The following is a 72,089-nucleotide window of genomic DNA, read 5'->3' as shown; positions in this document are numbered from 1 at the left end:
GACGAAGATGAAGAGGAACCGCCTCCGAAGAAGCAGAAGCAACTGTCCTCTCTCGTCAAGGATGAATCGGCGTCATTGCCGGAGGAAAACAACGGGACGGGAAATGCTGCTGCGTCAACTGCAACAACGTCGACGCCGGCGAATGGAACTGTGAAGAAATCGAAGAAAAAGAGCAATAATGTGTGGGCAACAAAATCAACCAGGAAAGGGAAAAAGAAGAACAAAAACAACAACAATAATAACAACAACACCAACAACCAAACAAATGGTGGAGAGGACAGTGTTCTGGTGACGCCGGTACCGAGGTTTCCGGATAAAACAGACGATACGCCGGATATGAAGATATGTTTATCGAAGATATACAAAGCGGAGAAAGTAGAGTTGAGTGAGGATAGGTTGAGTGCAGGGAGCACAAAGGGTTATAGAATGGTTAGGACAACGAGAGGGGTAACTGAAGGAGCTTGGTACTTTGAGATAAAGGTTGTGAGGTTAGGGGAGACTGGACACACACGTTTGGGTTGGGCTATGGAGAAGGGTGATTTGCAGGCGCCTGTTGGGTATGATGGGAATAGTTTTGGGTATAGGGATATTGATGGCAGTAAGATTCATAAGGCTTTGAGGGAAAAGTATGGTGATGAAGGTTATGGAGAAGGTGATGTTATTGGGTTCTATATTAATTTGCCGGATGGAGATAAGTATGCGCCAAAAAACAAGCAGTTGGTTTGGTATAAAGGACAAAGGTATGCATTGGCTCAAGAAGCTAAGGAAGATCCACCCAACATTGTGCCTGGTTAGTCTTCAACTCTGTTGTTTTGTTTCTATGCTTTTCTATTTTGTCATCTATTTGATGTTAATAGTTTTTAATTTTATGGTTAGGGTATGTTTGATTGATTTGATACCTTGTGATAGTATTTAAATGTAGAGTAGAGTGTAGATGCCAGATACTGAGAAGTTACTTTTACCAGTTTATCATCTAAGGGCCAAATTGATAGTTCATTTTTTAGGGGTGGGGAGAGTGAATACTTGGACTGATAGAGTTTTTTTTTATCTCCTTGACTGTGAACTTGGTTACGGAATCCCTTGTGTATATCTAAACTCTGAAGCTAGTGAAACCCTATGAACTCCATACACATAAAAATGGAAATGCATCAATGTCCATGAAGCACAGACACCTCTAGAAGTAGGCGTGCCACAGTATTCGACACTTCTATTGTATGACAGGTAATGGAAAGTCAGACAAGTGTCTCCAAAAAATTGATTGTTTTTTTTGCTTTGACAATCTGTGAATACGTGTCAGACAATTCAGACAAGTGTTTCAAAAAAAATGTTTTTTAAACATTTTTTGGACAAATCTCACACACATCTAAAACGGTTACGCATGTATTGAAGAAATGTTATCAATAAATAATTTAAGACATGAATTTTGATTAGAGTATTTTTAACTTTTATAAATGGATGGATAAATTGAGCTCAAATACTATCATATATATGTAGTATTGTTGGTGTCCTATTCCTAGGGATGGCAATGGGCAGGGTATGGGTAGGGTACTACAGTACCCTTCCCCATACCCGCGGTTGAAAAAAATCCCCGTACCCGAGCCCATACCCGCTTGGGTAACAACTTTAGCACCCGTACCCGTGCCTTTTGGGTATATAAGTACCCATACCCGTACCCATTACCCGCATTTCTAATAAAAAATAAATATATCAACTATAAAATATCATATCATTTTAAGTTTTTAGTAACATTTAAATGTTTTCAAAAAACATATAGTAAAATTATGAAATAAACGAACACTTATGTTACATATGTAATGGTTTAACATCGATGTATTTTTGAAAATTTATAGACATTTATTTTAATATAATAATATAAATCAAAATATATAAATATATATGTTGTGTGGGTATGGGGCGGCCTGGGTACTAAGTTGTCCATACCCGCACCCATACCCGCTTATTTAAGTGGGTAATTACCCGAGCCCGTGCCCGTACCCATTTATGCGGGTTTTTACCCTACCCATTGTGGGTATATTTGTGGGTATCCACTGGGGATGGGCCAAATTGCCATCCCTACCTATTCCTATGTTTTTGACATTATCGGTGTCAGAGTGTTGTGTCTTGTTTCAATGTCTGAGCTTCATAGATCGATGTCCAACAAATATCTAAAACCGATGCTACCACAAAACTTTCCAGTGCTCGTCTAGAAAGTATGCAGTTACTTTTGAATGTTTTTTCCTGAAAGTATTTTCTTATTCAACTCACCACTTAGGATATTGGTATGGCTATGGCCCAGATAAAATTCATATATGGACAAAACGTATGTCATGTTCCTTAAATCCAACTTCTCTTGTTCTCCATTTAAAATCTACAAAAAGGTATATTGTGTAACTGCTTTATTATATCTATTGATGAAAAGAAATAATTTTCTGTGAGAGGATCGATTGAATAGTGTTCTATAGAAGCACTGTTGATAAGTTTGTGTTCACTGAAAAAAAGCTTACCACTCATTCCTAAATCACATTGCATAGCAAAATAGACAGACCTACTATTCACCAACTAAGGCTTGTAGTTGCATGCATCTGCTGGGGCCATCATATCTCTGGTTTGCACATGCTTCTTGCTGAATTGTAATGTGCTCTCATCGCAATAAGTGCGGAGTTCCTTTCAAGCTCTATTATCTTGTGCATCCGCTGTGTTTGTATTTTTGATCTGAGTTGTTGTGTTCTTATTTCAATGCTCTTAAGTATATTGATTGGCTTAATCACGGGTGTGACATTTTTCAATAACTTTGATGCCTCCAATGCATTTTTGGCCGGTAGTTATAGTTGTCAGACAATAAACTCTCTACATACATTATTAGAAGGTGATAGTAATTTGATCCTGATTTGGTTCTATGTGCAATGCTGCTACCACATTTGTCTTAGTCTTAGAGTACATAGCAATCTGAATTCCTTAATCTCAATATCTGAATATTCACTAATTGGGAGTAATGTGGGTGCTTGATTACTTGGGATGGGAACCTCAATAACTTGGAATACTGTGGGAGCGCATTAGTCATAATAGATAGGCTGCGTTTAGGTACACAACTTATTCATTTAATTGATTATTTACATGTTTCTATAATTTAAAAATAAATGAAAAAATTCCGAATGAACGGTGTACGAATTGCTTCTATAAGTTACTTGTATCTGAAAGCTTATGAAAATAAGTTGAAAGCAATTTATACACATGCAATGAACTATTTTTACAAGCTCTCGAACACCATTCTTCTTCAATTGAAATGCTATGGCCATTGAAAAACTATGTCCCTTGCTTATAGAACAACTGTTAAACTTCCTTTGCTATAAATAAGTTGTATTTTGAGTATGGAAAGAAAATTCACTCGGTTTCAAATATTCTCCTCTCTGCAGGAAGTGAAATGTCTTTCTTTAAAAATGGTGTATGCCAAGGTGTTGCTTTCAAGGACCTCTATGGTGGTCGTTACCATCCCGCTGCGTCAATGTATACTTTGCCAAATGAACCAAACTGCACAGTAAAGTTCAACTTTGGTCCTGACTTTGAATGTTTTCCTGAAGATTTCAATGAGCGGCCTATTCCCAAGCCAATGATTGAGGTTCCTCATCATGGTTTTGACAATCAAATTGAAAATGAGAAGAAATCAAATGGAGAGTCAAACGAGAAGAAATCAAATGGAGAGTCAGACGAGAAGAAATCCAATGAAGAGTCAGAAGAAAAGAAATCAAATGAAGAATCGGATGAGAAGAAATCAAATGGAGAATTGGATGAGAAGAAATCAAATGGAGAATCAGATGAGAAGAAATCAAATGGAGAGTCAGTTGAGAAGAAATCAAGCGGAGAGTCGGTTGAGAAGAAATCAAGTGGAGAGTCGGTTGAGAAGAAATCAAATGAAGAGTCGGTTGAGAAGAAATCAAGTGGAGAGTCGGCTGAGAAGAAATCAAGTGGAGAGTCGGTTGAGAAGAAATCAAATGAAGAGTCGGTTGAGAAGAAATCAAATGAAGAGTCGGTTGAGAAGAAATCAAATGAAGAGTCGGTTGGGAAGAAATCAAATGAAGAGTTGGTCGAGAAGAAATCAAATGAAGAGTCGGCTGAGAAGAAATCAAATGAAGAATAGCCCGAGCTACAAATTTTTGGCAAGTATATTTGCTGCACAGATGGAAGGGTTCATATTCTGCCATAACTTAAGTTGATATTAGGTTGATTCTTAAATGACTAGGTTAGTGGTGTAAACATTTCGAAGGTCTTAATATTCTTAAAATCCATGGAAAATTCTTATACTTTTCAAGGGTCTAGTCAGATATTTTGTCGTTTCTCTGGCACTGTCCTTTTGGATATTTGTAGCCATCTAGTTACAGATGATGAATCAATTGTTTGATAACTTTACAAAAAAAATATATCGACCTAGTTCTTATGTTATGCCAAGAGGAATGCAACATTTGCACTAATATATGCATTGCCAAGTACTAACTGAAGTTAATGTATAATTTCTGTAAATAATTGTGGAATTTATAATTTAAAAAAAAACTATATGGAAAATAGTAAAAATTTAAAAACTTATGAACCATGTATTATCCAAAACATTATTATATAATAGTTTCTTTAATATAGAAATAAACAGTATATCCAAATGCATTATTATATAATGTTGGGGGTAATATATATAGTGTGTGAATATTGTGCATTTTATATCAGGAAACAATGGAATTCAATGACATGGAGAGTTGAGACCCTCTTGACAAGACAATGGATGCAGTGGTTGGTGTCTCTTGGAAGCGAACGACGGAGTTTTCCTGAACGAAGACCGCTTCATGATTCGTTGCAGTGTTTGCTTTGTGTAGATACTGTGAAGGAAAGGTACAACTCTCTCCTTAAATTTGAGAATGAAAAAGAAAATAACTCTTAGCAAAACCAGGATGAAGATGACCACAGCTAAGTCCCACCATTTTGAATAATCAACCTTCATTCCAAGCATTGTTGTGAGGATTATTTCTCCTTTCACTTTTGGTCCACCAGCTATCAATGGACCAAACTCCATTCCAATCATGTCATTCTTGAATGCTCCCTGCATGCATTCCCCAGAATCAATAAGGTTATGTCACACACTAACACATTAAAAGTTGCAATTGGCATAAACATGTAACTATGTAAGTGTTTAGAAGAGTTTATAGCTCAATTGATAGCTGTGCATGTATATCAGATTTTAGAGTGCGGGTTCAAACTTTTATACAAAGTTTACATAGAGTTGTGTTAAAAATGTTGATACTCCTAAATTTACCTGCAATCCCCATGCTCCATAATTGATGTATGAAATTGGGTAACGCCAGAAGAATTTAGGAAGATCATGGATCTGCCGGAAATAGCCAGCAGTCATCATCATAAGACCCTGCACACACATGATATATTTCAATTAGCAACCATAATTAACTATGATTTTAGAAGTCATTATGATAAAAGCCAAATATGTTTAATGATTAAAATATATAAAGGGTTATAATACACTTACAATATAACCTGCTCCAATTATCAATCCCATAAGAAAGTTAGGAACCAATGCAGCTATAATCATCATTGAGCTTTCCACAACAGCAATACATCCCAAAAGATCCAAACAGATATACACAAGATGCGAAAACTCGGGTCGAAACTTAACCATATAATACGTTATAGTCCCAGTAGCAAAGGACATGACTGCTACAAAAGGAAAAGAAGAGAGAAAATTGGACAGAATGTAGACTGCAACTCCATAATATCCATTCATCCTTTCTTTATAGAAAACCTGCAACATAGAAAAAAAGAGTAATGAAAACATGTCTTTCGCTTCGTCACTAAGTGTTAGAGTCGACAATATTAGTGGCGTTTGATTCGATACCTTCATTTCCTCTATGAATGATGGGAATCCTCCTATGGACATGAATGTCATGAAACCTGATATAAAAGCGCCGCATGCTCCTCTTGCAAGAATGGCATTATAACTTGAACCAACTTCAAAAAAGATTGTTCCAACACACAAAGATAAAGCAACATAGATTGTTAACCTTATCCAATAGTACCCTACATCTCTAGACATGTTCACGAAAGATCTCTGAGTCAAAGTCGATAGTTGCTTCCACCATTTTGCTTGGCTCTTGCTTTTACTTTCATAATCACGGCCGTCCTGTAACCAACACGATTCCTCAGCCTTTATAATTTGACATAATAAAATTGTTCATGTTATTAGAGAAGACTTAGGTTACAAGTTACAGCATCCTGTGTGTAAAAGAAAAAAATGCTACTTACAAAGTTTGACATTTGTTTGATTCTTGCTCTTGCACAAGTCGCATATTCAGACCAACGGTATTTCTCTATGAGTACTGCTTTGGTCGCCGCTGTTGATAAGTTCATCGTAGACGGTGCTAATGTTTTTTGTTCCTGCATTCAAAGAAATTAAATTAATATAGTACCAAAGACGCGTCTCAATAATGGTTCAACTATGTTAAACCGCCCAAACCAGAATGAAACTATGATCCAACCACAAATTGTTATATACATGTGTTCCCCGGGAGGCCATCATGGTAGTCGTTACAGTGTCGAAGTCTGAATTAATACAGCGAAGAAAGTGATCAGAAGGGTTTCTTCTACTTGGACATGGAAATCCTGCTATCGCAAAGAACTGCATAAAAACCATATCAGAGTTTATTCCAAACGAACGCAACACGTAATCCGACAACAATACAAAACATACCTCAACTGCATTTTCGGCCGGTCCAAAGTAAATTGTTTGACCTCCAGAAAGCAGAAAGAGATCATCAAACAACGCAAAAACCTCGCTACTCGGTTGATGAATAGAAGAAATCACAGTTCTCCCATCATGAGCTATATTTCTCAAAGTTTGAGCAACAAAATAAGCTGAAGCACTGTCCAAACCACTTGTAGGTTCATCAAGGAACAAGAGACAAGGTCTTGTTAAGATTTCAAGTGCTATGCTTAGTCTTTTCTTTTCACCACCACTTATACCTCTCAAGTGCCAGTTTCCTATAAGCCTATCTGCACAATCTTGAAGACCCATTTCAGTGATTGTTCCTTCAACAATGTCATTTATCTCTTGTTTTGTCATTGTTGTTGGAAGTCTTAGATTTGCTGAGTATGATATTGTTTCTCTGACTGTTAGTGTTCCCAACATTATGTCTTCTTGTGTCACATAAGCCTGTATTGTGTTTGATACATGAAAATTTGTTATTATTATGGAAAATTAATTTCTAATTGTGTATATAGATTCATGTAATTTGTATATGTGATGTTAGTTACTTACTACAACTCCATAGTCTAGACTCCTTTTCTTTCCATTTAAAAGCACTTTTCCAGACATGATAACATTTCTAGATAGTCTACCTGCAATTCAATGAATACAATTATATATTCAATAAAGCCGTATTCGAAGGCCATGTGTAGGTTAGCTGCGATTTAGCTGTGGCCTATGACAAATATTTTATGAGATATACGATTCAACTTAATAAATAGGGAGCAATCATTATCTTAAAATTTGATTAAATTAGACCAAATTTTTCTTTTTTATGTAAACGAAGTGACGATAATAATCAGAAAGTCATACACACAACTATACTGTGAGATATAGGATTTGAACCCGGAATAATATATCAAACCTAACGATATTAGTATTTGTTAATTAAATCAAACCTTGCGAACCGAGAAACTCAAATTATAATATTGAAAATTTAGATTATTAATTAGGTTTTACCCGCCAATTTTTTCATGACACATCTTAAGAAAATATAAAAATCTCCCAAGAGTAGATGTTATTTATGAATTGTCTCTAAATATTTGAAGTTTGTTTATACTTTTAAAGTATGCATGGGCCAAAGGAGAGTGAGTCGTGTAGGACTTGTTTGTTGGGTTTGTTATAGATGTTTAATTATGATGGCACAAATGAATAAACAGACTATATGTTCCCTATATCTAATTTTGGCAATCTTAAATTCATCAAAGAAAATACCAAGCTCTTGCTCCATTCTTTCAAGGAATGAAGAATAAGGTAGCTACAATTTAATGGCTTCACGTGCTCATCATTTTTTTAAAACTATAATGATAAATTTATAATCCATTCCTACTTTGAAATTACAGTGTGAAGTGTAACAAAATTTTCATCCCATGTAGTTGAATTGTTAAGAGGCATTTGGAAGGCAAGAGCTATCTACCATGAAGTGATAGTTAGATATGTATCTATATTTCTAGTTGTAAAGGGCCCAAAGAATAAAGTGTCAAATCAACACCAATAAAATCACCCTTCATTGTAGATTTATGTCAAGCACATGCAAAACTGTTTCTATTTTTATTGCACAAATGTTATTCATGTATAAGTTTTTGTCTTTATTATGTTCATTCATCCGTACCATATAACATATCTCTAGGAAATTTCCTAGAATTGTAATATGTAATTAAGATTTTTTAAAGCTTAAAAAACTAGATATTTTTGAACAGAAAATAATTTTTTTCTCTTCTCAAAGTTGTGTCTATGTAGAGAAGAGTATGGACCATCCTCTAACTTTTTCTCTATCTCTCATAATTCATTTTCTCTCACATTTTTTCTCCTCCAAAATCAACACCATTATCACCTTTATTTTATCTAAGGGTATTCAAAACCAAACCGACCCAAAAGAAAATCGTCAAACCGAACCTAAACGGTAAAAATCGCATTTTATTTGGATGTGTTTGAGTCATTTTCTAGCAGAACTGCACAGTTCAGTTTGCAGTTTGTATTTTGCAAATCGAATCGAACCAAACCAAACCACATTATGTTAACAAATATCTATATTTTTAAATTTTTTTTTTAGAGAAATCAACTAGTATTATATGTATATTTTATCATATTTTTTGTATGATATTTATTTTAATTTATATATCATAAAAAAAAACAATATTATTTATTTATAAATACTATTTTGATAAAATATATTTTATGTTATTCTTTGTATAATATTTATTTACGAATGTTATTTCATCTATACCATTCTTAGACCTAAGATAAAATTGTAAAAGCATTTTCATGTAACAAATTATAATTTTATTTTGATAATTATAAACTTTCTTATGGTAATGTATGAACGATTAAACACAAAATTATATTTTAAATTATATTTTCCTATATATATATATATATATATATATATATATATGTATATATATATATATGTATATATATATATAAACGATTAAACACAAAATTATATTTTTCTATATATGTGTATATGTGTATGTATGGCCTAATAATTTTTTTTATAAAAAATTGAACTACCGAACCAATCCAAACCACATTAGTCTGATTTGGTTCGGTTTTATTTTTGAAAGTCAACCGAACCAAATCAAACCACACTTTTTTTCTTGCAGTTCAGATGACTTTTAGCGTCAAAATCGTTCAAACTGCAACGTGAATATCCCTAATTTCATCATCAATTTACCTAAAATTACTCTAATTTTCCCTTAAAAAGCTAGAAAATCTCTTTCCCCGTAGGAAAATAGAGGAAATTCTAAAACAGAGAGAGAAAGAGAGTTTTTTTTTTTTATAATTAATTTGAAAAATTAAAGAGGAAAAAACTGATGTTTAGGGAAAATAGTAAATAGATAGTGAGTGATGAAAAAAATTAAGTCGTTTTATCCATACAATTTCTTTGAAGCCTCAAGAAAATAGTAAATTGACACGAAACACTTTGGAATTGTGATGATGAAAAGGTGGTGAGACTTAATCGTTTCTTTGAAAAGCATAAATATTTTTTGTCATTGTATTCTAAATTAATAGGTTAATCTAAAAAACTTTTATTAATATAAATTTTACAAATGATAAGTAAAATATAATTATCCATAGATCTATCTAAATCATCCATCTTAGTGTGTATACCAATAAAATTTCAGGGATAACTTATTGTTCACCTAAAAAAACAAGCATGTTTTTTTAACATCCATAAATTTTGATTGTATGTCGGTATATTTAAACAAAATCTCTTTAAAATTTTAATTTAATTTAAAATAAATTAATATAAAATGGTAGTAACACATAACATTCAATAATTTAATACTAGGTAGGTAACCAATTAAATTCTATTAATACCATACTGTTCACCAAAACACAATCAACTCAAGTAAGATTTATAATATGAGTATTATTAAGTTTTTCCAATATAAAAGATGTCATTTGAATTTTTTTCTTTTTTAACATTATGGCCAAGATGAACTCCTTCCCTTAAAGTTATATTAATATGTTCTTAGTTTCAGATTTGATCATTTCAAGAAAATAGTGAAAATTTTTGGAAACATTATGAAAAATATTGGGCACTTAAGTCTGTTTTTTTATATTACCCAAAATAATCTACAATTTTCTTTCTTAAGGAAGAAGAAGAAGACAGAGATCAAACACATCAGTACCTTCCCTTAGGATTGTTTTCCATTTTTCAAAAATAAAAGTTTTTAATAAAAAAAACCATTATTAACAAAATATAAATAGTTGTTATAGAAAGAAATGAACCTGCCAAAGCATCAAGAAGAGTAGATTTTCCAGAACCAGATGGACCCATAATAGCCATGATTCTGTTTGGTTCACCATATCCATTCAAACCGTTAAGCAACCTCTTTGTGTGTCCATTCCCAAAATTTGGAATCACAACACTCAAATTTTCCCACACTAGATGCATTCCTCTTTTTGAACTCATCCCTCTCTCCACCTCTATCTCCATTTCCTCAAACCAAATCAATTTTTAAGCTTTCTTAATCAAACATAAAACAAATAACATTTTGCTTCCTCTACTCATGCCATGTACCTATCTTGTATATATATAGACATGTAATATGGGTCACCACTTATATTTGGTACATGAAAAAAAAGTGAAAGATACATTACTCATAAATACATAGTACAAAATTACAAATACATTTGTCAGAGCATCTCAAGTTTTTAAAACTTACTTATAGATTAGTAGCAGTTTAACAATAACGATTAGTCAAAGTTTATCCGTGATAAGTTTTAGACCATTTTACAGTAGTCTGTCTTGCACGGAACAAATATGTATTTTGATGTAAAAATACGAGTTGTAACTATTTGTTATTGTATTCTAACGGTAACCACCCATGTAATATTAATATGTTTGTTCTGTGATATGGGCTTTTCGTGAGCAGGAGAATTGGTGAAAGACATCCTTCAATAAAGTACTAGTACTTCCTAGGAGGTTGAAAATTTTAATTCTATGTTACATCAATTCAATTTTAAGATAACATTAAACATTCACATCTGCTAACTTTGTGCACGGATTCACAAATGTTCCTAGGAGGTAATAATCTATGATTTTAATTTTGTTTTGAAGACTTTTCTTCGGTCACCCTTTTAGTTTTTTAAAACTCCTTCTAACACATAAAACTGCATTTCATGTTTTAGAATCCAAACCTATTTTTTTAGGCTTTGTTTGCGAGTTTGAAGGGGAAGGAAGACGAGGACTTTGAAAAATAGGAAGAATTTGATGAAAAGAATAAAAAGATTTTGAGTAAAAAGATTTTGAGTAGGAGGATTTTGAAGGGTTTGGTTTTCTTCATGATACTAAAAATTCCATAAAATGCGGGAACTAAAAAATTGTATAGAAGGAGGGTTTTGGAGGGCTTACATAAATTTTCTAAATATCTTTTAGGTTGTTATAGTATTATGAAAATTAAAAGTTTAGTAGTGATAATGACTCTTTTATCATTCTAAACAAAATCATTTGTTTAATAAATGTCAAATATTTTTCTATATTTTTTTAAATTTTCGTTTTCGGAAGTCTTCTCCTCCCCTCCACTCCAAACTCGCAAACAAAGCCTTAAAGATCAGATTGTAGAATTCGATCACTTGATATGATCACAACATCTCTTCTTTCTTATTTATGCAAAAGTAAAATGTAACAAGTATGAATATCTTTGGGATATTTTGTGAGAAAATTAATGAGGAAGTCTATACTTTTCACCCTCAATTACTTTCTCTAATTCTCTCCCTCTCCACACTTGTTACTGTTGGAGAATTTCCAAAATATAATTGACATTATGTTATTGACAAAGAAATCACTAAGGAAGCATTGGCCTATTGGTTGAGGTTGAGAAGGTTAATGATAATGTTCTATGTTCAAATCTAGTTGAAAGCAATTTTATGTTTTATTTGTTATATTTTGAAATATTACAATATTGCGAAAAATTGCAACCGTTACAATATTGCGAAAAATTGCAGCCATGAGGAATCAAACCGATGCCTTGTAATTCAAGGCGCGCACAGACTGAACACATTTGTCACCGAATCAGTGCAATGTTTGGGTTATATTTTTGAACGGAAATATATATAATAATTGTTAACAACCAGTGATTCAAAAGATGTTTCCCTTTACTAAATGGTATGAATGTCTCTATAAATAGAAATATTTTCAAGGCTGAAATAACACACAAAACTGATATATTTTAAGAGCCAAAAATCACATTTAAGTCATTTTTTTTTTCTAGCCATTTTCATCTTCTTCTTGTCCATGTTTTGTAGCAGACCCCTAACACAAGATCTAAAAGTTACTCCATTTTTTATCAACCTTATTTCTTTATGAGCAACACACCTTTGTGAGAGACACGTCACATACTCACCCAAAACTTTAAGGTGATAGGTTTGTGGTTTTTCTCATTTATAAATGCTCAAGTATACATTTTTCTAATCAATGTGGGACTTTCTCACACTTGTTTCTCAACACTTCTTAACTCACACTTGCCCTTTCTCAACAATAAGTATACATTGTCAAAATGAGCTACCTGTAACATCCCGATTTTATTATTTATTTATTTAGCCCTAATTAGTGTTTTTATTAATTGTTTGTTTTATTTAGTTATTATTTGGTATGATAATTATTTAATTGTGTGTTATTATGCTAATTGAGCTATTTGAGTAATTAGGAGAATTATGAGGTAATAAGTTATTGGGCCTAAGTGGTAGAAATGTGGGTTAAGCCCAATTAACTTGAGAAAGATAGTAAGGAAACTAGGTTAGTCTCATAACTTTCATTTTAGGAAAAAGAGGAGAATAGAAGAGAAAAGAGAAAAGAATTGTGAGATTCTTTAAGATAGAAGGAGATTGACTTGAGGTAAGGGTTATAATCCAAATTAGTATAAGTTTATATGATTGGGTAATATTGTGTGTATGCTTTGTGTATAATCTCTATTCTTTCAATTTCATGGATTTGGAAATGTTAGGGTTTATGTTGAAATCATGAGATTTGTGCTATTAAACATGCTTTTGGTATAAATTGTTGATAATACATGCTAAATATTGATTGTATGTGCTATTATTTGTTGTATGAAAGTGGTTTAGAGTGGTAGAATCACCATTTGGCAGAATTGAGTTCTCAGCAATTTTTCTGCATATTCACGTGTCCGCTAAGCGAGCTCAGTCCGCTAAGCGAAGCCTGGGAGCAAATTCAGAAATTCACGAGTCCGCTAAGCGAACTTGGTCCGCTAAGCGAACTTGGTCCACTAAGCGAGAATGCGAAAGTTGAACGTTTCTGTTTTTAGTTGTAGCTAGCGCGTTGGGAGGCCGCTGAGCGAACATTGCTGTGTAAAATTTTATGAAACTTCTATATGTCACAACGTTTGATCTATAACTCCTTTTTATGCGTCGTTTGAAGCGTTATGAAGCTAGTTTGATATTCTATGTGATAGAATAGGATTGGTTGGTACTTATTGAATTAATTATGATGTTAATATGTGGATAACATGTAATTATGAAAGTGTGTGTTATGGATGGATGAATTTGTGGTTAATATTCATGGATGTATTATGTGATATGATAACCATGATATATGTAATTGAATTGCTACGTGCTAATTGATGCTTCGATGATTTGTTTGAAATTATGTTGTGTAATGTGGTGCAATGTTGGAAAGATGTGATTAGGTAGTTTAAGAGGTTGAGAATTATCTTATTTGCATAAGTCTTGTTTGTTGCACACTTACATTAGCATGAGTCTTTGAAAGAGGCAATGTCGGATAATCTCGTGGAGATTATTTGCTTGTCCCAAACCTAACGAATATGAGGTTTGAAAGCTTAACGAGTATGGAGCTTTGAGGTGGTTATCTAATTCGAGAGATGGACAATCGGCTTGCCGGAAATGATAACGGAGTGATCCACATGCAGATTTCATAGAGTCACACTTAAGTCGCACGAGTCGGTTTGGATTATTGTTATGTGTGATCATGTAATATGAAATGTGTGGATATGAATTTTGGTTGATATGTATATATGTTGATTTGGTGAATCATTTGACATGAATTGTTGAATGTGTTATGAATGTGATATATGTGATTGAAACATATGTGATGTAGAGGTGAATATATATGTATTAATGATATATGCATATATGTGGATATTTGTGATTTGATATTGCATACTTGATTGTATTTCATTATTGGATTACAAATGTTGGTTTGGTAATTGGATATGATTACTCGAGTTATGGAACTTGGTTGAATGAGCTAAACATGTTAATCTTGATATATGAATGCATGTTTTGAGAAGTGTAATGAATTGGTGAAAAAGCAGAGAAAGAGAAATAGTGGGTTACACAGAGGGAGGAGGGGATGGTAAGGAAGAGGTTAGAAGGCGGAAGGAGAGAGACAATATGACTTAAATATCAATGATTATTGATCTTGTTGTAATTCTTGGAGAGATTTTTCGATATTTGGACCATTGATCTTTAATTTCCTTAGTTGGTTTGATATTGTAAAAGCATTGATTATACATAGAGGTGAAAATATGGTGGACTAAGTTAGGTTTTGCCAAGTCTGAGTCTGGTCTGCTAAAAAATATAAAGCCTAAGTCTGACCTGTAACCTATCATAGAATTATTTTTAGACATAAGTTTGGCCTTTTCAAAGGCCAGATTGGTTTACTAGCCTACTTAAAAGCCTATTTTTTTTTAAATATTAGTTAATAAGAAAGTCAACTAATGTTTAAATAGAATAACAAATTAAAGGATCAATGAGACTAAATATTTGTTTGCATTGACTTATTCAAGTTTACCCAATAGATTAAATTTTGTGATACTATTTATTTGGGAGAACTTATAAAAACAACTTCTGACATTGTTCATAATTTTTTTTCATAAGTTCTTCAAGATAACAAAACTTTACTTTTATATTTTAATTCTAACTACAAAATAAAATATATCAATAATAATAAATTTATTTATATTTATTTAAATAGGGCGGCGTGATAGACTTTAAAGATTTTTTAAGGCTCGTGGCATAATGTAACGCCCCGATAATTTAATTAATTATTTAATTAAACATGTTAATTCCGCATTGTTTCTTAAAACCAATATTAAACAAAACTTAACAAAAAAAACTCATAGAATCATAATAAAGTCACTAACTTAAACTACAATTAAGGATTAAAAATGACAAATTTTCTGTCATGTGATCTCAATATTTTGGGAAGACTTCTAAAAATCTTAATAAAAATCTTCTTAATATGTTCCACTAGTGTAACTTTTGTCAAGGACTTTTAATTGAGAAACATAATTTTGGTATCTTGAAAATATAGTTTCTATATTTACATCTTCTTCCATTTAAAATTACTTATATTGCTTTTTCAAAACACTGACTTTAGATTCCTTTACTTACTTGTTACCCTCATAGTTAACCCACATAAAGAGTCTTAAGTATCCTTTATAAATTTCTAGTTAGGAATTTTGTTAATTTTTTTTAAGATAATGTCAATCAATAGATAGCTACTAACTTTAAGATAATTTTTGAAATCCTTATTATGTTTATTAATCATTTCATTTCTATTAAAAATAATGCCAACCAAATTTAAAGGATTTGGATGCCCATATTCTATCATATCATACATATCTACACATTACAATAACCGTTCAACTTATTCTTTTGGTAATCAAAATTTTCTTTATCGCACAATGAATATTTGTTTGACTATCCAATAGCAATTTCTTCAATGTTGTTGCTAATATTTCTAAGCATGTTTTTATCAAAGATATTTATTCTTACACCTTTGATTGTTCATATAAGAGATCAAAGCTTGGATGCCAAGTAAAGGTAAGAAATACACAAGAAAATAGGGTTTGAATTATGTGTGTTTAAAAACTTGTTTCTTTTTCAAATTTGTTTAATACAATTTTTCTTAAAATCAATTCAAAGATAAAAAGGTAAATAAGATACTAGACACATAGAGTTTATCTTGGTGAACCACCATATCTTAGTACATATGTTTAATATCTTCACACTTGAAAGATCTTCCCTATATTTGAATTAGTTAGAACCACTATAGTATTTTTTGTTCAATTAAAAAATATCTAGAGAGGGGGAGTTTTCTCAAGTTTTATTGAGATATGAGGTAGTATATTTAATAGAGGTTGAAAAATTGGAAAACTTTGATTAACCATCTAGAAAGTGGTTTATTAAATTTCTGGTCATTTAAATTATTTTTTATTAACCTTTCTGTCAAATTTATAGTGTTTTATGAGCAAAGGAATGCAATACGAAGGAAATGAGGTGTCAAAAGCAGTATGACAAGGCCCATATAATGCACAAAAAGCCAAAAGCTGTTTGAATAATCGATTAAGACTTAATAAATTAGGGCATTTGAAATTTAAAATTCAAATTTTTTCCCTTAATAATTTTTCAAAAGGTATAATCTGTTATTGTTTGGGTCAAAGTGCGCCCTCATCACTCAAATCAGTTAGAATTAATTATACAACTACTATAACCGATTACTGGCTAGGATAATCGATTATCTCAATGGCTATTTAAGGTTATTCTCTCTTCATTATCCTCACACCATCTTGCATTACTCTTCTAAGTATACATTTTCCCCTTTAACATCACCGAAAAGGCAGGGAAAATAGAAGGTACCAAGCACATAGATCTTAGAAAACTCAAGCATTTTAAATCAGAAACATAATCCATTAATTAAAATAAGGTGGGATTACAAAACATGCAAGTAAACAAAGCAACTACTACTTCAAGTCCTCCTCCTCCTCCTCCTCCTCGGTGGACAAACAAGAGGGAAAGTGAATATGAGCAAGCTTTCGAGCCATGTAATTGATCATCTAGTTAGTTCTTTTCTGCTTTTTTTCTAGGCCTTTGAGGATATATTTTGATGAAGGAGACTCGGGATCTAGATCCTACTCATTTAATGGTCATGCCTGATGTTGAGCTTACTACAAATGCCTCTGAGGGGCTCTTCTAATTCTGGGAGACTTGTGAGATGGCATCCCATTATTGGTCTCAATTCTCATCAGCCTCATCCTCGCATTTCCTATCCATGTAGAGTTATTCACAAATTCCTCGTCTTCAATATTGAAGCCAACATAGTTCAAGATTTTTAAAACTAAATGATCATATGGTATCCATGCAACTCATTTTTCTTGCTCACCATCATGTGATGGCTCACAACATTATCCCAATTTGTTTCAATTATGTTGGCAAATGACCAAGTCATAAGCACATCACTTTGACAACTATCCCAGATTTTGTTATATAGGAATGAGGATGTGATATACCACATAGTGAGTTAATCGATTGTATCAACGCACACTGCCTATAAAGAAAGGTGTGGAATTCCAGAATATGGATCTTGAAGGAATGATAATGAAGTGGCGGCACAAAAATCCCAACTTTGATACATTTACTAGTATAATGAGCTAGAACAAGTAAGATTTCATATTTCTCCAAACTCTTAAAGGGGCGGAGATATTGGATGCTTCCTGACTTTGAAGGTAATGACACCATTAGCAATTCTAAGTTTGATGTAAAACATTATAAGTAAGGTGGGATAAATTTGCATTGGAACATCTTAAATAAAGTTTCTCAACCTTGCCCTTTCAAGCAAATGGAAGAACTCACAACTTCTAAACAGACTTACTTCTAAAAAGTAAGAAGGTAAGATCTCTAAGTCAACAAAATCTCAATACAATCTAACTTCTTACTCCATGATGGAGAAATCATTGGAGAAGATTGATGGAGTGGAGAAATTGGCGGAGGTTCAGACTTTTTTTGGTGCCATGAGGATGGATTTGAGCAAGGAGTAAAGCAGGCAAAAAAATGCAAAATAACAACTAGAAAGATATAGGGAATAGGGTAAAATCTCTATATCTATCAGGGGAGTTTAACCACTCTAAGTTTATCACCCTTGTTTCTTTATTTGTTCACCTCTTTCAGAGATGCTTTGACATCATAAAAAAGGGGAATAATGTGGATCTTAGTGCTTGGAGGTATGAATACTGCAACAACCTATTGATTTAGTTTTGATGTTGACAACTATCTTACGAGAAGTATTCATCAATCTTGTTGTTCAAGACTATGTTGGTTCAAGTGATATTGCTTTAAGATTAATCATGTTATGGTACTTGATATGTTGATTAAGTAATGTTGATAATGTTTTTGTGATCAAGTGATTGGAGGTCAATCTATCAATGGCTATATGTGGAGACACCACCTAATGTCAAACGACGTTCGATGAAGTAAGAAACAATCTTTGATCAAGCAATTTGTCTGATGATGGAGATTATTATGAAGAGTTATCTCAAGCCTCATCAAAAGAAAATTCAATGTTCCAAATAAATGCTAAAGTCAAAGATAATGTGGAAAGGAACCAGGAGATTCAAAATTGTGAAAGAGAGAAAGTGTGAAAGCTCACCTATTTGTGTCGAGTGATCAGGGTATGTAAATGAATAAGACGAACTCTCGATTTTACTAAGGAAAATCACACACATTTACAACTTTTGGAAAAACTTTCTTATTTTATAAAATAACCTAAAAATATTTTAAAAGTCTAGTCAATTGATTGGGAAACTCTCAAATTAATGAGAAGCAGGTTTTGCAAAGTAATAATTGATTAGGCCTCTGGAGTAGTCAATTATCTCACTTTGTAATACCTAAAATCAATTGGAGAAGTCCCTTAAATGATTAGGAATGACTTGAAATCAAAACCTTATATTTTGGGGTGCCATAATTTATTATACACTTAACGTAATCGATTATGAGGCTTAATTAGCCCATAGATTATTTCCTAATTTACATCATATTTATCCTATAAGTTGAGGGTCCATCTATACTTTCAAATCATCTAGAAAACGGTTTTTGATAATTCTTTCTCAATCTCCACTCTTTTTCTTCAAATCTTTCATTTCTCACTTTAGTTTTGCCTTAGTTCTTTAAGCGTGACAATGTGTCTTGAGAGGATCATTGTTTCTGGTGTGGGTATATTTGTAAATTGCTCAAGAGTGTATTATCTCTTGTGCAATATTTTCCTTCTAAGAATGTATTATTAGATTGTGAGCTAAACTATTAAAAGCTCTCTTTTGATTATTAAGGTAAACCAATTAAAACCTCGTTTGGTTGGGGATGTCTTCGTAGATAGAACTCTCAGTCGATTCATGAGCTTACCATTCCGGTTAAAAGCACTCAGTTGGTTGTAAAGGTCTCTGTACTTAAAATTATGTCTTGGTTGGATAGTTAGCAATTTAAAAACTCCAATCCTTGTAAAAGGAGGTTCATGGGCAAAGACAGTAAAAGACTCACATCATATTGAAAACTCTCAAGAAGGAATTCTTGGAGAGAGGATTATGTCACTTCATTAAGACCGAACTTATATAATTCTTTGGCACATTTCTATCATCCCTTAACTCTTTACTTTTCCATTTTATTATTTTTGCTACCTTTTACTCTCTTTATTTTACAAAAGAATTTTTAACTTTATTTTTGTAATTTTTTTGTTTGTTTTGAAAATAGATTTTCAATCCCACACAATTCACCTCTCTCTCTCTCTCTCTCTCTCTCTCTCTCTCTCTCTCTCTCTCTCTCTCTCTCTCTCTCTCTCTCTCTCTCTCTCTCTCTCTCTCTCTCTCTCTCTCTCTCTCTCTCTCTCTCTTGTGTTTTCCTGTCCAACAGAAATAACAATGGTGAATTTGGAAAACCATTTACCTTGGAAGAACCGGCGATTCTTAGACCAAGACAAGATTTTAATGATTAGTTTTTTATTTTACATTGCAGTGATGACATTGTTCACGCACGCCAATTATTGAGTACTATCACATTCTCTCACATCTAAAGAATAATCAATATAAACTGCAACACACGAGGCCATTTGTTTACACCCAAAAATAATTAAAGTGTCAGATAAAATCGAAAAACAATCAGTTTTATGATTAGCGATGGTTCTTCAGTCGAGGCAAGGTGAGAAGAGTACAAACACAAGTTTTCTATAGTCTATAAGAGGTATATTGTAGTCACTAAAATTTAAGACTTAGTCAAAACTCAAAAGCATAACATGACCAAATAATAGGGTTTTATGGCCAAAATCAATAATTATAGCGTCATTAATTGAATAAGACAAAGATTGTGGAGCCATGAGTTAAGAAAGTTGTGTAACTGTGTACATAATAAACCAAACACGCCAAGGAACTAAAGACAAAAACTAAACATGAGACGTCACATATCTAAAAAATTCATCACGTATTACCCGTATAAATAACTCAACATTACAACTTTTTCTTTAATTTATTTTTTATAAGCAAGGAATTCAATATATAGAGCACTAGGGGTACTCGAACCCGCTTACAAAAGAGGAAACAAAAAACTAAGCCGCGGAAAGAAACTAAGAGCAACATCATTACCAACCAAATGAAACTTAAACTAAACAATCCAAAGGGGCTTTGCAAAACTCATAAAAATTACATTTAATATAGGTAATATCGCCTATGAAAGACCATTTCCAAGCCCACAATTTGATGTTCCACACGATATCGTTTATATCGCAAATACCTTCCTCAAACAAAATACCGTTCCTCGATTTCCACAAACTCCAACACACCGCAATCCAAATAATGCCTTCAATACTGGTTTTGACCTTCTTCTGTTTAAAGTAATCAAACCAGCGCAAGAAATATCGCCACCCATGATTCTCGTTGCAGCAATCTATACCAACCCAAATAGCAACCTGCCTCCACACAGAATTCGCCACACAACAGAGCCCCAAAAGATGATCTAATGACTCCTCAACCGTTCCACAGTGCAAACAAAATAAATTGGAATTGAAATCCATACCTCTATGCGACATGGTACCATGACCAGTAAAATATAATTTCCTTTACAAATATCAAACTTTTAAATTTTAAAAAACAATAAATTAATCAATTAAAATAATTTTACATATTTAATCTTATTTATTTTATTTTATACATTTTTATTTTACTAGTTCAATTTTCAACTTCCTTTAACAAATTTTTTACTAGTAAAATAATTCAAAATTATAGATAAAGTGTCTCCATCAGTTCATCCTTAAAAAAATTATTGTTAAATTTTTCAGAGTTCACCAATAAATTCTTAATAGCTAGTCATGAAAACATTATTAACATTTTTTCATTATTGTTTTCGATGAGTAGATAAATGATGAAAAGTTGTTAAAATTAAACTCAAAATGTTGAGTATTCTTTGACAAATAGATGATGAGATGAGTAACTATTCTCATCTACTAGACTTGTCTTTAATATTTGAGCATTAAATATGCTGTGTTTCTTAGTATCCCAATTTTCCATTTCCTATTCACACCGTTTCATCGTAAGCTTCCATCTGTTCTGTACGTAAAGTTTCGTAAACAAATATCTCACGTCTCTCAATGTTTCATTCCGTATTTGTGTATTTCTGGACACTCCCAAAAGCTTTGAGATAATGAAATTACACTTTGATATTGCCCTCTGGTACTATGCTACCATTAACTCCAACTGTCATGTTTTATAACTATTCAATTTGTGGGGACCTAAACTAAAGATGATGATGGCATTGGGCAATGGTAGATGATCGAAATCCCACTGCCATGTTCAGTTTTGATCATTGTGTTTTTCAAAAAAAGTTTGGTTTCATCGTGTTGTGCTTCAACAAATTTAGATATATTTTGTTTAAATGCTGTTGGCATAGGATGTTGCATCTGGTTTTTAAGGTTAGGGTTCTATAAATGCACCTCCTCACTAACTTCTCATTGGTCTATTTTTTATGGCCTTTTGTATTTTTTTTTTTGCAAGTGAATTTTATTTAATTAGTATTGATAATTATTATGTTATTTAAAAAATAATTATGAAATTTTATATTTGCTATTATTATGCCAAAAATTAATAATTTTTTATTAATAGTTTGTATTTTATGAAAAAGTAAAAATATATACTTTCCAAATATTAAAGAAAAAACACAAAAATTTCTAGTGAAAAAAACTTTACTCTTTTGTCATCTAAATTATCATTTGACCTATAAATATTTTAATTCTTAATTTTATTGTTTCTTTTTATCATAAATATCAATAAATAGTTAAAGATTAATATAAATTAAATCAATCATAACAATTGTGATTGAGATGGAAATCGTAGTATTCATTAAAAATATGATTATATCTCAATTCATATTTTTAGTAGATTGAGTTTTATATAAGATTGCTAATATTTGATACTCAAAGTAATTAAAAGCAATTTTATAATATTATAAAAATTCCACACAATTTATAAATAATTGAAATAGACAACTTATGTCCATGTCTCTCACACTTCCAATTGAAAAATATGCTAAATAGAAAAGATATAGAATTGTAGAATTATAATAGAAAAAAAAATCATAAATAATAAAAGGTAATTATAATAGGAAAAATGTAAATAATAGAAGATAAATGTAACACTCCGACATAACACATATCTAAAATAACATTATATGAAGAGTTAAATGGTAATGATACATACATAAGTGTTTAAATGACATCGTAACATCATGTATAGATACACAAAAGTACAAAATACGGTACATGATAACCATAAATGCCTATACAAAATATTAATAAGATCAACATAATGGGTGACAAAATGAAACATCAACATCAAAGTCTTTCAGCGAGTTTGCCTTTACCTTTCTCCTGCCTGGAGCTACTTGAAATCAATAACACAAATAGGGTAAGATACTAATTTCAATGGGTTACCATAAATATGATCCACTTAGCTCTACAAGATTCACTCCTTATTCTTGTCTTACTAGCTCTACTCTCACGTGTTATGCATAAAACTAACAATCGAATCATTTAGTTTCTCACAAGACGTGTAATATGACTTCCTACTTAACCTTTTCATGCAGAACAATAGAAGCTACAAATTTTTTCACGTCGATTTGAATACACGAACAACTAAATTTGTTACCCTTAGCATGAGATCATTTTCACCAAGACGATATCTTACATTACCTGCATCCAATTGGTTTTAGGATCATGTCGTGCTAAGACGATATCCAAATGTTTTCTACCTACCTTCTCTTGGGTCTTACTCTCCTACGTTTCAAACTACAAATTAGGCAAGACACAATAATCAAACTTTCACCTACAAATTCACGTTATCTCATAATCTTTACATGGGTTTCTATCAAAGGTTGAAGTATGATCACTTCCAAACTTTCTCATTGTCGGATTCTTCGTTAATCCTAGGGTTTACTCACTTCCCAAGTATTATGCTTTAGGTAAGCATACACATTCATATCATTAGGGTTTCACTCTTAGCCTAATTGATTCAATATAGATTCTTACTCTATTAGTCGTTACCAATTGAACGAGTTTCCTCCTGATGTACTCGTAGTGTTATGCATTACTTACTACGTGTGATATTAAGAGTTTTCGATTTTTGCAACCGCACTTGTTTCTCCATACTTAATTCATGGTACGAATACGTTCTTACAATCAACTAGGGTTTCCTATATCATACTTACATTCGGAGAGTCTCCAAGTGTTTCCGTCAGTTATCTTAAACGACACTTGCACACCTTTAATCATATAATACTATAAACATCCAAACATTAACTAGGGTTTCGTTTAGGTTCTTTCCGTTTTGTCATAATTCACATGCCAATATAGATCAAGTAGTGAAACATGGCATATATACATGATATGACATCATTCATACTATTACACAACTCCATTATTGTATAAGGAGATTAACAAGTGAAGACATGGACAAAGCAGGAATACAATTGATTGAATCAAATGAGCAATCGATTGCTGGGTCCATTTTACCCAAAAATTCCAAAGAATCAGGGTGTCAATCGATTGACTCAAGGGAGTAATCGATTACTCGTAACATTCTATAATACAAAAAATGAGAACTTTAGGGTGTCGTTTAATTGACTCAAGGGAGCAATCGGTTGTTTATGGGAAAACTTCCAAAAAGTCATCCCATACAAAAACCCCCATTTAGACCCAGACTACCAGCAACCAAACACAAGTGTAATCACTACTAACATCATCTAACATGCTCAAATAGATTCACAACACATCCAAACAAGCAAGAAGAGTGAAATTCAACCTAATGATGATTATCCAGCTGATTTGAATGTTTTTTTTCAAAGTAGAGGTAACTGATGGCAACATCAACAATCATTGAAGAACTTATGCTGCAAAAAGAATTATGGATGTTGTTGAAATTATTCTACAGTTTATGGCCAAACACAATATTAAGGTAAATGTATTATGGCTTTTGCTATATATGCTTGCTGAATTTTCACGTAATTTATACATTAAAACGCAAGTATACCTAGAGTTTTTGTTTGTGGTTTTTTTAGATGTCATTATTTGAACATTAATCTTTCATTGTTGTCGGTTGGTTTCAAAATTGTATATTTTTAGTACAAAAAGGAGTGAAAAGTTCATTCCGAGAGTTGTTTTGTACTGGTGATGTGCTAAAAAAATTTATTCAAGAGTGTAATTTTCTTGTGTAATATTTTTATAAAATATTTTAAGTTTACAAGCTAAACCTAAAAAAAGCTTGGGTGAAGGTTCTTGAGCCAAGTCTGTGTAAAAGCTCTAGTTATTGTTAGAAGGTTTATGGACACAACTCTCATGCTAAGGCTTAAGTTATATTTGAAGGTTGTTGGGACTCATCCTGTAAAATTCAAAGTTGAATTTAGTGAAAATCTTGGGGGGGTAAGAAGTAGGAAAAGTGGTTTAGGCCAAACTATGATAAATTTCTAGAGCAATCTCTATATCCATTATCTCCTTTACTTTCAGTCTTTTATTTTCATTCTGCCACGTTTCTCTCTTATTCTTTTCATTTTGTTGTTGTTATTCCTCTGATTTATTGTTTATACTAACATAAAAATTTTCAAAATCAAAGTTTTTATAAATCTTTTTCAAACATTACAATTCAACACTCCTCTCGTGTATGGAGTCACTTGATCAACAATACCTTCGTGCACTTCATAAGAAAATATTCATCGACCTCTTATTTCATACATCTCAGCAAAGGAATGAACAACCTATCCTGTAAAGGCTTTCTTCTACGACCTAATACAAATACATTGTTCTTTTTACGTGGTTGGTCTCGGTGAGATCAATTGGTAAGCTCCCAGTCTCCATATAAGTTGTTATCATTGTTATCCATGAGGGGGTACGGTATCGTTAATCGTGGCCACCACTAAGTGCAATATAACTATGATGAGTTATCCAATGTCTCTTTTATCAAGCAATGGTTGGCATATTTCTACAGCAATTTATATTTGGCATATGCTTCCTCTTTGACTTGGGAGACAACCAATTGTAAATTCATGCCTAATTTGATTTCCTTTACTTCCATACTCGACTCCAATGTGAGGTTGGTGATGAATGCTTCATACTCTGATTGATTTTTAATGGTAAGAAATAAAAAATTCAAAGACACTTCAACCATCAACCTCACATTTCTTTCGAGAATGATCCCCACGTCGCTTCATCTCACAACTAGAAAAAAGCATTTAACAACGGTTGGAACAAATATTTAATCATGCAGGTCCTGACGTTGTTATGTAGAGAGTTGCTGTAAATGCAGTACTTACAATCACGGTCCTAGGACCATTGTAGTATACTGGAAAACACGCGCGATATCACAATGGTTAGTTAACTCAACCTTTGTGATAGACCTAAAGGTCTCAGGTTCGATTCTCAGCAGCGATATTTTGGAGTTTATATTATTCTTTCATTCAATATGAAACCACAATTAGTTTTTATAACCGTTGTCAAAATATATGCTATTTTTAAAAAAGGATTTCCCTACTTTAAAAAATATACACCCATTTGTGAATTGAATATCAAAATTTGTATTACATCAATGACACAATTCTATTAGGAACCAACCAAGCTACAATGTACACATCATTACATTAAATTATGCATAATAAGGAGTTGAAGGAATATCAAAGAAGGGAAAGAGAAATTTGAAAAGACAAAGAGATGTAATTATTCAATAGCTCGAGGTAGCTAGTCATCCAAAAGATCTTTCCAACTTTCAAGAGAAGAAAACATGGAGATTTAAAGAAGAAATAATTAGAAGGAAACTTGACATGTGTGCAAATATTTTGACTTTTAGACTTTCAAAGATCAGAGAAGAGGAGGAATCAGAAGAACCAATATAAAAGCTAAAAACCTCTTTAAACCAAAACACAAAAAGAAATTCATCCAAAGAAATCAGAGAAAAAGAAGAATCAAAATGAGTACTTATGCTGAAACTCCATCCAAAGAAATCAGAGAAGAGGAACAACCGAAACACAAAATGAGTACTTCATCCAATGCTGAGAGAACAAAAGTTGATGTAGTTGTAGAGGTCCAAGATGTTGAAAGAGAACCTACTACCGAACCTTTGAGACCCAGGAGAGTTCTCAGGAAGAGGAGATCAAGAAGAAGAATGGTGAAAAGGCCAGTCATCATCAATTCTGATGATGAGGAAGTAAATTATACTTGGTCAAACTTTCTCTCAGCCAAAGAATTTAGATATGATTAATAAAAAAATTACTTGGTCAAACTTTTTGTAAGTTAATTTAAAGAAATTTTTATTCTATGATTTCTTATTTTTGAGCTTATGATTACATATAATATAGGGATTTCTTATATGATTAAGGTTTCTTATATGATTAATCTACCAGGTTTCATCCTATGCTACTAAATCTGAATAAAACCAAAAAACTCTTGGCATGTCTTGTCTCTTGGTGTCTATTGCCATTTACTTCCTTTAACAACACCAAAACCTAAAACAACCTAATAATGAGTTTGTAACTACACAAAGTTATTGTCACAAAATATGAATAAGAACAATCCAATACACATCACAATGTCATTATTTTATAATGCTAAAAAAATAAACCCTAGCAAAGAACTTTCAGAAAGCAGTACCATTACACAGCAAGAGAGAACAAGAAATAAACAACAAACACATAATGGTAATGTACCATAAGTTGAAGAGGATAAAGATTTTACTATCGTCGTCGTCTTGTCTGCAAAGGCACCATTTTGTGTTATGAACGAAATAAATTGTCTGTTATGTTTTTATTAAGCGAAAAGTATTTCACAATGGTTGAAAGAAACAACCGTAGTAAAAGCTTAAGGTAAAATAGCAAAGGCGCGCCATTACGTTAAAGGAATAAAATATTTGAGGGCGATGAGGTTCGAATCCATGAAAGCTTGGCGATGAGGTTCGAATCCATGAAAGCTTGATTGTATCACCACTATTTATAGAAGAACCGTTATTATATCCTAACATTTTTTTAATAAAAAAATGTTAGCGCCTTAATTTATAGATGTCACCGCAGTGTTTGGAAGAACCGTGGTGACTTGGGCATTGTTGTATGCGCATTTTGTAGTAGTGTCTAATGTTCTACAATCCGTCTATACATACAATCCACTTCATCCAAGGTTCAACTATGATTGATATAATTTCTATAATGAAATTAATAAAGACTTGAGCTTTAAGTGATTATATTAGTTCGAAAGAAATATTGAACTCTGATATCTCGATCGACCACTTTGTCTTCCATCTTGCCAGATTTTACTCATGGAGCACATTCTTTAGAGGTTGGTCCGTCATAAATATTATGGAGTATGCTAAGAAGTAACTTTGCAGCTTTTTTGAGGTTGTTATTAAGGCCAAAGTGATTTTCTCTATCTTATGATAACGCATAACAGAACTGGCTAGTTCTTTTCATAAATATACCAATATATGTGTATTTCCTACTTCTCTGATCAGGACTTCACTTACCACCTTGACCGACACAACAAGATAAAGCAATAAAGTTTCTCTAGTTAGCGCTCACAATAAGACTAGAGGGAGTTGAAAGGGGATTTTTCAGTAATGTGAAGGCATATTAAATTCTGGGTTAATCTTGAAAGGAATCTTCTCAGGAATGTGAGAATTTTGTTTAGTTTCATTATCTTCTTCTTTATGGTCGGAGTCTCCATCTTGACGACCTTGTCGCACTTTTGAAAGCTGGCTTTGATACCTCTCTGTGTCAAATAGAATCCCAAGAACTTATCGGCCATAACAACGAAGGTACATTTTTCTAGGTTTAGCCTCATGTTATATTTCCTAACATGATTGAACACACTAGTGAGATGGTTATTGTGCAATTTTTCCTCCCTGGACTTGACAATCATATCGTCCATGTTATATTTTAGCATTTCACAAATTTCTCCTTCAAAGACCTTGTTCATCATTCTTTGATACGTCACACCACCATCTTATGAAGGGCATGATGTTGCGTCAATAGTTTCATGCTAATTAATTAAGGTGGTTGGTCGTTATCTACTATGTGCTTGGGAATTTGATTGTACCTGAAATACGCGTCCATAAATGACAACAACTTGTATTTGGTCGAATTATCCACCACCTTATCAATGCTGGAAAATAGTTATAAATCTTTAGGGCATGCTTTGTTAAGGTTTGTGTAATCGACAAACATCATCCATTTTGCTGACGCTTTCTTAACCTGGACGACATTGGTTAGCCACTTGCTGTACCTTATCTCTGAAATAAAATTATCTTTAAGGATTCCTCTAACGATGTTCCTAGTATCCTTAGCCTTTTTATGGGGGATTCTCCTTTGGGCTACATACTAGACTAAGGGATCGGTGTTTAACTCATTGCAAACTACAACGGGGTCGATGCATGACATTTCATATGGGGAGATGACGAAGAGATCAATATTGGCTTTGAGGCACTTCAGAAGGTCTCTCTTTTTGTTGAGCTATACGATTATGAAATCCCTATCAGGGGATTGGCCTTTGAATTTTCATTTTTGCTTTAATCTGGAGGTCGTGCTAGTCGTCTAGGTTGTTCTTGCCCAATTGATTCTGATTGGAAAGTTTGACCTTTCTCGCCTTCCGCTCTCCCCAGAGGGTTGTTGTAGTTGAAGCTACCGACATTTCATGTATTATAATGGCTCTTGCTAAATCAACTTGGGGGAGAGGAGGGTATCAACTCATCATAAGTGTTATGGTATTTCATATTTAAGTGGATGGTAGAGGTAACAGTGTCAAGACCCAGGAAGAAGGGTGTTTCCAAGATATAATTGTAGACGCTTTCATAGGAAACCACCAAAAATCGTATGTCTACCATCCTCACATCCCTTGTAAGTTAAAAGCGTGAATGGAAATTGTACCTTTTATGGTGTGGAAACGAATTTATATATGGTCGAGGCCTTGGCGGTTGAAACTGCTTCTGGATGAATTGCGGAAGGTCATTGGATTGAATCCTTCAACTTAAAATGAACAAGTGACTTGTATTTGGTGTGCGTCTTCATGGTGAGAGTCTACCTGTTTGCCAATTTTAAACGCGGTAGTATGGAATCAGTCTCCCGTATTAGGCCAGTCTTATTGAGCCATTTGGCCAGTAAACTATAGCCGAACACAATTGTTTCGTCATGTTTAAGAATTTTTAATGTGCTGTAATAGCCAAACATAAAAATAAATAATATATAACATATATATAAAGGAAATACTTTATTTTGGTGTAGCCTATTTTTCTACCATTTTTATCTTTATTTTATTGTATAATTTACATAATAATTTTTAATTAAACTATTATTATTAACTTTCTCATAACTCTCTACAATTAGGTTCCACATGATGTTTTTTTTATAAAAAGAAATTAAATTTAAATAAAAAATATTATTTATATTTTCTCAAGCGCGCATTAAAAAAGTGGATAGACGGACGCCTTATTAATATATTAGAAAACTTTTAGAGGCACATGGAGCAGCTTTGGCAATGTTTGAATTCAAAGCAGAACCACTGTACAAATCTGCATCTTCCTGCAAAAAAGTTACACCAGAAAATTAACCCAGCATCTACTACTTTACACATGTCATCACTCATTTACTACCAGTATCACCAAAAGTATACATTTGAAATAAGTTTCACAGAGCTCTGTGTTTGAATTGCCATTTTTAACTGGAATACCTTTTTTACTCGTCTACAATTTGATTCATGAAATTAGGCTCTGTTATCAACCTCTATGCATTCACCACCCCTCTTATATGCTCTACCTAACATAATAATAACAGCATGAAAGTTACACCTAACAAGTGATAATTCAAACTCTCCATCGTCTAGGTTTTTTTGTTGTTGATATGTTCAATCCAAAAAAGTATCTAAAGTGGTTGAGTTTATAGAAAGTTATGGAAAATTGATTATGGCTAGTAGTGGTTTGAAGTTTTTTTCTCCATTAATTTAGTTGAGTGGTTTTGTTTATGAATACATTGAGAGCTGCATTAAAGGGAAATAATAATAATGGAAGACTTTAATTGAAAGAAAAAATAATTTAAGGATTTAATTTTTTTAGTTTATAGAAACCTATTTACAAATTACAATTAGTTTAAAAATCTATTAATTAAATATAATATGTAATATCAATGTTGATTTTGTTTGACTAACACTAGCCACATAATTTAATTGATAAAAAAAATAGTTTAAGAATCTGATTATAATTTTTTGATAGAAAATTTTATTATAATTTTTTGTTAAGAGACATATTTGAAATTTTCAAATGATTTAAAGAGCTATAAAATTAATAAGTAGTATTAATTAGAAAATCAATTAAAAAAATTTATATTTTAGGGAAAATTTAAAGAGATCATTCACTTGAGACAAGTTTTTTTTTTTAAAAAGAAAGAAAGAAATTAGTCAATTATTTTAAAATGAGTAAATTATTTTTGAATGAATAAAATATTTTTACAAAGAACTATAATTATTTAGCACTCATATTTGGACGCAAAATTTAGACATTCAATATAGTATAAATACATATCCTACGTGATGCGATCAGAATATATGGTATTTAATGTCAAAATTTATTTGTTTAAAAGATATTTATGATAATTCTTTTTTAAGTGAAATCTCAGCCGTTAAATGATGATTTTTTTATAAGAAAATTCTAACGAGTGCCCTTGAAACACTCTTTAAGTGATTAAAATAGTAAGTTTTTTTTTAAATTGCATGTATTCAATGTATTGAAAATGTATTAGAAATTAAAAGGTTAACTTCTATAAAAATTATTTTCTTTATTTAGCATCTTTAAAGAGTGTCCTGATAGCACTCGTTAGCATGACTTTTTGTTATAAGTGAAAATCCATAAATATTTGAATGAAAATTTTTATGCACTTGCTCTTATTAAAAAAGAATTAGAGAATTCAACCCCAAAAAAATTTTCAAAATAAGTACTTTTTGTTTTTTATTGGTTATTTTAAAAAAACTAGAATAAAATTATGATTGACCGGTGATTTAAACGTAATGCTGGATTAAGTAGAAGTAGTTCTAAACCGCCCCCTATATGAGGTGCAGATATGAATGTCGTTTTTTAAAATTAAAAACGACATTCATTCATTTAATTGATCGAATACATCGAATAATATAAATTAAAAATTACTATAACTAAAAAGGATAAATTTGTGAACAAATTCACAGTGACCACATTAATTACGTATAGCGGCAAAATACTTACAAATATTATAAAACCTATAAATATGAAAAAAAATTGAAATGTTCGAAATATCCATGTCTTCAAGTCTGTAGCGTTAACGACGTCAAAGTTATTGATTGAATATGCACTTAGTCGAAATTAATCTATTAATTTGAATCGAATAAACTCCACACCAAAATAACGCCACAATAAGACGACGACCAACACAACGTCAAATTAAGATAACGAAATCACTATGAAAAAATTATAAAAAATATGTAAAGTTACTTATTTGAATGAGAAAGAAAAGAAAAAGAATTTAGAGGGGTGATTTTGGATAAAAATTGACCCTCAAAGCACCCCTCTTTAGTGGATGAAGAAAGTTAAAAGTTAAAAATTGACCCTCAAAGCACCCCTCTTTAACGTGTTTACTACCATGAGCAACATGGGAATGATAGATGCTTGCTAATTCTGTCATAAAGAAAACATTAACACTGGTTATAAACATTGGAGGAGTGCACAATTTAACAATCACAAAACTATTTAATAAATTATTAAATAATTCTTTTAATAGCAAACTTGTTTAACGGTTTATATAGAAATTAAATACATCAATAATTTAATAAATTGTATAAAACGAATTTTTGTTTATACTAGTAATTGGAGAGTATACACTGCTGTGAATATTAGACTTTATCTCTTTTTAATGTGTAATTTGAACTTTTATTTCAATATTATGCTTTGCAATTGAATTTATTTATTAGAAATATTTGAAAGAAGTGGACTCGTTAACGCTAATATGATTATAATTTCATTTATCTACCATTAGTGAGTGATTAGCAAGATAAGTTATCCAACACTAAACTATTTATGATTGTTTGGTGGAATGAAGGACCAATATGAGGCCAAATCTCATTAAGAGTGCAAATAGGAAGACAAAAAACAACTATATATGGTCCCAACTGTACATATATAATGCATGGCATGAGGCTTTAAAGAGTACTATTTATGGCAATATATTCATGGAGTTTGATAATCATCTACTTTGGTTTAAGTGTTAATAAGTGTTAAGCAAATGTTTGGTTATATGTCGGCAAGAATTGCTTATTATGATAGAATTAAATTGGACAAAACTTATACAATTCTTTAGGTGTGATTCTTACTATTTTTTCAGTAAAAGTATGACAAATATGCGTAAATATGATTTAGTGAGTGAAAAAGAGAAATTTACGTACGTATAAGAGAAAATTATACATTTGTTATATTTTCATTAGAAAATAGTAAGAATCACCCCTAAAAAATTGTACATAAGTTTTGTCCAATTAAATTTTATAAAATTGGTTTTTTTTTGTTGTTGTTAAATGTGAGTTGACATTAATTTATTTATGTTTGGATATATTAACATAAAAATAAATTTTATTATTTGGTATTGTTAAATGTGAGTTGGCATTAATTTATTTTTAAATATATAATTATAAACTCAAGTTTTAATAGTTGTATTTTGATCAAACATAAAAAATCTTAATAATTAGATATAATTATATTTTTTAAATAATTAAATAAATATAATAAATTAATAAAAAATTTAAATAAAAATTATAAATAAATAAATATATAACAAAGATTAAACTATCCTAAGAGCAGCAATGTGAGGTTTTAAAACCTTACAATACCAGCCTCTATAAACAATTTTCTCAATAATCTCGTTAATAATGTGGAGGTGTCACTTCTATTTCCAAGAGAAACTATGTTTCTATGGTACCACACCCCATAAACCGTCTCAGTAAAAGTCAATTTGAACATTCTCGCCCTCCAACCTTTACCCTTACAAATGCCAAGGGCCCATTGAAGCTCCCCTTCTCAATTGCTAGGATTATGCTGACATTGAATCCACTCAAGGATAGCAATCCAGATTTTCTTCATCTCTGCACACTCAAAAAACAAGTGGCTGCAAGTTTCTTCATGGTCACAGAAATTGCATTTGTTATCATGAACAAAACCAAACCTTAGTAATCTGTTTTTGGTGGCTAACCGAGTATGACAAAGAAGCAAAAGGATTACCACTGCACAAGGCCTAGCTAGATTTTGATAGCAGATAGTGTTAGAACAAGATTTGTTCTGAATCAATATTCTTAGTTTTGATGATGTCGCCCTCGGTTTTTGCCATACCTCTCGCGGAGAGATACACGAACTCACTCTTTTTTGTTTCTGCTTTTGTATTTGAAAATCAGAGAGTCGCCACCGACCTTTTATTTTATCCAATTAAGGAAAGGTTTATAAAAGAAACAGAAAAAAGACCTTTAAGAAATTCTGGGTAAGAGGGTAGGTTATACAAAGGGAAGGTGTTAGCACCCTTTGTATCCATGGTTATCCATGGGCTCTTTAATTTGCTTAGCTCACTTGTTTTCAATTGCTTTGAAATGCTCGTATGTGGTTTCAAATACCTTTGTAAATTGACTTTGTAATGATCCTTGTGCGGATGTATACAAAGTGTTTTTATCTTTCAAAAGATGTTTTTGAAAAAAGAACGTTAACTTCGTAATGATCCTTGTTTGGATATATACAAAGTATTGTCTTTTTGAAAGTTTTATTTTGAAAAAACAACGATATATGAGAGATTTGTTTGTTTTGATTTGAGCAAGCAAATTAGGAGGTCTACCTTGAGTTATAAGGTCTTTATCCTATTTCCTTTAAAAATCTATCCTTTCACCGGATATAAACAAAAGTTCGATTCGAAATAGTAGAATTTGATTTTGATTTTTTGAAAAGAATGAGAAAGGGATTACCTTAAGAGGTGCAAATGTGGTTGTGTTTTGATTCAGGTATTTTATCTTTGAAGTTAGTGATCTAACAGTTCAATTTTATCTTTGGCATACACGCAGTTTTATATGTACTGGAATTTAAAATGCGGAAATGTAAAATGCGGAAAGTAAATCTACGCTATTACATCGATTGTGCAGGAAATGTAAAGTACGCTATTTACATGAATTTGACAACCTATACATTTATCTAGGAATTTAAATTGCAAGAAAAATAAAGAAATGTTTTTGGATTTTTTGATAATTGATTTTAATTATAATTAATGCATGATTAATTAAATTAAAATGAGGAAAAAAGATGAAAATAAATTTAAACTTAAAAATTAAGTTAAAAATATGTTCAAAATGCTTTTCAATTAATTTTAAAACAAAACTAATTTTTTTGGAATTTTTGAAATTTATTAAGTTAATTAATACATAATTATATAAATAAATTACACAAATAATTAAAACTTAAAAAGAAAATTATTCTAAATATGTACAAAATTAGCCTATAATATATAAACTATATTTAATATAAAGAACAATTTTTTTTATGATTTTTTGATGGGTTGAAATAATTAAATAGCAAATATATAAATATACACTAATTAATTATGTAAAATATTCAAATTATGAAGAAAAATAAAATGTTTTTATATCAGAAAATAAAATATTATTTTAGAAGCCTAAAAATATTTTTTGTGTATTTTTTGGATATTTAAAACTATTTTTAATATATTTTATAAAGAAATAAAAATAAAAATAGAAAATATAAAGATAGTAATCAGATGTGGTAATTAAATAAAGTCCATGGTAAGGATGCATGTTTTGATGCGTTGGATTGAGGATTAATGAGATCAGATGGCTCAGATATTGAGACGCATGGCAAAAGTGACACCTGCAAAGCACTGAATCACAAATTAATTTAAAAAACACGCGCGCGCGTTCTGGCCAATAGGGAGAGGCCACGTCTTCATCTTCAACCTCTCGCCACCTCTTTTAACAGCGTTTTCTTAAGAAAAGCGCTGTAATAGGTGAACCTTAAACCTGGAAAATAACAAATAGGGGTTAGACACAAAAGAAATTTGGCGCGAGGTCATGGTTTGATTCGTCTAGTCCATACGAATTCAATGGTACCACTTAGAACCTGTAATTTTGCCTTATTCAAAAAGCCCTAATTTTGAGATCATGAACCCTAAAATGGTAGCTTCGTGAATACTCAACCAAACCTTAATTAAATGTCCAGAAACGATCAGGACATCAAACTAAACTCAAATATATGTCTACATCTTGTTAAACATGCATGTATTATGAGATACGAGTTGATTTTTGTTTGAACAAATCGTGACCTGTAGTGCTTGATTCAGTGAGTTTCAAGACTTGCAATTGATCTGGTTACGTTTAGTGAGGGTCAGGGAATGTGTTTGAGTACTTAGTTTGTGTTAAAACAAGCTGGAAATTAAAATTCGAATTTTAAATTTCCTTGAAAATTTCAAGTTGATACAAGTGTGTTTACAAGCATAAAATGGTTCTGAATTCGTGTCGTCTATCTTACTGAAGTGTTATAGCTCTTATATAGGCATTGAAGTGCTTAAGAACTAAGCTAAAAAGCATTAAGTGCTTTTGTTGAATTCTTGACTTTTTCAACACATATGGCTTTGCATTTAAGCTACCATGGCTTGACTTTCCACCCTCCTTCTGCTGTACTTGGCTTGAGGCAGAGTTTTGGTTGATTCCCTTGATGAGTCATGCTTAGAAATTAAGCCATCCATTATCCTTCCATTTTCCATTTTCAATTTAATCTTAAAATAGGATAAAATTAAACCAAAAATGAATAAAAATGGTGTGGGCTTTGTCTTGGTCGTGGGAGGCCCATTATATCATGGTAAACATGTTTGAACTATGAAAACTTGGCCCCATTTGGAAAAAATACATTTTTTATCAATGTTGGTTTTATGCATTTTCCCAAAATTTAGCCAACTTCAACAAGGTGTAAATCCCTCAATTTTTGTCATATGAAGGAGATCTTGCACTTTTTGGAAACCTCATAGAGTCCTTTAACCAATGTCTTTGGTCTCATGTCAAAATGATTTTTTATGCTCCTTGTGTGTTCTTTTGAAAAACGTGTCTTTTTGTTGACTTTGAAAATGACCTGTAATGTCTTGGTTCATATTTTTCAAATGGTGAACCTAATGAGCATGGGACCAATTGCATTTTAAAGATAATTGAATTTACTTCAAAATGAGCGTTGGTTTGGATTTTTTGGATGAAGGATGAGAGAGTTATGACCAGTCAAAGTTCAGTTGACTTTTTAGGAGAAAACCCTAATTTTGAATCTTAGGGTTTTGTTGATTTTTGATCTTTCCTTGATGAATTATGATCATCCAATGATCAAATGATGAATCCTTTGACAAAATATGTATGTTGACAAAAAAATTCATTTTTGACTGTCTGTTGACTTTTTGGTCAAACGGGTCATCTATTGACTGTTTGAGCTGCTGACGGTGCGTATGAGTGAATTGAAGTTTGAAAATTTGTATGATGGTACTTTGAGATGTATGGAGGTCCATGAAATCCATTTGAGGTCTCAAAAACTTGTTTCTCCTGAAAAAACAATAAACCCTAATTAGGGACTGTTTGTGTAGGAGACAATTAAGCGTACCTGATTTTTGTGCAGTGTTGAGTCTCTGCTAATCATGTGATATTCAGAAGACTTCTAGGACATAAATCTTGGAATTTTGAATTGCAAAAGATTGATTTGATTGATGGTATAAAACACTGAGAATTGTACTGTCAGCAGTTTGATTGTCAACTGACTGTTCAGGTATTAATGTAGAGTGAAAAATCAACAGTCAAAGTTAATTTTCTTTTTGTTGTTTTTTTGTTTTTTTTAATGTTGAAAATTTATTTACATGACTTGTTAAAAAAACACAGACATAATAAATAAATAATATATACTGTATGCGAGCAAAATTACCGATAATAACCCTGAAAATCATTTAATGCACAGAAAAATAAATATTTGACTGGCAAAAAACACACAAAATATTATCTGAATAATTAAGCAACAGTATGACAAATAGTACAACATTTAATACTGACAGTACAAATATTGCATACTATAATGAACAGTACGACGAGTAAACGATACATTTAAGAAATAGGAGATACGACAAACTTTAAGAATGACGATTAATAACCCATGCTACAAACAATAACATATAGATGATTGGGAGTGTCAACATCCCAGGTCCATATTTTTCCGGGCTATGTAGACAGAAGAAAGACATGATTACCACCACAACGGTGATGACCATAAGAAAACACGTTTCTATCCGCTTCGCCATTTTTGCCGGGGAAAGGAGAGAAAATGAATATGAAGTAACCATTTAAGAGATGAGTTAGAATTTGATGTGAGATTTTATGAAAAAAAATGAGAGGTATTTATAGAATGAAAAGAAGGATAGAGACGTTGGAGAGTGAAGTGATTCCGTACAAAAGAAAAAATTTGAGTGGAAGTAAGATTTGAAAGAAAGTGTATGATAGTGTTGGGAAAAAGAGAGATGTATAGAATAAAGTTAGGATTTGATTGTGAAAGAAAGATTTGAAAAGAGATTTTGAAAATAATGGAATATAGTACAAAAGGTAGTGGGAAACAAAAATTAGTAATAATTTACTTGTTACCAGTACAGTCTGAACCCCCGGACTCTGCGCCTGCAAAAGATTTAGTTCTGTACCAATTGCGTCAGTACTACTTATCTGTAAATAAATATCAAATAAATAGCGGGTGTGAAGTAATAAACAGTACTTGGCGTTGGCGTAAGAGTAAATCCAACAGCGAGCCAAAATACCGTATAAGAAAAATTCTAAAAACTAAGTATTTCATAAATCAGGATATTTATGAAACAAAAATCCCTGATTATATGAAACTCCTAATTTTTAGATTGGAGTTTTTCTTGAAAAAAGATGCGGGCAAATTTTGGGGTATAACAGATGATAACAATGTATATGATTTTTGCTTGAGACAATGTGGTACTCTAATTCTATGCAATTTCCATTTCAGGAAATATATAAAGAGTATGCACAAAATCAGCGCAAGAAGCACTGACTCAGAAGGTTCAAGTATGCAACATCAGAACATGCTCTCGCAAGACATCAGAAGATGGTCAAGCAGAATCAGAACACAGTCTATTGAAGCATCAGAAGAACTTGAGATCAGAAGCAGAAGCACTGAAGTTCTCATGGTATCACGCTAGAAGCTCTTCATGGTCAGAAGACAAGAAGATGCTCTGCACCAAGCTGTTTGACTCTGATATATTCAAACGTTGTATCAACAAAGATCAGATCAGAAGAAAGTACAAGATGGTAGGCTACGCTGACTGACAAAAGGAATGTTAGAAGCTATTAAAGGCAACGTTAGTTAAAGTAGGAAAATCAAGGCTCGAGGTAGTTGACAAAAGAGTGAAACATTAAATGCAATGCTGTACGGATCACGCAACGCATTAAATGCTCCCAACGGTCATCTTCTTAAACACCTATAAATAAAAGTTATGATGAGAAGCTGAATACAACACTTTGCGCAAACATACAGAAACGCTGTCAAATTCAAAAGCTCTCAAACTTCATCTTCAACCTCACTTCATTACTGTTGTAATACCTTAGTGAGATTAAGCTTAAACTTTAAGAGAAATATCACAATTGTGATTATAGCTTTTAAGAAGCATTGTAATACTCTTGTAAGAATTGTTTACAGTCATTTGTAAGAACTAGAGGAGATCAAGTTGTGATCGGATTCTCTAGAAAGTCTTAGAGGGTATCTAAGCATTGTGTTCCTAGAGTGATCAGGTTGTGATCAGAATACTCTAGAAGACTTAGAAGTTATCTAAGTGGAAAACCATTGTAATCTCGTGTGATTATTGAATTAAATCCTCAGGTGAGGTAAATCACTCCAAAGGGGGGGGGGTTTGAATAAGTGTAGCTTTAAAACTCTTAAGATAAAAACAATTTGCACAATGATTTTTATCCTGGTTCGTTGTTAACTAAACTACATTGTTAGAACAACATTTGTTCTGAATCAATATTCTTAGTTTTGATGATAACAATGTATATGAATTTTGCTTGACACAATGTGGTACTCTAATTCTATGCAATTTCCATTTCAGGAAATATATAAAGAGTATGCACAAAATCAGCGCAAGAAGCACTGACTCAGAAGGTTCAAGTATGCAACATCAGAACATGCTCTCGCAAGACATCAGAAGATGGTCAAGCAGAATCAGAACATGGTCTATTGAAGCATCAGAAGAACTTGAGATCAGAAGCAGAAACACTGAAGTTCTCATGGTATCACGCTAGAAGCTCTGCATGGTCAGAAGACAAGAAGATGCTCCGCACCAAGCTGTTTGACTCTGATATATTCAAACGTTGTATCAACAAAGATCAGATCAGAAGCAAGTACAAGATGGTAGGCTACGCTGACTGACAAAAGGAACGTTAGAAGCTATTAAAGGCAACGTCAGTTAAAGTAGGAAAATCAAGGCTCGAGGTAGTTGACAAAAGAGTGAAACATTAAATGCAATGCTGTACGGATCACACAACGAATTAAATGCTCCCAACGGTCATCTTCTTAAACACCTATAAATAAAAGTTATGATGAGAAACTGAATACAACACTTTGCGCAAACATACAGAAACACTGTCAAATTCAAAAGCTCTCAAACTTCATCTTCAACCACACTTCATTACTGTTGTAAAAGCTTAGTGAGATTAAGCTTAAACTTTAAGAGAAATATCACAATTGTGATTATAGCTTTTAAGAAGCATTGTAATACTCTTGTAAGAATTGTTTACATTCATTTGTAAGAACTAGAGCAGATCAAGTTGTGATCGGATTCTCTAGAAAGTCTTAGAGGGTATCTAAGCATTGTGTTCCTAGAGTGATCAGGTTGTGATCAGAATACTCTAGAAGACTTAGAAGTTATCTAAGTGGAAAACCATTGTAATCTCGTGTGATTATTGAATTAAATCCTCAGGTGAGGTAAATCACTCCAAAGGGGGGGTTTGAATAAGTGTAGCTTTAAAACTCTTAAGATAAAAACAATTTGCACAATGATTTTTATCCTGGTTCATTGTTAACTAAACTACATTGTTAGAACAAGATTTGTTCTGAATCAATATTCTTAGTTTTGATGATAACAATGTATATGAATTTTGCTTGAGACAATGTGGTACTCTAATTCTATGCAATTTCCATTTCAGGAAATATATAAAGAGTATGCACAAAATCAGCGCAAGAAGCACTGACTTAGAAGGTTCAAGTATGCAACATCAGAACATGCTCTCGCAAGACATCAGAAGATGGTCAAGCAGAATAAGAACATGCTCTATTGAAGCATCAGAAGAACTTGAGATCAGAAGCAGAAACACTGAAGTTCTCATGGTATCACGCTAGAAGCTATTCATGGTCAGAAGACAAGAAGATGCTTCGCACCAAGCTGTTTGACTCTGATATATTCAAACGTTGTATCAACAAAGATCAGATCAGAAGCAAGTACAAGATGGTAGGCTACGCTGACTGACAAAAGGAACGTTAGAAGCTATTAAAGGCAACGTCGGTTAAAGCAGGAAAATCAAGGCTCGAGGTAGTTGACAAAAGAGTGAAACATTAAATGCAATGATGTACGGATCACGCAACGGATTAAATGCTCCCAACAGTCATCTTCTTAAATCCCTATATATAAAAGTTATGATGAGAAGCTGAATACAACACTTAGCGCAAACATACAGAAACGCTGTCAAATTCAAAAGCTCTCAAACTTCATCTTCAACCTCACTTCATTACTGTTGTAATACCTTAGTGAGATTAAGCTTAAACTTTAAGAGAAATATCACAGTTGTGATTATAGCTTTTAAGAAGCATTGTAATACTCTTGTAAGAATTGTTTACATTCATTTGTAAGAACTAGAGGAGATCAAATTGTGATCGGATTCTCTAGAAAGTCTTAGAGGGTATCTAAGCATTGTGTTCCTAGAGTGATCAGGTTGTGATCAGAATACTCTAGAAGACTTAGAAGTTATCTAAGTGGAAAACCATTGTAATCTCGTGTGATTAGTGAATTAAATCCTCAGGTGAGGTAAATCACTCCAAATGGGGGGTTTGAATAAGTGTAGCTTTAAAACTCTTAAGATAAAAACAATTTGCACAATGATTCTTATCCTAGTTCGTTGTTAACTAAACTACATTGTTAGAACAAGATTTGTTCTGAATCAATATTCTTAGTTTTGATGATAACAATGTATATGAATTTTGCTTGAGACAGTGTGGTACTCTAATTCTATGCAATTTCCATTTCAGGAAATATATAAAGAGTATGCACAAAATCAGCGCAAGAAGCACTGACTCAGAAGGTTCAAGTATGCAACATCAGAACATGCTCTCGCAAGATATCAGAAGATGGTCAAGCAGAATCAGAACATGGTCTATTGAAGCATCAGAAGAACTTGAGATTAGAAGCAGAAGCACTGAAGTTCTCATGGTATCACGCTAGAAGCTCTTCATGGTCAGAAGACAAGAAGATGCTCGCACCAAGCTGTTTGACTCTGATATATTCAAACGTTGTATCAACAAAGATCAGATCAGAAGCAAGTACAAGATGGTAGGCTACGCTGACTGACAAAAGGAACGTTAGAAGCTATTAAAGGCAACGTCAGTTAAAGTAGGAAAATCAAGGCTCGAGGTAGTTGACAAAAGAGTGAAACATTAAATGCAATGCTGTACGGATCACGCAACGCGTTAAATGCTCCCAACGGTCATCTTCTTAAACACCTATAAATAAAAGTTATGATGAGAAGCTGAATACAACACTTTGCGCAAGCATACAGAAACGCTGTCGAATTCAAAAGCTCTCAAACTTCATCTTCAACCTCACTTCATTACTGTTGTAATACCTTAGTGAGATTAAGCTTAAACTTTAAGAGAAATATCACAATTGTGATTATAGCTTTTAAGAAGCATTGTAATACTTTTATAAGAATTGTTTACATTCATTTGTAAGAACTAGAGGAGATCAAGTTTTGATCGGATTCTCTAGAAAGTCTTAGAGGGTATCTAAGCATTGTGTTCCTAAAGTGATCAGGTTGTGATCAGAATACTCTAGAAGGCTTAGAAGTTATCTAAGTGGAAAACCATTGTAATCTCGTGTGATTAGTGAATTAAATCCTCAGGTGAGGTAAATCACTCCAAAGGGGGGGTTTGAATAAGTGTAGCTTTAAAACTCTTAAGATAAAAACAATTTGCACAATGATTTTTATACTGGTTCGTTGTTAACTAAACTACATTGTTAGAACAAGATTTGTTCTGAATCAATATTCTTAGTTTTGATGATAACAATGTATATGAATTTTGCTTGAGACAGTGTGGTACTCTAATTCTACGCAATTTCCATTTCAGGAAATATATAAAGAGTATGCACAAAATCAGCGCAAGAAGCACTGACTTAGAAGGTTCAAGTATGCAACATCAGAACATGCTCTCGCAAGACATCAGAAGATGGTCAAGCAGAATAAGAACATGCTCTATTGAAGCATCAGAAGAACTTGAGATCAGAAGCAGAAACACTGAAGTTCTCATGGTATCACGCTAGAAGCTATTCATGGTCAGAAGACAAGAAGATGCTTCGCACCAAGCTGTTTGACTCTGATATATTCAAACGTTGTATCAACAAAGATCAGATCAGAAGCAAGTACAAGATGGTAGGCTACGCTGACTGACAAAAGGAACGTTAGAAGCTATTAAAGGCAACGTCAGTTAAAGCAGGAAAATCAAGGCTCGAGGTAGTTGACAAAAAAATGAAACATTATATGCAATGATGTACGGATCACGCAACGGATTAAATGCTCCCAACAGTCATCTTCTTAAACACCTATATATAAAAGTTATGATGAGAAGCTGAATACAACACTTTGCGCAAACATACAGAAACGCTGTCAAATTCAAAAGCTCTCAAACTTCATCTTCAACCTCACTTCATTACTGTTGTAATACCTTAGTGAGATTAAGCTTAAACTTTAAGAGAAATATCACAGTTGTGATTATAGCTTTTAAGAAGCATTGTAATACTCTTGTAAGAATTGTTTACATTCATTTGTAAGAACTAGAGGAGATCAAATTGTGATCGGATTCTCTAGAAAGTCTTAGAGGGTATCTAAGCATTGTGTTCCTAGAGTGATCAGGTTGTGATCAGAATACTCTAGAAGACTTAGAAGTTATCTAAGTGGAAAACCATTGTAATCTCGTGTGATTGGTGAATTAAATCCTCAGGTGAGGTAAATCACTCCAAATGGGGGGTTTGAATAAGTGTAGCTTTAAAACTCTTAAGATAAAAACAATTTGCACAATGATTCTTATCCTAGTTCGTTGTTAACTAAACTACATTGTTAGAACAAGATTTGTTCTGAATCAATATTCTTAGTTTTGATGATAACAATGTATATGAATTTTGCTTGAGACAGTGTGGTACTCTAATTCTATGCAATTTCCATTTCAGGAAATATATAAAGAGTATGCACAAAATCAGCGCAAGAAGCACTGACTCAGAAGGTTCAAGTATGCAACATCAGAACATGCTCTCGCAAGATATCAGAAGATGGTCAAGCAGAATCAGAACATGGTCTATTGAAGCATCAGAAGAACTTGAGATTAGAAGCAGAAGCACTGAAGTTCTCATGGTATCACGCTAGAAGCTCTTCATGGTCAGAAGACAAGAAGATGCTCGCACCAAGCTGTTTGACTCTGATATATTCAAACGTTGTATCAACAAAGATCAGATCAGAAGCAAGTACAAGATGGTAGGCTACGCTGACTGACAAAAGGAACGTTAGAAGCTATTAAAGGCAACGTCAGTTAAAGTAGGAAAATCAAGGCTCGAGGTAGTTGACAAAAGAGTGAAACATTAAATGCAATGCTGTACGGATCACGCAACGCATTAAATGCTCCCAACGGTCATCTTCTTAAACACCTATAAATAAAAGTTATGATGAGAAGCTGAATACAACACTTTGCGCAAGCATACAGAAACGCTGTCGAATTCAAAAGCTCTCAAACTTCATCTTCAACCTCACTTCATTACTGTTGTAATACCTTAGTGAGATTAAGCTTAAACTTTAAGAGAAATATCACAATTGTGATTATAGCTTTTAAGAAGCATTGTAATACTTTTATAAGAATTGTTTACATTCATTTGTAAGAACTAGAGGAGATCAAGTTGTGATCGGATTCTCTAGAAAGTCTTAGAGGGTATCTAAGCATTGTGTTCCTAAAGTGATCAGGTTGTGATCAGAATACTCTAGAAGGCTTAGAAGTTATCTAAGTGGAAAACCATTGTAATCTCGTGTGATTAGTGAATTAAATCCTCAGGTGAGGTAAATCACTCCAAAGGGGGGGTTTGAATAAGTGTAGCTTTAAAACTCTTAAGATAAAAACAATTTGCACAATGATTTTTATACTGGTTCGTTGTTAACTAAACTACATTGTTAGAACAAGATTTGTTCTCAATCAATATTCTTAGTTTTGATGATAACAATGTATATGAATTTTGCTTGAGACAGTGTGGTACTCTAATTCTATGCAATTTCCATTTCAGGAAATATATAAAGAGTATGAACAAAATCAGCGCAAGAAGCACTGACTCGGAAGGTTCAAGTATGCAACATCAGAACATGCTCTCGCAAGACATCAGAAGATGGTCAAGCAGAATCAGAACATGGTCTATTGAAGCATCAGAAGAACTTGAGATCAGAAGCAGAAACACTGAAGTTCTCATGGTATCACGCTAGAAGCTATTCATGGTCAGAAGACAAGAAGATGCTCCGCACCAAGCTGTTTGACTCTGATATATTCAAACGTTGTATCAACAAAGATCACATCAGAAGCAAGTACAAGATGGTAGGCTACGCTGACTGACAAAAGGAACGTTAGAAGCTATTAAAGGCAACGTCAGTTAAAGCAGGAAAATCAAGGCTCGAGGTAGTTGACAAAAGAGTGAAACATTAAATGCAATGATGTACGGATCACGCAACGGATTAAATGCTCCCAACATTCATCTTCTTAAACACCTATAAATAAAATTTATGATGAGAAGCTGAATACAACACTTTGCGCAAACATACAGAAACGCTGTCAAATTCAAAAGCTCTCAAACTTCATCTTCAACCTCACTTCATTACTGTTGTAATACCTTAGTGAGATTAAGCTTAAACTTTAAGAGAAATATCACAGTTGTGATTATAGCTTTTAAGAAGCATTGTAATACTCTTGTAAGAATTGTTTACATTCATTTGTAAGAACTAGAGGAGATCAAATTGTGATCGGATTCTCTAGAAAGTCTTAGAGGGTATCTAAGCATTGTGTTCCTAGAGTGATCAGGTTGTGATCAGAATACTCTAGAAGACTTAGAAGTTATCTAAGTGGAAAACCATTGTAATCTCGTGTGATTAGTGAATTAAATCCTCAGGTGAGGTAAATCACTCCAAAGGGGGGGTTTGAATAAGTGTAGCTTTAAAACTCTTAAGATAAAAACAATTTGCACAATGATTCTTATCCTAGTTCGTTGTTAACTAAACTACATTGTTAGAACAAGATTTGTTCTGAATCAATATTCTTAGTGTTTTTCTATCCTTGAGATATCACTCCAAGGAACACTCGGGCTACACTTATTCAAACCCCCCCTTTCTAAGTGTTTTTCTATCCTTGAGATAGCACTCCAAGGAACACTCGGGCTATAATTAAGACTTTGGTAGAAGGCACCACAATTAAAGTTACCCTTCAATTCCATGTCATGCCACAGGCTTTGGTGATCAAGAACACAACTTCTCACATTCAGGATAGCACGCAGAATCTAAGAGCTGTTAGTTTTGGGCTGCATATCAAAGATGTTCTGATTCTTTAAGTAGTATGAGTGAACCCACTTCACTCATAAACTGTCAGGTTTATTACAGATATTCGACAAAAGTTTGATCATGGTGCAAATGTTCTTGATTTTTAAATCAATAATGCCCAGCCCCCCATTGTTTGATAGGCTTACAAACTAAAGACCAAGCCACAAGGCTTTTACGACTAATGCTATCCTTACCAGTCCAGAAGTAAGATCTACAAAGAGCATCAATCTTACTGATAACATTTTTTGGAATCGGGAAGCAAACCATCCAATAATTCGCAATAGAAAAGGAAACACTCTTGATTAATTGCAACCTGCCAGCATAGGTTAGTAATTTTGCAGTCCAGTGCTTTATTCTGACCAGAATTTTCTCAATGAGGGCCAAGTAATGGTGGGGAGCAAGCTTTTTGCAAGATATAGATACTCCAAGGTATTTAAAAGTAAGGAAGCCCTCCTTCAACCCAGTCATGTTAAGAATACTAACTTTCACATTATTATGAACAACACCAAAGTAAAGATTACTCTTAGATTTGTTAATTTGCATACCTGTGGAATCCAAGAACTTGGTGAAGGTTGTTAGCAACATCTCTACTGAATCGGGGTCACCTCTGGACATAAGCAAAACATCATCTGCAAACATAAGATTGGTGAGCTGAAGCTTCTTACAATTAGAATGATGATGGAATTTTGGGTCAAGTTGCATCTGATGGATGCATCTTTGAAGGTACTCCATGAGAGTAACAAAGAGGTAAGGGGATATAGGATCCCCTTGCTAATTCCTCTCTTAGCAACAAGCAAATTAGAATGGGGCCCCATTGATGATGAATTTGTAAGAGACACTAGTCAGAGTGTTCATAATCCATTGAGTAAAGGTTTGAGGGAATCCAATTTCCCGCATTATAACTTCTAAAGCCTGCCAATTGATCATATCATAGGTTTTTTTGCAGATCAATCTGAAAGATACATCTAGGAGGCCCATTTTTGCAGTTATAACCTTTAAGGAGCTCATATGCCATTAGAATATGGCTATGAATCTGTTGGCCAGGTATGAACGCTGCTTGATTGTTACTCACAACACTACCAATGACATGGCTGAGCCTGGCAGTAAGAATTCTAGAAATGATCTTGTAAAATGTAGTGCAAACAGAAATAGGCCTGAAATCTTTTATGTGTCTGGCAGAGTTACTTTTTGGAACAAGGGAGACCATGGTACAATTGAAGGCTTTATATAACTTTCCTTTATCAAAGTATTCATGGATTGTAACTATCACATCTACCTTAATGGTCTGCCAACTAGTTTTGAAGAATTTGGCAGTATAACCATCTATACCAGGGGGCCGAGTTATCATCAATGCCTTTCAAAGTATTATAGGTTTCCTCCTCACTGACTTGTCTCTCAAGATGCAGCCTTTGATCTCTGTTTAATTAAGCCCCTTTCCTTTAAACAGCAACATCCACACAGTCCAGATTATTCTGCCTAGTGCCCATGAGTTTACCATAAAAACCAAGGACTTCTTCTATAGCATCATGAGAGGTAATAGGTTGCCCATTATATTTTTCCTGCATAGAAAGAGACTTAGAAGATTGATTATTTTTAATAAAAGCATGAAAGTAAGCATTTTTTCCATCACCTTCTTTAAGCCAAGAGATCTTAGCCCTTTGTTTCAGAATGCTATCCTCTATGTCATTACACTTGAGGAGGTCTTCAGTGCATCTTTTAACATTGGCAATCAACTCACTGTTTATTCTGTCATGTATCAGATTCTCTTGGGCAATAGAGAGGTAAGCTCGAGCTTGAATAACTTTTTGATTAGCTGAGATAAGAGGTTTATTCATTCTATAAAGAATGGTTTGAAGCCTCTTCAACTTACTCCACAAAACATAACTAGGCCCTCCTTGAATAGGTTCATGCCAACTCTGTTCCACAGCTTTATGGTATCCTTCAGTATCAGTCACACAGTTTAAGAATCTAAATCTTTTATGTCTTCTAACAAAGAGATCTTGATGTTGAAGGTAAAGCAAGGAATGATCGAAACATTTGGGGGAAGAGTTTTTAAGGAATAGTACAAATGATTTTGAAACCAAGCAGTGTTCCCTAGAAGCCTATCAATACGAGAATAGATTGTCCCTACATGATGTTTATTAGACCATATGTAAAATCAAGTTTTAATGCTTGTATTTGATCAAACATAAAAATACTAATAATTAGATATAATTATATCTTTTAAATAATTAAATAAATATAATAATTAAATTAAAAAGATTAAATAAATATATAACAACTTTTTAAGAATATATATATATATATATATATATATATATATATATATATATATAGAGAGAGAGAGAGAGAGAGAGAGAGAGAGAGAGAGAGAGAGAGAGAGAGAGAGAGAGAGAGAGAGAGAGAGAGAGAGAGAGAGAGAGAGAGAGAGAGAGAGAGAGAGAGAGAGAGAGAGAGAGAGAGAGAGAGAGAGAGAGAGAGAGAGAGAGAGAGAGGAGAGAGAGAGAGAGAGAGAGAGAGAGAGAGAGAGAGAGAGAGAGAGAGAGAGTTATAATAACTTACTCCACATCCTGACCATTAATTATTGTCAATCTAATGGTTAAAAATAATAAGGAATAGTTTTCTCTTTCCACATTTAATGACTTATTATTTTTAACCATTAGATTGAAAATAATTAATGGTCAAGATGTGGAGTAAGTTATTATAACTTACTCTGGGAGACAATATAACCCTCCTCATATATATATATATATAATTACAATTATTAATGTTTCAAAAGATCTTAATTAATAATAATATATCTTATTAATTAAAGTTGTTAAGTTATTGAAGTATATTTTGGAGTCATAATTAGAGTTATTTGAGTAATTTCATTTATTAATATTTATTTATTATTATTAATCAATATTTTTTTATTTATTTATTTAATTATTAAAATCAATAGCTATTTAGTCCACTAACTTTTTCAATCCACCCATTTAACCCACGTAACTTATTTAGAAAACACTAACTTATTATATTATTTTAAATTAATTTTTTTAAAACGACCTTTTCCCTAAATTACTATATTCAAATAATTTGCAAAACTAACAACGTGACCTTGAGGAGGGAACACTCTCAAGACTCAACCTTTCATCACTAGACCACACATGCATACTAAGATACTTAACCCTTAATTTTTAAACTAGCTTTCCCACTAAGTTATTATATTAATTAAGTGTTTAAAATAATTAAAACTAACCTTCCCAAAACTCTATTCTTGAAACAAGTTACTTCCTTAAATAGTAAGCTAGCCAAGATTTCTAATCTAAGCGATGTGGGACTAAGGAATTTTTCCATTTCCATAGAAAAGCGCAGTTTGGTGTCTGTTTGTCATCTATTTCTGTATTGTCTTTATTATATGTATATTTACATTTTAGCATTGCGCTTTAATATTCTGGTGTTGGGACATTGTATACGTACGACACATGTCTTGTTGTGCCATAATTTCAATAGCATATAACTTTGTTGTCAGCTCCATATTTCTTCTGCCCAGAAGTTGACTCAAAACATCCATATGTTCTTCTGTAGCCTCTGATCTTCTGTTGTATTTTCTTTTAGAGTAGGTTCACTCTTGTGGACAGTAAAGACACCTCATCTTCCTCATCATAATCTTCTTCATATTCTTTTTCTCCATCTTAAAAGTCTTTAGTCTTTCCAGACTTACATTTGGACTTTAAGGCCATCGATTTTCCTTTCTTTATAGGCTTATCCTCTTCTAGATTAACCTCATGACTCCTTGTGGAGCTAACAAGTTCTTCTAGAGTTATATTGTTCATATTCTTTAACACTTTAGGAGCAATCACCATCAATTTCTTTGGTAGGCTTTTGATGATCTTTTTTATGTGATCTGCAATAGTATAACATTTGTTCAAGACTTTCAGGCCAACAACAAGAGTCTGAAACCTTGAGAACATATTCTCAATGGTTTCTTCATCTTCCGTTTTGAAGGATTCATAATTTTGAATCAAGGCCAAAGCCTTAGTTTCTTTAACTCGTTCTTTTCCTTCATGAGTCATTCTAAGAGAATGAAACATAGACTTTGCAAAGTATCTATTTGTTATCTCTTTATACACAATGTATGAAATAACATTCAACATAATGGTTCTTGACCTTTAACGATTTTGTTGTCCTTTTTTATTGATCATTCATAACATTTGTTTCTATTTTAACACCATTTACATTTAAAGGATGTTTGTAGCCATCTGTTACCATATCCCATAAATCGACATCAAAAGGCTGAATTATCCTGGGTATTCCTGCGTTCCAACCCTAAGACTTATTGAGAGTGCTTGAAATACTTATAAGGAAAGTGTTTCGTACACGATTCTAGCCTCGATTTCATTTGACTTAAATTGATTTTTCTAACAATCTTATAAGTATTACAAATAATAGCAACTGAGACCTATCAATATGAAGAATCAAAATGAGAATCAACATCATAGATCCGGGTACATTTTTACAATTTTTAGATCTCAAAATATATTTGCATTGATTTTATAATTGATATGTAGATCATATAAATGTTTGAAATGATTGCAGAATTGAATTTGAAAAAGAAATATATATTAATTCTGTTGTACTATATCCAGAAGAAATTAGTTTTTCTATGGAATTAATGTGATTGAATTCATAGATGGTAAAATGGCAGAATGTTATATTTTGAAGTCCTATTTCAATTATATATATATATATATATATATATATATATATATATATATATATATATATATATATATATATATATATATATATACATTGAAGGTAATAAATTGCAGTATAAAATAAAATTAATATATTAAACAAATTGCCATTTTACAGTGAATATGTTTAGAATTTGAATTTAAAGACTGAATTTATAAAATTATGATATTTTTGAAAATTTGAAATTTGTTAGGTGTCGTGATTTTTTTAGATATTGAGTTATATGGTTTGACCTGCTTAATAACTATATAGTTTTACTTTACAGATCGGTTTATTCGACTGAATTATCAAATTTATTCAATTGAATTATTTGATTTAATATAGTTTAATCATGAGGTTTAATCACTAATCTAATAATTCGTTCAATTAATCAGTGAGTTGTCCTCATCAATTTAATGACCGGTCTAATTTGTAAAACAATAAAAAGAGAAAAATAATATATATATATATATATATATATATATATATATATATATATATATATATATATATATATATATATATATATATATATATATATATATATATATATATATATATATATATATATATATATATATATATATATATAAAGAAAAGATAATTTTTTTTGGTGTGGCTATAGCCACACTATGCCTCTATGTAGGTCCGCCCTTGGTTGTAACGATACTATATCGTAATATATCTGGATATATTATTATAATATACTAGTAAAGGACTCGTGCGAACATACTAGTAAAGGACTCGTGCGTTCGCACGGATCGAGCAAAGTCGATATAAACATTAAATAAATATTATAAGGTTATGGTTAAAATATATATAAAGAGAAAAAATATCATAAATATTGATTTAATTTATCATGTTGTTCTTGTTGTCAGGATATACATAAAAATTATGTTGAAGAATATATTAGTATATGGTGTAGTACACTTCACACTGTGTAATACCCCGACTCTGTGACACCGGTAATTATCATTTAAACGTAATTAGAATGCACATTACTCTTATTCCATATTAACCTTAGAATGATTATTAAGAAAGGAAGTGGAGTAGTTAGAATCTAACTAAGTGACATCTTGGTAATTGCCACTTAGTTAAAGGACAATTTGGACATTAAACAATGTGCATGTGGACTTAAGGCATGTTTGGTGTGATAGTGTTTCATGAATCAGAATTTAGAAGTGGAGAGCTTAGAAACAAAGAAAAAGAGGAAGGAACTCATGGCCATATTCCATTTTCGCAACAATGGTACAACCTCCACTAAATCAGCCATAACTTTCTGCTCACAACTCCAAATCAGGTAATTCTTGAAGATTTGGATTCTACACGAAATTCCCTTGCCCCTCTCGCCTAGAAGTCTCTCCCTTCTTCGTGTACTTAGAGAGACGACCTTTTTTAATCAGAGTCTCGATGGCATCTTTCAGGTGTACACACTCATCGGTTAGATGCCCATGACTCTTGTGGTATTTGCAGTATTTGGTCTTATCGGTCCCCGACCTGGTTGGATTTGGCCTCGGGGGCAGGACGTTAGAGTTTTTGAACTCTGTGCTCTTGCACTCAGCCAGAATGCGCTCGCATGAAGCGTTCAGTGGGGTGTAATCGTTGAAACGACCAGCTGGTCCTCTCTGTTCTTTTATGTCGCGGAACCTGTCGTCTTTCTTTTTTTCGTTGCCTCGGCGAGAAAGAGAGTAGTCTTGGCTCGACCTGCGGGTAGTGTCATTGCCCCTAGAGCTTTTCTTCACGGCCATTTCGCCTTCCTCGTAGGCGATGTAGGCTTGGGCATTGAGGAGGAGGGCGTCCATGGTGCGTACCTTTTCGATTTTGATGGCTTTTTAGAAGTCTCTCCCGAGGAGGAGTCCTCGTTCCAGGAGAGTATCTTTGTTGAACCTATCGAGGTATTCTCGAAGAGGTTCGTTGGCTCCTTGGATTACGGCCTCGAGGGTCGCTTCAGACTTCGGCTGCCGGCGAGAGGCTGTGAAGTGGTTTGAGAAGAGTTTTTTAAGCTCTGGCCAGGAGTGGATGGAGTTTGGAGGAAGGTTCATGTACCAGGTCATCGCTCCTTTTCTGACTGTTGTCGGGAAGATCCGACATTTGATAGATCCTCGGACCACGTAGTAGTCCATGACGGCTTCAATACTCCGGATGTGGTCGTCAAGATCTATGGTCCCGTCGTAGAGGTCCAAAGTTGGGGGTTTTTCCATCCCTCTAGGTAGACGGGCTCTTCGGATGACCTTCGACAGAGGGCTGCGAAAGTCTTCCTCGTCGCTTGGACCCGGGAGACCGAGTGTTTTCCACGGTTGTTGTGTTTCTGGGGAGGGCTTCGGTGGCGCTTTCCTTGTGTTTTTCCAGTGGCGCGGCGGTTGTCCTTGGGAGGGGACCTCTTGCGACCCTTCACAATGGTTTTGGCGGGGCCCTGATGACCTCGCTCGGGTGAGATGCTCCAAGTTTCCGCCTCTTCGGGTTTCTGGTTTTATGCATCCTTTCGTCGAGGGGAGCGGGAGCAGGATCTTCGATGGCGATACCTCTTAGGCGGAAAGCGTGAAGACGAGGGAGAACGTCGACGACGTCTCCTTGGCGGGGAGCGTGAGGACGAGGATGAGCGCGATCGGTAGTGCCTCCGAGGGGGAGATCGTGATCGTCGCCTCCTTTCCAGCTTGTCAATCCGTTCACTCTGTTGTTGAATGAGACTTTTGGTCTTTTTGAGGGCTGTGAGCAGGAGGATGCGACATCTTCGGGAACAGGAATGTCGACTTGCTCATGGTTGCTCTCGTACTGGGTTTCTCGCCTTTGGGAGGTGTGAGTGAAGGAGGAAGCGGGATGCCCGTCCTTAGAGTCAGCCTCGTTTTTTTGGATGTGAGTTTGCTCGTTTCTGGAGGATTGAGAGATTTCATGCCTTAGTCTCCTTTTCCCGTCAGCAGTGGACTGTTGTCCTTCCAGGCGGTGCCGATTCTGCCTGTCAGCTGTGACAGCATGAATGAGGGGATCGACGTTGAAGGGATCGGGACCTTGGTTGTTGTTGATGTTGCCAGCCATGATGATCGCAGGTTGAATTTGCTTTGGTCTTTGTTTGTTAAAGACGGGGAAGCTAGTTTCCTACAGACGGCGTCACTGATTGTACCTGATCAGACGGATCTTAAGGCCTGCATGGAGCTGGATCTTTGAGAAGTGGAGGAGGTGGACCTGCAAGGTACTCCGATGCTAAAGTGAGAAAACGAGCAATCAGAGTGCAAGTACGAGCTAAAGGTTAGAAGAGAATGAATATCTGACCCTCTAGTGAAAGAGGCTATTTATAGCCCCCAGCGCTGGGCCATGATCTCGCTACTGGGCTGGATTCCCAGACCCAATTAGGAGACTGTCAGGTTTCCTAGGCGGAAATATCGGAGATGCGTGACTGCTCTCAGTCTTGGTCAACCACTCCGAAGTTCATGGAAGACGCGGTCTTTTAGGGACCATGTGGACTCCGTATTATTCGGGGGGTTGGATATGAAGGAACTCTACGAGGAGAAGGGTCCTCGGCGGATAAGGTGCTCGCAGGGAGCACACTCGATATGTTTGGGTGTAGGTGAGGAGGTAAGTCCTCGTCAAGTGGGGTGCTCGCGGGGAGCACTTAGGTCTGGCACTAGATAGCTTGCTTTAGTGTCGTTGGGTCCTCGAGGAGCCGAGTACTGGTTGCCCTTTAGGGGTTCAGGAATGGTTTGGGCCTCCAAGATTAAATGGGTCGAAAGTAGACTGAGCTGAATCTTGGCCCAGTCCAGAACACTAATTAAAATATATAATATGTCCTTACTGTATTGTTTTAAAATCAATTTTAATATAAATCTAATTTTATAACTAGTTTGAAAATACAATTAGTTTTAATATAAATTCAATTATATAATTAATTTGAAAATATAATAGAACTTAAAAATATAATTAGTTTAAAAATATAAATCCAATTCTATAGTTAATTTGAAAATATAATATTTCTTTATTGTAATTAATTCCATAATTAATTTAGAAATGTCGATTTTTTTCGAAAATAAAAAATCCATACTTTCCTTAAATTAGAAAAGTTAACTTTTTTTCAAAAATAAAAAAATTTCAGTTTTTTCAAAAAAATAAAAAAAGTTGGTTTTTTCGTAAATTTGAAAAGTCGGTTTTGCAAAAATAAAAAAGTCAATTTTTTTGGAAAAAAAATCTTAAAATAAGAAAAGTCATTTTTTACGGAAAAAAAGTAAAATTGATTTTAAATACAATTAGTTCTAATATATTCATTCATAAAAGAGTGTTTTCCACAAAGAAATTCACATCAATGATCCAAGAACAAATCATTCAACTAAACATAAAATCTTCAACATTAATACCATGGTTAGTTTTTGATGGCACAAGACATGACCCTAATCTGATCACTAAAATCTCTGAAAACTTCGGCCTGGAAAATGGCTGTGGAACCATCTTGCTTTTTTTTTGCTTTAAAGGTAATAAAAAACAATCCAGGAAGGGTACAGTTTGACTTGACAAGGTCTTCAAACTCAAATTTTGGACCCTAAATAAATAAGAATATTAGAATATTAGAATAATAATAATAATAATAATAATAATAACAATAATAATACCAATAATAAAGTTGATGAATGAATTTTAGAACCTGGTTATTTCTTTTGTTATACTTTTTCAAAGCAGTTTCACAAAGTAGAACGAGACGATGGCGACTAGATTCAGTTATGGGAAAGGGACAGACACCACCTACTAACCTTAGACTTGATGGAGGGCAAACAGCATCAAAGGGCTGAGTTGTCCAGAATACGTTATAGATGAAACAGAAAATTAATCATCATCAAAATTAATCAAAGTTACAGAGATGTGAAACACAAAATTAATCATAGAGATGTGAAACACAAAATTAATCATAGAGATGTAAAACACAAAATTAATCATAGAGATGTGACACAGAAAATTAATCATCATCAAAATTACTATTATTATAGAGATGTAAAACACAAAATTAATCATCATCAAAATTATTATTATAGAGATGTGAAACACAAAATTAATCGAAACGATAAAATTAATCATTAAAAGTATTAATCAAAACACAAAATTAATCATCATCTAAGTTAAAGAGAGATACATACATTTAGATTTATGCATCGAGGGCGTCTATGATAGTCAGCCTCGGCGATTTTGATTTTCATCGGTTTCTTGAGTCTCGAATCCGCAAGATCACCTTCAACATGGTTCCGTTTCGATTTCAGCCGTGAACCTCTTTCAACAACATCCATATCACCTTCAACATGGTTCCGTTCTGATTTCAGCCCTCTTTCAACAGTATACACAGGTTCATCTTCAACATTTTTCCGGCCAACTCTTTGCTTCCGCTTCCGTTTCCGTTTCGATTTCACCTGCCTACCTCTTTCAACACTGCTTTCCGCCAACAAAGCCCTATCCATCGATATTTCTTCGGCTGCAAAGAATCACAATTTACGCCTTTAAAATAACTTATCCTTATTTATAATATCACTCACCCAGCCCATAACATAACAAACCCTAGAAAATACTATCAGTGGCATGTGGCCATATTCTTTTAAATCCAAATTCCAAATATATCTTATTTATTTTTAATATAATATATATATATATATATATATATATATATATATATATATATATATATATATATATATATATATATATATATATATATATATATATATATATATATATATATATATATATATATATAATGAGAAAAAGATGGCTTCTAAAGTGAAGGCTCCAACAAGTGAACTACTTTAAGAACAAATAAAAGTCATTAGATTAATCTAGGGGTGGCAATAAAATCCATTAACACAATATCCATCCGATCCATCCTATAATTTATCCATTAAACAAAAAAATAATTTAATGGATTTATCCAATCCATCCATCAAATCATATGGATGGATTCAATCCATCCACCTTATTTTATAAATCCATTGGATATTATTTTATCATTTATTAAATTAAACTTTTTAATATAAAAATATATTACATTTAATTTCTTTTGTTAAAAGTTAAAACACAATAAGAAGAAAAAAATTTGAAAATTAGAAAAACATTTCAGATTCAATTTCCAAATTTCACGAATCACGTTCTCTCCAAAGATGAACCCTAATTTCGTTTTTCCCCAATTTCTTCTTCCCCCAATTTCTTGATGAAACCATTTAGCTAGCAATTCAACTCAACGTTTTGGTGCTACAATTGCAATTCAACTCAACGTTTCGGTGCTACAATCGCAATTCATCTCAGCATCGCAAATTCAAATCAGCATCGCAACTCAACGTTTCGTATTCTCGTAATCGTTGTCTCATCTGCTGGATATTCTCTCTTTAGCTTTTCAAGATTTCTTTTCGGCGACTGTCGATCTATTTTTCGCGTTTTCTACTTCAAAGGTAAACATATAGTATTTTCTGAAAAACCCATGAATGAGTAGGTACGCAATCAACTATAAAATATTTGATAGTTACTCGTATTTCAACGTTGTTCTTGTGGCTGATTTGCTCAGGTGGAATCAAGGTTTTCGGTTGTGGCTTCAGGTATAAATCATCAAGTTTTATCAAGAGAGCTTCAACATACATCATTGGTATGGCTTCTTACTCGATATCATTGGTATTTCCCGTGTTATATGTTGTGTTCACAACTAAATTGTTTTGTTGTTTTAGATTATATCACTTTATTTGCCTTGTATAGTGTTAGATAATTGTTAATAGGTTGGGTTTAAGAGTTGTTCATATGGTGAGCTTATAGTCAAACTTTATTCAGATGAGTTTCTGCTCTCATTGTTTTGGATTCGGAAATAGATTCAATAAAATTAATTTAGTCACACATATTCTTGACTATTTGTTATTGTCCTTGAATCTGAAATGATTGGGCCGAAAAACAAATTCAAACTATGTTAAACTTGAGATAGGTGTCTTTTGTCTTCTCAAACAATTCTGTCTTTAATAGTAGTTCAACATTGTATAAAATAAACCAATTGCCACATCTGACTGTTATTGTTGCTTTGCACTGAATGCTGACTTGCATGAATAAAATTTATAGAAGTTATTTAGCATTTAACCAATTAGTCAGACCTTGTTAGTTGAGAGGCAGACCTTGTGAGCTGTTAGAATAGTTAATTGGTTAGGCTACATGGATGTTCAATAACAACAAGTATTTAGTGTAGCAAAGTAGCTGTTAGAAATTAAGAGTGTTCCTTGATAAATAATTGCATATGCCTGCTTCATGTCCTACTAGTGTGCCATGTGATGCAACCATGATGTATATCTTCAAAGTAACTTGTGACATTCAAATATGCAAATAGTTAGAGCCATTATAATTCGTTTATGTCTTAATTTGTATCGTGATATTATATTCAACTTTTCTATATATCAGTAAAACAAATATTAAAGTGAACTACATTTATCACTTTATGAAGACATACATCATGGTTGCATCACATGGCATACTAGTAGGATAAGCAACTTTTCTATAAGGATTAGATAAGCAACTTGATCACTGGCTTGGGACAGTGAGCTACATTTGATGCTGCTGTTTTAAGAAACAACCGCTACAGGGCCCAGGTGCTAGACATTAGCTTGAACTCGCACCTGCACTACTTAGTGACTGATTTGCTTCTGTTATAGTAACTGATTTGTTAAGTAATTAATAGTTTAGCATAGAATGTTTGTGCATTTGTGAAATATTGGAAACTGTTATAGTGACTGATGATGCTGACTTTGCTGACTTTGTTTTCTATTCTTAGTTTTTTTAAAGTGTATTCTTCCATTGCCTTTAGATGGTTTTGTTTTTTTGGCTACTTAACTTTTATCCAAATGCTGAGGCAATAAAGTACATACAAAGGCTTCTGAATTACAAGGTATTTATGTCATCATATAGTTTATAAACATGAAGCTATAAAAAACTGAGATTAATATATGCCAGTTTGGATAACGACTTCACTGCAACAAAATATAACAATAAAAAAAGTGTTCCATTGCTTCATCTTATTCTTATCTTAAATTAATGTGCTTATCAAATTGAGGTTAAGGATGATGTATAGGATAATAATCATTATCCAATGTTTAGTAAACATTGTTTATTAATTTATTTAGTTAAAGAAACATTGTTTACTCAGGTGAATGTTTAGTAAACATTGTTTATTAATTTATTTAGTTAAAGAAACATTGTTTACTCAGGTGGGTTTTTTAGTGGGTTATTCATGAGTCATGACAGTCACCAATAAAACATGTCAATTATTTTGGAATTGGTTCCCGTTAGATATGAGCCTTGATTGGAAAGAAGTCATTTTGGTATTGAGAAGGTGCAGACCCTCGAAGTTCTGCAATTATCATTCTGTGATCAAAGTGATTTTCCCTATTTACTTTTCTCTATAAGTTGGTTTCTATCAGCTCCACTTTAATTTATGTAATTGTCAGACATACTTCTATGGTAGAACTTTCATGTCAATTATCTTTAGAACAGGTTTTATGATTTGTGAACCTTTAGACTGCTTGTTATGAATGAATCTATTTTCTATGTTCATTTTGAAGTAGTAATTCTTGTAATAGAATGGTAGAAAAAGAAACGGTTTAATAGATCCTTATATATTTATTGAATTGGAGAAACTGAATTCTTGTAAAGAACAGGCTTTTAGATTTATAGAGAAATTGTATATTTTGTGAAGAAACTGTAGATTTATGAAGAAACTATGTTTGATCATGTTATTTACTTGCAAGCAGGAAATATGTCTATCGAAGACGATGAACCCGTAATTCAAATTGAGGATTCAGTTGACAGTTCAGTCCCTAGTTCGAAAAGAGCAAAAACTTCTACGGCTTGGGAATGTTTTGAAAAGTTTGTTGATGATGAAGGACTCCCAAAGGCCAAATGCAAAAATTGTAATAAAATTTACATGGCTAGAGATGGTGGTGGCACTTCAAATTTGAAAAAACATGCGGCGATTTGTGTTGGAAGAGGAAATGGATCATCTTATCCGCCACTGAATCAAGAAATGCATAGGGAAAGAATTTCTGAGGTAATTGTTAAACACAATTATCCTTTTAGTTTTGTTGAACATGAAGGGATAGTTAACTTACTTAGTTTTTTGCACCCTGATGTTAAGTCCATGACTAGAAATACTGCAAAGTCTGATGTTCTTAAGGTGTTTAGAAAAGAAAAAGAAAACTTAAAATCCTATTTGCAGTCAATTCCAGGAAAAATTTGTTTAACATCTGATCTATGGTCTGCAATAAATACTGATGAATATATGGTTCTGACGGCACATTTTGTTAATAGGAATTGGGAATTAGAGAAAAAAGTTTTGTCCTTCCTTCATTGTCCACCACCTCATAGCGGTTTTAATTTGGCTGAGAAGTTAATAAGTTTGTTAAAGGAGTGGGGTATAGAGAAAAAAGTATTCACGATTACTTTAGATAATGCATCTAACAATGATGTTATGGTGAATATATTAAAAAAAACATTTATCATCAGGATTAGGATTGATAGCCGAGGGAGCATATTTTCATGTTAGATGTGGAGCACACATTTTGAACTTAATAGTTCATGATGGTTTAAAGGTTATAGATGAATCTTTAGAAAAGATTAGGTTGTGTGTGAAATATGTAAGGGGCTCAGAAGCTCGAAAGATAAAGTTTGCATCTTGTTTAAAGCAACTTTCAAATGTGACTTCTAAGCAAGTTCGTCAAGACTTACCTACTAGGTGGAATTCCACTTATCTGATGCTTGAGACTGCTATAGGTCAACGAGAATCCTATACGCTCCTAAGTGATATTGATCCCTATTTTGATTGTTGCTTATCAAACGAGGAGTGGGATGAAGTAAATTGTGTGAACCGTCAAGAGATGAGTCTGATTTGGAAGCTTATTTGAATGAAAAAAAAATTGATCATGAGCAATATGCTGATTTGGATGTTTTGCAATATTGGAAAGCAAATGAGGGTAAATATCCCAAACTTGCTATATTGGCACGTGACCTTTTGAGCATTCCAATCACTACAGTTGCATCAGAATCAGCATTTAGTATAGGTGGACGTATACTTGATAAGTATCGAAGCGCTCTTAAATCTGATAATGTTGAAGCATTGTTGTGCACACGTGATTGGCTTTGTGAAATTCCAGGTTAGTATCTACAACATTTCCATTTATATTCTTTTCATTTATCTTCTTTTATAGTTAATGTATGTTTAATTATTTTCTACTTTGATTTTCTCTTATAGCTGCATTTGATATTGATGGACCCGATTTTGTTGAGGACCTTTCAACATTCTTTTCCACAACATGAGGTTACTGGAAGTTGCCATCTATCTTGGGAGAGCATTATACAAATATGGTACGTAAGTTTCTCCCTATTTTTTTATACAACTTTGAATGAATGTGCCTAATTTCAATTGAACTGGATAAAGAAATTTGAGACTTATGGCTCTGTTCATAATATCAATTTCATGTGAATACTCTCTTGTGCTATGGTTTCTTGTTATTCGATAGAATAGAGCAGAAAAGAAGTTGGTACTGTCTGAGATAATTTACTTTATCTTTAGATTTTGCTTTTCTTTTTCTTTGGGTCTGTTTAAGATAAGAAGTGATACAAGAAGTATAATATAGTGTGTATAAGGTATAATTTGCATGGTGAAATGAATTGGGTTTGTTTGAGATAAGAATGGAATATGATGAAGAAAAACAGGTTTGTAGAGAGAACAATGGAGTAAGAGATAAGAATGAAATGTGAAATTTCATCATTACTCTCTTCATTTCAACTTAATGGATTATTTTCACCATTTTACTTTATGACAGGTTCTTTAACTTGAAGATGAGCAATGGTGAGAATGGCATGCAAAGAAGAGGTCGAAAGGTGAAGAAATTGAGTGGCTCAAATCAGTTGGAATTCTCTTGTAGCTTAAGGACTTTGATTTTATACAACTCGAATTCAATTTGTTTCAACTTGGGATTTGTAGCTAGTAGTCTAGCTTAAAGGATTTTGATGTCTATTAAGCTATATTTGGTATAACAAAATCATATTCTGTTCAGCCATATTTGGTAAAAATCCTGCTATTAATAATAGGATCAGATTTCATTCAATATTGTAATTGTACTGCTGTATATAGAATTAGAAATTACAATATTATAGGCATGATTCTAGGAGCTAATGAATGCCTCATCTTGTATATAATGTGACCTATTTTGATAAATAAAAACCGCGAATCAATTTCTACATGGTATCAGAGCCATGGAAGGAGAAAAAGATCCAAAATCTTCTGTAACAGGAGATGATCAATCTCAGAAGAAAAAGCCATCGCCCTACGATCTCACTTCCAACGACAACCCTGGAAGTGTGATTACGCAAGTGCAGCTGCGGGGTGAAAATTATGATGAATGGGCTAGAGCTGTGAAAACATCCTTAAGAGCAAGGAGAAAATGGGGGTTCATTGATGGAACCATAAAAGAACCTGAAGAAGAATCCTCTATGATGGAGGATTGGTGGACTGTTCAGGCCATGTTGGTGTCATGGATCTTGAATATGGTAGAACCTAGTCTGCGAACTACCATGTCTTATTTTGAAACCTCTAAGGAGCTTTGGGACGACATAAAGGAGAGATTTTCTGTCGTGAATGGTCCGCGCGTTCAACAACTCAAATCAGAATTGGCTAAATGCAAACAAGGAGGTTTGTCCATGGTGGCCTACTATGGAAAGTTGAAGGCTCTGTGGGATGACTTAGTAAACCATGAACAGGCACTGGCCTGCACATGTAAGGGGTGCACGTGTGGCATTCAAATAAAACTTGAAAAACGCAGAGAAGAGGAACGATGTCACGTGTTTTTAATGGGATTAGATGATGGGCTGTATGGAACTGTGCGTTCCAATTTGCTAGCCACCGACCCCATGCCATCTTTGAATAAGATGTATTCTATTATGGTGCAAGAAGAACGAATGCGATCTATCACGCGAGGAAAAGAAGAAAGGACAGAAGTTATGGCCTTGGCAGTTCAAGCAAGTGCAAAGATGAAAGGGCGCGAGATCAAGAACAAATTTGTGTGTACGCACTGCAACAGATCGGGTCATGATGAAGCAAGCTGCTTCCAGCTAATCGGATACCCAGAATGGTGGGGGGAACGTCCCAGAAATGATGAAAAAGTAGTAGGGCGAGGAAGAGGCCAGAATCGCGCTTGAGGTACTGCATCTAACAGTGGACGTGCTCAAAGAGGACCGGTGCGTGCGCATGCTGTTGTCGCTACCGCGAAAATTAACAGAGTCGCCACTAACATATTTATCCTGAAAAGGAAGGGAATGCCAGCAAACCACAAAACAAAACAACGGTCTCACGACCAGAGAAAAAGGGTAAGGGAGTCGGTTACGCGAGGGGAAGGTATTAGCACCCCTCGTGCCCATCGTACTCGATGGTATCCACGCTAGTGTCTAAATCTATGGGTGTGTAACAAATCTACGCTAATATGGACTAAAATGAATGTAAAATGTAGGGAAAAGAAAAGATTGTGCTCGCACGGGCCCTACCCCGCTGCCTACGTATCCGTTTTGCGGAATCAGAGGTATCGTAGCTCGGCTAACTAATTTTTGTTTGTTTTGTGTTTTTTAGGTGAACGAGTTACATTCACACTCCGCTGCTCGACCTTTGGAGACTTATGCTTGGGAATGGAGCGGAAATAACAAGCTCTTAAGAAATGAAAATTAAAGAGTGTGGTTTGTGTTTTAAAGAATGCATGAGGAATGCCTAAGCTAAGGGGGAAAGCTTGCTACCTAATGTTATCATACAAAGGGTACAAATCTAAACTAAGCTAACAACCTACGAGAAAAAAGGGGAAGCACACAATAATATCACACAAACGAGCTCCGCTCGTAAAGCAAACAAACCAACGGTACTGACCGAATGGTAGAGAAGTGGTCCCGCCATAGCCAAGGGGAGCAGCTCAACCCAAGTCAACCAAGCATTAGACCTCGCGAAAATGATCGGGCCATAGACAAGAGGGCGGTCCCCTCTCAGCAACCAAGCCGTCACGGATCGTAAAGGAAAACGGTGCGCGCGTACACCGAGCATCAACGTCGAGCAACGCGAGCTATAAGAAAGGCGGGGGGTCCGGCTGCATGAACCCTTTTCCTGACATACTCGATAACAAGATCTTGTGCAGGTTCAAAAGCAAGCGACGCGAAGCGTGCGCGTAATGAACAGACTCGATGAGACTAGGCGGGGGTTGATTGCTAACCCTTTCCGCGTGCCTTCCATGAGGACTTAACGGGGTGCCATATAGGACTTATTACACCGTGACTCCCTGCCGCAAAGCACAAATATAAACACACCAACAAAAACAGAGCCTCTTTCGAGGGCTTAGCCAGATGCATGTCTAGGTCCTACTTCTCATGTTAAAGGATGATGCGAGAAAGCGATAAAGTGCAATAGAAATAAAATGAAATGGGATCAATACCAAACAGATGATGATCCGTAAACTAAAGCGAAGCAAAGGGAAGAAACTAAGGATCCCGCGAGCGAGCTAGCAAAGCAAAAGCAAATAGTCAGCACACCGATTGGCCATGAAAGCACACAAAGGTCGACACGCGCGTCGAACACAATCACAATACACCTGTAATAGGAACAAGCAAATTAAACAAGCAGATATAGAGTAATAGAGATGTGTCTCCAGGATGAGAACACAAAGCAAGCGAATGAAATCGTGTCCCGCAGCGGAACACTCATAGAATGAGCATCAATCGGTGACCTTCCAAAAGCCTCGCACACTAGCACACACGTTAGAGATAACAATACACCGCAATCAGAATTGCGTTATTGCTATTCTAAAATAAAACCGGACAAAACGAACATGGAAAAGGTACGGTAATACGCGAATAAGCATGCAAAAATCACACCGGAAGCCGACAAAAGTACCATCATGGAAAACTTAAAATTCAGAAATACAAATCATTCCACAATATAGTATATCTTACAAGCTTTCCAACGATATAAAGAACACGCAAATCAGAGTTACGAGCAAAAAGATATGAATTTTTGAAGTTAAGAACAAAACACACAGCCGTAACCGGTTACGCCCTGACCCGTAACGGGTTACGGTCAAAACAGAAGCAAAAGGAAGGAAAAACACGGGTTCGTAACCGGTTACATCCTGAAGCGTAACCGGTTACGCTGTACACAGAAGCAAAAATAGAGGTAAAAAACAAACTCGTAACCGGTTACGGCCAGGAGCGTATCCGGTTACGCTGTGTACAAAATCAGCGCAACGAGGTAAACACGGGTTCGTAACCGGTTACAGCCTGAAGCGTAACCGGTTACGATGAGCACAGAGTCAAAAAAATAGCACAATCAACATTCAAAGCAATTCAAACATGCATCCATCAAGAACAATGATCAAGCACGAATTAAACTCGATTTGCACAGTGTTATGAACATCAAATCACCACAATTAGGCCTCAATACACATGGATTTCAAATCAACATCATTGATTATTAAACAACAAACTCATGCAAGCATTAAAACAAACACATAGTGCACCAAACTTGTATCCACATGCAATTGCAAGCAAAGTTCCAAAGAATCTAATATTTAATCATCATCAACCACTAGATCTAGCATTCGAATCATGTTATCATCAACAATTAAGCACTTAATTCAAGGTTCAAGGCTTACCGAATGAAGATCTAAACCGAAGCGCGAACACGAACACGACACGAACACGAACGCGAACACGGACGAGATCGAAAAGCGAATCCGGAAAAGAGTGAGAGTGTGATGCGCGAGAATAGAGGAGGGGAGAGCGAATCCGAACTCGAGATCTTGAACTTCAATCCATATTGCTCTTGATTCTTGATGAAGGTTGATGAAAGTTTTATAGAATTTGTGGTTTTGATCTTTGAAAATTGAGAGAGAAATGAGAGAAAAAGTTTGTGAAAAAATTGGTGAATTGAAATTATGAGTCCTCCTTTTGATTTGTGAAGAGCAAAATGTTTATATATTGACAACGCGAATTGTCCAAATTGCCCTCGGTGCGTCTTATTTTGGCTCGTTTTTAAGGAAACTCGGTTTGGCTCTCAATTCCGGAACGAAACCAATGCCACTATGAAGATGACCAAATTTGTGACTCATCGCCGCGAGAATCACCTCAATCCGATAAGCGGTGAAGAAAATACGCCCGTTTGAATGACGAGAAACGCCGATTCATCTGGTATGACTGTGCAAAATTTTGTGAGTACCGCTCAAAGAACTCGATAAAACCCTACCTTCGGCTCAAAATCTGAACAAGCATGTGTGACGAAGAAACGAAGCTAACGAAATTTCCGAAAGAATTCCGCCGGAATGGACTTCATACGATAAAAATCAAAGAAGTTATGAATTTTCAAACTAGGCGCGACATACTCGAAAACATATTTTTTTACCGAAACAACGCGACGATCCTTAAAATTCTGGGAATTTTCCGTGCAGAATTGGCCTTCGGTCCGAACATATGAAATCTTGGTAATGATGGTACGGAGCTCCAGTTAAATTTTCAAGTGAATCCGGCGAGCGGATTAGGAGATACGAATTTTTCGAGGTCCGAAACCCTACATTCAGCACTGTTTTTCACCATGAAACCTCAAGTAAATTGCAAATCTGGGAACCTTCCTCAAAGAATTGGCTTCCGAGCCGAACACGAAAGTTGTAGATATCGTCGAAACGGTCAGGATGTCATACCCCAAAATTTACCTTCCACACTTCTCTCATAACAAGGTTTAAAAGCAAACTTCAAAACCTTGCTCACTCAGATGATCCAGATAACCCACAGTCAACTGATTCAAACCTGAAGGTCAACTACAATCAAAGCATGATCCAAACCATGATCATTGGGCAAACATCAAGTGTAGGGATGCATAACCGTCATTTGATCAAAGATTGATCATGATTCCATTAATAGAAACTCAGAGATGAACAAATGCAAAAAGGTTCAAATTAGGGTTTCTTAGGAGAAAGTCAACCCAACTTTGACTGGGCATAACTTTCACATGGAACATCAAAAATTCTCCACTCAAAGCCTATTTTGAAGGAAATTGGATTCTCTACAACTTTGTGTCTCACAAGCCAAGGCTAGAAATGCTTCATTTAAAAGATACAAAGCAAAAGATTACAGGTCATTTTCAGGCATCCTTCAAAAGCAGTTTTTTGTCAGAGAAGGTATGATCAAGATAAAAGCTTCAAATGAGAAATATGTTCCAAAGTGGCTTGTAGAGGACCTCTTGAGGTTTCCAAAAAGTATTAGAACACCCTTATAGCTTAAAAAATGAAGGAGATATGCTTGATCAAAGTCAGGTGATTTTTGGAGGCAAAATGTGAAAAAGGAGGGTTCAAATTAAAGAATTTTGCTAATGGGCCTATGTTTTTATGGTACAAACTTGATCCATAAGCCATTAGCTTGTCCAAAACAAAAGGGCACGAAATTTATCATATTAATTGATTTAATATTTTTTTAATTCATTTTTTATGATTTAATTAAGTATAAAATCAAATATTGTGTTAAAATATTGGTATAGGCCAAATCCAATCAGTATTAATGGCAAATATATTGCAATTTTCGTGCTCAATCAAATGGGAAGGAATTGGTATAAGACTTTACAAAAAAAGAAACTTTTTATTCAAGAAATCAAATCAATTTTCTCAAATTTGCAAGAGTGGATCCAAAGGAGTTTTGGGCTTTCTTTCTTAACCTAATTCATTGCTTATAAGTACTGGGCACATACCACACGCACAAGGGTTAAGGATTCTGATCAGAGGCAAGGGTTCAAGAAAGGAAAAAAGCTTCCATAATCGAAATTCGGTTCTGGCAATTGAGAGGTTCTCAACAAGGTTTAAGGATTGCAAAAGCTTCCCCAAGAGTTTCTGAAGGTGATCGGATCGGTACACTACTACAACACCCCCAGAATTACCTCAATTTTGTCAAAGTAAGTCACTTCAAACTTGGATTCGATTAGCGTATTATAGGCATTCTCATGATGATTTGATTGTATATTCTGGTTTGTCATGTTGCATTGGTTGTTTCTGGGTTAATTGTATGGAGTTTGTGTGGTTAAAACTCGTTCTGCCATTAACGTCTACATCGAGTTTCTAGGGTTTGATTTGGGTGTTTTTGTTAGGGGTAAAATTGGAACGAATCAAGGGTATAGGTGTGTTCGTAAGGTTGATACAAACATATCTGAAGGGGTGCGAAACATTTATATTGGACAGGGACCTAATCGCTATTTTTAAAGTCTAATGGCTACGAATAGATTTGCAGCAAATTCGTAGCAAAAATTCATTGGTTTTTTGCAGGTCTGGGGTGGAAGACGATGGCGTGTCAACGCCTGATTCGCCCATTTAAATTTTGCGCGCATTCCTATTATGTTTTATTGTTTTTTATATATTTGACTGAAAGCGTTTGTTATACACAAAGCGCGTTTAGCTGCGCTGGTTCGTGTGTGTGGTTTGTAACCCCAAGGGCCTGGGTTCGATACCCAGCCCTTTCCATGTTTTTTTCTGAAAATCTCTCCCTAATCCAGTGCACCCTAGCTGCTAGTCACCACCATGCACCCTCATAATCCAGCCTTTGATTCTCCACTCAACCAAATCTGACGCCCCAGATTTAGTCCCCATACTATACATCCTATTAACAACCACATAAAATCAAAACCTTAATAAAAATTAAAATAAATTTTAATTATTTGTTTTATTTTAATTAAAATACTTATTTTTAATATATATTAATTATGTTATAATTATTTCTTTAATAAAATAAATACATAATGATTATATTGAAAATTTTCAATTTGTTATTCGTGCCGATTAAATCGATTGATCGCTATGGTTAACAATGATTTTAATTAAAATACTATTTAATTAAAATAAAATTCAAACTATATTCGATTAAATGGTTGCAATTATCTTATTGATTGTGATGATTAATCTCGCCTTGTTCTAAATTTAATTTGTTATTATTTGTAATCGTGTTAATCGATTATGAGAGGTAACAATCCAAAATACAATTTATAAATTGATAATAAAACACCTTAATTCATTATTAGTGATAATCGAATCAATCGATTTGAATTGGTAATGGTGCAAAACCCCTAATCTTTTAACTATGGTGATCAAACCTATTGATCATTGCGGTTAATTGTGCCAAATCAGGGTTGTACGCCCACTCTTAAAACTCTTCCCACACTTTTCAAAACTTTTCAGTATCAAATTACACATTATCATAGGCTATTTCAAAAGCCTTTGAGGCAAATTACCAACCCTATCAAATTTCTAATTCTAAGGGCGTACAACCCTTGCCCCGAACTACGTTGACTCTGATTCTCCATAAGGAGATACGTAGGCACTTGGCAACAAGGCGAGTCCCCTTCCCAAAAATCTCAATTTTTCCCCTTCTCATTTCCTTAGCTATTAACCTCTGTAATTTTGCTATAAACCTTTACCCTAGATTCAAAGCCAATAGGAAAGGGTTGAGGGTGCCTAACACCTTCCCTCGACCTGAATATAGTATCTTACCCTGATCTCTATACTGCGTAGGGTTTCCTATTCGCCCTTCAGAATAGGTGGCGACTCTCTAAGTTATAATTTTTAGGCAGGTTGCTACAGCTGGCGACTCTGCTGGAGACACACTTAACAGTGAATTACTATGCTCCTATAGGTTTTGGCAGGGTTTAGGTTTTTTGGCAAACTTTTTTAGGGTTTGGCAAATACGCCAAAAATTAGGGTTTATTTATTTTTTGTAAATATCTATTTTTTAATTTTTTGTTATTCATTTATTTGTGAATATATATTTTTAAATATTTGTTGCTTTAACACATTGTCTAAACTATAAGAGGCTGGATTTCGAGGTTAGTTTTTAAATATTTAAATTTAAATTTATTTATTTATTTACTTATTCTAAGGTTCATTTATTTATAGCAATTTAATTAAAATATTTATTTAAATGAATATTTTTATTTATATTGCATCTGTTGGGTATATTATATTGTTGTTAAAACCTAAGTGTGGGAGTTAACTTTGAGACCAATAGGGGAGTATGAATCGCCTACGAGTCTCATTGATAACTCCACTCGGAGTGGGTTGGGTATTCGGAAAGGTCCGAAACGAAGCTTGACTTTGTGGAGGGCTGGACTGGATACTTAGCTGATCTCTCTGAGAACCTACCCCAAAAATTCGAACCTCATGGATAAAATGAGTTGTTCTAAAATCCGAAGAGACAAAAAGTCTCGGAGGCTACGAACGACCCCATGAGACCTTCTAGAACCCCCCTATAAAAAGGTTGGCTCCCAAGAGCCGCTACGTCGAACCTATGAACCTAGGACTTTTGTGCTGCTATGCTCTTTATATGTTTGCAATTTATATACTTCGAATATCTATGCGTTTCGATTTTGCAGGTAACCCCACGTGGTCCCTAGCCTGTAGGGACTCTAATTTCTAAAGACCATGTCTTTCCCACGAAGGACATCACCATCTATGCATCCCCTAGCCTGTGGGGATTTCATTTTGATATCCTTGTATTCTTACAACTACGCGTCCTTCCCACAAAGGACATTTCCATTAACGCACGTCAATTGGCCTCTCGATGGCCATGCGATCTAGTGACTGTCTCGAACGGTCACCTCGTGCCTACACCCACGCACTCCCTAGCCTATAGGGATTTTCTTTCACGCTCGTGTGTTTTCACAACGACGCGTCCTTCCCCGAAGGACAACTTCATTAGCATGCGTTCGATTGGCCTCTCGATGGCTATGAAATCTAGTGACTGTCCTGAACGGTCACTCCATGCTTATTCCCGCGCACCCTCTAACTTGTAGGGTTTGGATCTCCATTTACACATCACATCCCTAGCCTGTAGGGATTTCTCTTCGTCCATATCGTCCTTAGATAGGTTGTGTTCCGCATAGAGAACCTTCCCACGAGGGACAAATTCATTGGTACACGTCAATTGGCTTCTCGATGGCCATGAGATTTAGTGACTGTCTTGAACGGTCACTAGCCGCTATCTTCTGCATACTCTCGAATCCAAAGGATTTCCATTGGCGTGTCATAACATTTATCCTGCAAAGATTCCAAGAGGGTCTAATGTCGCCTCTAAGGCTATCCCTAGGATTACATGTCACTCGTCTGCATTGCATACACGGAGTTACAATATAAGGAGTCTCTCGCGTACGCGTACATTTGCATTTTCATGCATTCATGCATTTACATTTGCATCTTCGCCCGCATCCACACTTACCATGCTAGCCGGTTTCCCGAAACTTCAAAAAAAATCAAAGGATCGTAGACTATGGAGCAAGGAGAATAAAAGATCTTAGTCTTGCTAAAGAAAAGAGGATGTCTTTCACCATGCTAGCCGCATGTCCATGCCTTGTCATAACAGAATACAATAAAGGTTGTCATCGAGCAAGGATTAGTTCAACAAAGAGTTCCCTCATAGACACACTCAAGATGTATCTAATCATAAGGGGTTCATCTACGAGCATAACAAACTTACACGGACGCTCTACGATAACCTGGGGGCAAGGATTAGTCCAACTGGGGCAAAATCCTGAACAAAGATGCATGACTACTATGAAGGGAAGGCGACCTGTGTTAGCCCCACACCAAGAAAAAGGGTCATGTGTGATACTATCCTTAGGAAAAGCAAAAGAGGTTCAGTCAAAGGAAACTCATGAAGTTCCGATACGACGAAAACCCACCGCTAACGATTTATTCCCGCCAGGTTTGACATGTCCAAAGAAAATTCGAGGTTGCCCTCACTTCTACAAGTTTAAGAATCTAAGGAGTGAAACAAGGTCAGTGGATCTACAAAGGAGATTATCCCTAGGAT

General features: G+C 34.0%; 6 protein-coding genes across 12 annotated transcripts in view; 3 read left to right on the top strand and 3 right to left on the bottom strand.

Moving 5' to 3' along the window:
- The window catches only part of LOC131623934 (protein TRAUCO-like), a 5,635-nt gene extending 379 nt beyond the window's left edge, over window positions 1-5,256 (top strand). The window contains exons 1-3 of one of the 2 annotated variants that reach the window (XR_009290376.1): window positions 1-790; window positions 3,414-4,237; window positions 4,714-5,256. The exon at window positions 1-790 is cut by the window's left edge and continues 379 nt beyond it. Coding sequence is in view for 1 of the 2 variants with exons in the window: in XM_058894934.1 (XP_058750917.1) it covers window positions 1-790; window positions 3,414-4,135 (1,512 nt within the window). In the remaining variant the exon portion in view is untranslated. Of the gene's footprint in view, window positions 791-3,413 lie in introns of both variants that reach the window. The other variant, XM_058894934.1, reaches the window with a different exon arrangement.
- On the bottom strand, window positions 4,590-10,901 carry LOC131623933 (ABC transporter G family member 15-like). Its single transcript, XM_058894933.1, has 9 exons — window positions 10,535-10,901; window positions 7,310-7,389; window positions 6,743-7,204; window positions 6,548-6,670; window positions 6,298-6,429; window positions 5,891-6,175; window positions 5,525-5,797; window positions 5,297-5,404; window positions 4,590-5,083 (listed from the first exon to the last, which is right to left on the bottom strand). Exons 1-9 carry the CDS (start codon window positions 10,740-10,742, stop codon window positions 4,727-4,729), a joined length of 2,028 nt encoding a protein of 675 aa, XP_058750916.1. The 5' UTR covers window positions 10,743-10,901; the 3' UTR covers window positions 4,590-4,726.
- Window positions 10,902-46,628: 35,727 nt separating this feature from the next.
- LOC131623906 (uncharacterized) lies at window positions 46,629-47,252 on the bottom strand. The gene has a single exon (XM_058894900.1). The coding sequence runs from the start codon at window positions 47,250-47,252 to the stop codon at window positions 46,629-46,631; it is 624 nt and encodes a 207-aa protein (XP_058750883.1).
- An 8,257-nt stretch (window positions 47,253-55,509) lies between these two features.
- On the bottom strand, window positions 55,510-56,812 carry LOC131623876 (uncharacterized). Its single transcript, XM_058894874.1, has 3 exons — window positions 56,357-56,812; window positions 55,870-56,010; window positions 55,510-55,767 (listed from the first exon to the last, which is right to left on the bottom strand). Exons 1-3 carry the CDS (start codon window positions 56,669-56,671, stop codon window positions 55,591-55,593), a joined length of 633 nt encoding a protein of 210 aa, XP_058750857.1. The 5' UTR covers window positions 56,672-56,812; the 3' UTR covers window positions 55,510-55,590.
- A 453-nt stretch (window positions 56,813-57,265) lies between these two features.
- Window positions 57,266-64,951, top strand: LOC131623932 (uncharacterized). Of its 6 annotated transcripts, none has more exons than XM_058894931.1 (6): window positions 57,269-57,652; window positions 57,766-57,843; window positions 59,981-60,276; window positions 60,999-61,378; window positions 61,477-61,589; window positions 62,051-64,951. In XM_058894931.1, the coding sequence occupies exon 6, from the start codon at window positions 62,484-62,486 to the stop codon at window positions 63,423-63,425; it is 942 nt and encodes a 313-aa protein (XP_058750914.1). In that variant the 5' UTR covers window positions 57,269-57,652; window positions 57,766-57,843; window positions 59,981-60,276; window positions 60,999-61,378; window positions 61,477-61,589; window positions 62,051-62,483; the 3' UTR covers window positions 63,426-64,951. The 6 variants fall into 6 exon arrangements, with proteins under 6 accessions (XP_058750911.1, XP_058750914.1, XP_058750912.1 ...); XM_058894930.1 differs by having other exon boundaries at window positions 57,270-57,652; window positions 60,537-61,378; XM_058894928.1 differs by having other exon boundaries at window positions 57,266-57,652; window positions 57,766-59,118; window positions 59,981-61,378.
- LOC131623904 (zinc finger BED domain-containing protein DAYSLEEPER-like) lies at window positions 59,950-61,541 on the top strand. The gene is made up of 4 exons (XM_058894899.1): window positions 59,950-60,699; window positions 60,818-60,998; window positions 61,190-61,378; window positions 61,477-61,541. The coding sequence occupies exons 1-4, from the start codon at window positions 59,950-59,952 to the stop codon at window positions 61,539-61,541; spliced, it is 1,185 nt and encodes a 394-aa protein (XP_058750882.1).
- Window positions 64,952-72,089: the final 7,138 nt, after the last annotated feature.

This window comes from Vicia villosa, unplaced genomic scaffold (assembly GCF_029867415.1).
Source record: "Vicia villosa cultivar HV-30 ecotype Madison, WI unplaced genomic scaffold, Vvil1.0 ctg.000089F_1_1, whole genome shotgun sequence".
Taxonomy (NCBI): Eukaryota; Viridiplantae; Streptophyta; class Magnoliopsida; order Fabales; family Fabaceae; genus Vicia; species Vicia villosa.
This window is presented reverse-complemented; position numbering and strand designations above follow the sequence as displayed.

Excerpts from the sequence above, each read along its gene's own strand:
- LOC131623904 (XM_058894899.1), top strand. The coding sequence starts at position 59,950 with ATGTTTGATCATGTTATTTACTTGCAAGCAGGAAATATGTCTATCGAA. Across the intron at positions 60,700-60,817 it reads CATCTAACAATGATGTTATG|GTTATAGATGAATCTTTAGA; the intron begins GTGAATATATTA and ends GATGGTTTAAAG. Across the intron at positions 60,999-61,189 it reads GATGCTTGAGACTGCTATAG|CAAATGAGGGTAAATATCCC; the intron begins GTCAACGAGAAT and ends AATATTGGAAAG.
- LOC131623933 (XM_058894933.1), bottom strand. The coding sequence starts at position 10,742 with ATGGAGATAGAGGTGGAGAGAGGGATGAGTTCAAAAAGAGGAATGCAT. Across the intron at positions 6,671-6,742 it reads CGGCCGAAAATGCAGTTGAG|TTCTTTGCGATAGCAGGATT; the intron begins GTATGTTTTGTA and ends GTTTTTATGCAG. Across the intron at positions 5,798-5,890 it reads CATTCATAGAGGAAATGAAG|GTTTTCTATAAAGAAAGGAT; the intron begins GTATCGAATCAA and ends TCTATGTTGCAG.
- LOC131623906 (XM_058894900.1), bottom strand. The coding sequence starts at position 47,252 with ATGGAGTACCTTCAAAGATGCATCCATCAGATGCAACTTGACCCAAAA.
- LOC131623932 (XM_058894928.1), top strand. The coding sequence starts at position 62,484 with ATGGAAGGAGAAAAAGATCCAAAATCTTCTGTAACAGGAGATGATCAA.
- LOC131623876 (XM_058894874.1), bottom strand. The coding sequence starts at position 56,671 with ATGGATAGGGCTTTGTTGGCGGAAAGCAGTGTTGAAAGAGGTAGGCAG. Across the intron at positions 56,011-56,356 it reads CTCGATGCATAAATCTAAAT|CCCTTTGATGCTGTTTGCCC; the intron begins GTATGTATCTCT and ends TGGACAACTCAG. Across the intron at positions 55,768-55,869 it reads ATAACAAAAGAAATAACCAG|GGTCCAAAATTTGAGTTTGA; the intron begins GTTCTAAAATTC and ends TTATTTATTTAG.